This window comes from Leptodactylus fuscus, chromosome 4 (assembly GCF_031893055.1).
Source record: "Leptodactylus fuscus isolate aLepFus1 chromosome 4, aLepFus1.hap2, whole genome shotgun sequence".
Lineage (NCBI taxonomy): Eukaryota > Metazoa > Chordata > Amphibia > Anura > Leptodactylidae > Leptodactylus > Leptodactylus fuscus.
The window spans coordinates 110,561,888-110,633,976 of NC_134268.1; positions in this window are offsets into that span (position 1 = coordinate 110,561,888).

Below are 72,089 nucleotides of genomic sequence, written 5' to 3' on the forward strand. Positions count from 1 at the left end.
TTCTGCGCTTTGCACAAAAGTTCCACATTAACTAGGCTGAATGGTACAAAGATTAGTAGGCCCGAGAACCAGGAACAGGTCTTGCAATGGCTGTCCGATAACGCTTAAAGCACATTGTCCACCAGCCAGTCAGCCTCTACCTCCTCTTACCCAACAGTCTTGTCCTCCTTCCACCCAAAATTCCCAATCTTCCCAGAACAATAACCCCAACTGTCCCTGCTCCCCCATCGAGGGCACGTTTCTTGAAGGTGTAGAGTTTTTTCAAGGAATGCGCCGAGGACAGATATAGTGTCGTCTACACAATTTGCCTCTCGAAATCGAGTAGGGGCCCTGAGAAGAGCAACCTGTCCACCACTTCAATGCACCGTCATTTGGAATCCAAGCAATGGAATCAGTGGCAGGCAGCAACGGCAGGACAAACGTCGCCCGCCGTTCATGCCACTGCCTCTGCTCACAGTGCTGGCGATGCACTCCAGAGGACGAGCCAGGACATCACTTCATCTGCCTCCGCCACTTTGTTGACTTCTCCCTCATCCTCCCCTGTTTCTGTCTTATTGCCTTCTCCTGCACCATCAAAGGCACCATCAGGCGCTTCTTTACAACAACCCACCATCTCTCAGACATTGGAGTGCCGGCAGAAATACACCGCTAACCACCCACCCATGCAAGCCTAGAACGCCAACATCGCTAAACTGCTCGCCTAGGAGAGGTTGGCGTTCCGGCTTGTTGAAACTCCCGCCTTCCCGGACCTGATGGCAACTGTGGCACCTCACTATGCCGTCCCTAGCCGTCTCAACTTCTCCCGGTGTGGCGTCCCCGCCTTGCACCAGCACGTGTCACTCAACATCAGGTGGGCCCTTAGTTCCGCGCTTTGCTGCAAGGTCCACTTGACCACCGACACTTGGACAAGCGCCTGTGGTCAGGGATGCTGCTTATCTTTAAGGACAGGCAGGGTGAATGTGGTGGAGTCTGGTCCCGGGGTGCAAACTGAGGTACCCTATCTCCTCTCCCAGGCCAAAATTCATGGCAGGAGTAGACTGAAACCCTACGACGCTGCAACCTCCACCACAGCTACTAGCGGCAAACGCTAAAACACTGGTGTGGGGAGACGTCAGCAGGCGGTGCTGAAGCTCATCAGCTTGGGGGACAGACAGCACAGTGCCTCCGAGGTCAGGGATGCCATCCTGGCTGAGATGGCATTTTTTTTTTCCCTGCTACACCTGGGGCCTGGCATTTTTACGCCTGTGATAATGGCTGGAACCTGGTAGCCGCTCTGGAGCTTGCCAGCCTCCAACACGTTCCATGTTTGGCCCACGTCTAACCTAGTGGTGCAAAGTTTTTTAAAAACATACCCAAATGTACCGAAGCTACTGTTGAAAATGCGGCGCTTGTGCGCCCACTTTTGCAAGTGCACAGGAGTCGCTGCTAGCCTAAAAACACTCTAGCAAGGCCTACATCTGTCCAAACACAGGCTGTTGTCCGTCATTCACACACGCTGAAACCCTACAATACCATATCTTGAGCAGGGTGTGTGAGCTGCACAGACCTTTGATGGAGTTCCATCTACAAAACCCAAGGGTTCCTCAAAGTCAGCTCCCAAAGTTTCTGCACCATGAGTTTCCAGGGGTGGCAGAGTTATGGCTAGGGGCAGAGGCATGGATAGGGATGATGTCTAGGGGCAAAAGCAGTGTGGATGTGGAGGCAAGCTAAGCAGGAAAAACTGGGGGTACAAGCTAAGGCATGGACTGGGGTGATGTCTAGGGGCAAAAGCAGTGTGGATGTGGAGGCAAGCTAAGCAGGAAAAACTGGGGGTACAAGCTAAGGCATGGACTGGGGTGATGTCTAGGGGCAAAAGCAGTGTGGATGTGGAGGCAAGCTAAGCAGGAAAAACTGGGGGTACAAGCTAAGGCATGGACTGGGGTGATGTCTAGGGGCAAAAGCAGTGTGGATGTGGAGGCAAGCTAAGCAGGAAAAACTGGGGGTACAAGCTAAGGCATGGACTGGGGTGATGTCTAGGGGCAAAAGCAGTGTGGATGTGAAGGCAAGCAAAGCAGGGAAAATGGTGGCTAGAGGCAAAGGGATGTCCATAGGCAGCAAGGGCAAAGATGCAAAACTCTCCCGTTTCAAGAATTTTCCTGACTTGTCTCCCCACAAAACATTCCTGGGAGGAGGGCTGAAACACCACCCTCCTCCTCCTCCGCTGTTAGATTGACCCCAGCTACAAGCTGAAAACGCTGCAACACTGGTGTGGGGAGACGTCAGCAGGCTGGGCTGAAGCTCATCAGCTTGGGAGACGGACAGCACACTGCCTCTGAGGTCAGGGATGCCATCCTGGATGAGATGGCAATTTGTTTATCCCCGCTGCCCCTGGGGCCAGGCTTTTTTGTCTTGTTGGAGGGCTCTGGAGCTTGCCAGCCTTCAACACGTTCCATGCCTGGCCCACGTGTTCAATGTAGTGGTGCAATGATTTTTAAAAACATACCCCAAATTAGCTGAGCTAAGGGTGAAAGTGCGGCACTTGGACTCCCACTTTCTACAGTACCTGGAGCTAGCCGCAATACACTCCAGCAAGGCCTACATCTGCCTGAAGCACCTACTGTTGTGCGAGGTCACCACACGCTCTAACCCTAGATACCGTATGTTCAGCAGGGTGTGTGAGCAGCAGAGACCTTTGATGGAGTACCAGCTACAAAACCCAAGGGTTCCTCAGAGTCAGCTCCCTCACTTTCTGCACCATGAGTTTCCATGGGTGGCAGACTTATGGCTAGAGGCACAGGCATGGATAGGGGTGATGTGTAGGGGCAAAAGCAGTGTGGATGTGGAGGCAAGCTAAGCAGCAAAAACTGGGGGTACAAGCAGCCGGTGGCATCATCACTGACAAGTACAGCTGTCTGTCAGCTGACAGGCTGACTTTCACCAAAATGAACAGACAATGGATAGACTCATCATATACATGTCAGTTACATGACAAATTTAGTGCAATTTGCAAGTCCAAGATGGTTTGGAGATCTGCGGAGAGGAATCTCACCACCTCTTGCGGGTCTACTGCGCCACCGCACTGTGCCGTCCACACCAGCACTTTCCCCCAAACATGAGGCGGTCCCTAAATTCAGCGCTTAGCCCTAAAGTTCCATGTGACCAGTTACGAATGGACAAGTGCATGCGGACAGGGACGCTACCTTTCAATTTGGGCACAGTGGTTGAATGTAGTGGAGGCGTGGACCGGGTCGCAAAATGTGGTGGCCTGACTTGTCTCCCCACACAACATTCCTGGGAGGAGGGCTGAAACACCACCCTCCTCCGCTGTTAAATTGACCCCAGCTACGAGCTGGAAACGCTGCAACACTGGTGTGGGGAGACGTCAGCGGGCCGTGCTGAAGCTCATCAGCTTGGGGGCCAGACAGCACACTGCCTACAAAGTGAGTCATGCCATCCTCGATGAGACGGCAATGTGGTTTTTGCCACTGCACCTGGGCCCAGGCATGTTGTCATGTGTGATAATGGCCGTAACCTGGGATCGGCTCTGTAGCTTGGCAGCCTGCAACATATTCCATGCCTGGGCCACGTTTTTAACTCATTGCTGCTAATCTTTTGAAAAAGGTACCCCAATGTTCCTGAGCTACTGGTGAAAGTGTGGCGCATGTGCGGATAGTTTTTAAAGTCTATAGTTGCCGCTGCTAGCCTCTATGCACTCCTACAACGCCTGTACCTGCTGGAACAACGGCTGTTGTGCGACGTCTCCACACTGCTGGCACTAGACATATCATGTGTTGAGCAGAGTGTGTGAGCAGCACAGACCTTTGATGTAGTTCCAACTCCAAAACCCTCGGGTTCGTCAAAGTCAACTCCCTCAGTTGCTCAACCATGAGTGGCCATGGGTGGCAGACTTATGTGAAATCCCATCCCATCCATTGCACTGGACACGAAACATTAGCATGCGCTCAGCACAACTTCGGATATGGCAGCTGCGTTAAGCAGGGTGCAGGGTACAACACAGACCAGGCCCGAGCACCAGGAACAGGTGTTAGAAATACTGCAGCATCCACCATTTCCTTCCAATTTTGGGGTTTTGGACCCGCCACCGACTTGTCTGGACCTCAGTGGGGATCATGAGACACAGTTGCCATCAGGGCAAGCTGTGGTTATGTGCGGTTTGCAGTAAGGGGGCAGTGCGCAATTGGAAGAGGAGTTGGTGGATGACGAGGCCACCGACCCCACATGGACAGGGGTGATGTCTAGGGGCTAAAGCAGTGTAGATGTAGAGGGAAGCTAAATCAACAAAAAACCTGGGTAGAAGCAAAGGCATAAACTGAGGTGATGTTTAGGGGCTAAAGCAGTGTAGATGTGGAGGGAAGCTAGTTCAACAAATAAAAAACAGGGTAGAAGCAAAGGCATAAACTGGGGTGATGTTTAGGGGCTAAAGCAGTGTAGATGTGGAGGGAAGCTAATTCAACAAAAAAAACAGGGTAGAAACAAAGGCATAAACTGGGGTGATGTTTAGGGGTGAAAGCAGTGTAGATGTGGAGGGAAGCTAAGCAGCAAAAACAGTGGGTAGAAGCAAAGGCATGCAAAACTCTACCCTGTTGGAAGACTTATTCCTAGGTCTGGAACACGTTAATGGCCCCCCTGGACAAATTACTGCCACTCAGGGGCCTAGTGTCACCAGGAGGGACAAGTATAGGCGCATGTTGTGGGAATACCTGGCCGACACCAGCTCTGTCCTCTCCGATCCCTCTGTGCTCTATAGCCTACACTTATTTTCTCATCTTTTTTTCTGCACTGCACATCTCTTGCCTGCTTCCTTTGGGATCTTACAAGTGGTGGTCCACTTCCAAAGATGGTAATTTCACTAGACAGTGTAATGGGAGTAGCTGAGGGATCGCTGTCTTAACCACTTTTTGGCACAAAATTAACTTCCAAAGCCAAATATGGTGCAAGTATATGATGCAAGGACACCTACACACCTATCTCTGACACATTGGGGAGTTCACCCTCATGCGCCCTTTTGGCCTGCACCATCATGCGCCTCTTCCCAGCCACTCCACATTTCCCAAGCTTTTCATTGCAGGCAGAAGTACAACACAACCCACCCCCATGCCCAAGCCTTTAACAGCCTCATCGATAAACTGCTGGCCCTGGAGATGTTGGTGTTTGTTTATGCTTCTGGAGACCCAGGCCTTCCGTCAGCAGATGGCAGCTGGGGCACCTCCCTATGCTGGGCCTAGCCGTTACTACTTCTCTTGGTGTGCTGTCCCTGCCTTGCGCCTGCATGTGTCCCATAACATCAGTCGGGCCCAGAGCTCTGCGCTTTGCTGCAAGGTCCACTTGACCACCGACACATGGACAAGCGCCTGTGGTCAGGGATGCTGCAGTGCTTATCTTTAATGACAGGCAGGGTGAATGTGGTGGAGTCTGTTCCCCGGGTGCAAACTGGGGTGGCCTATCTCCTCTCCCAGGCCAAAATTCATGGCAGGAGTAGACTGAAACCCTACGATGCTGAAACCTCCACCCCAGCTACTAGCGAAAAACACTGTAACACTGGTATTGGGAGATGTCAGCAGGCCGTGCTGAAACTGATCAGCTTGGGGGACAGACAGCACAGTGCCTCCGAGGTCAGGGATGCCATCCTGGCTGAGATGGCATTTTTTTTTCCCTGCTACACCTGGGGCCTGGCATTTTTGCGCCTGTGATAATGGCTGGAACCTGGTAGCAGATCTGGAGCTTGCCAGACTCAAACACGGTCCACGCATGGCCCACGTTTTCCAACTTGTTGGTGCCATGTTTCTTTGAAACCTACACCATTGTGCCTGATATACAGGTCAAAGTGGGGCCATTTTCGTAAGTGAGAACTAGCCTCTGCTAGGCAGAAAACATTCAGAGCACACTCCTCTCATCTTTGCACCGTTGGCTGGCGGAGGAAGACGAGGGGGTTGGAGTGGCATCTGATGTCCCTGTCCCACACGGGGCTAGAGGGTGCACTTCAGTGCATCCCATTGCTTCACCACAAATGGTGTGAAGGGGAGTGGAAAATGGAGGAAATGGAGAGTGACCCTTACAGTTGGGGCCAGCAAAGGCATGCCAAGTAACACACTGGCACACATGGCTGACTTCATCTTGGGTTGCTTTTCAACACATATTTCACATCATGAAGAACAAATAATACTGGATTTTTACAAGCCTCGAACCCCGGTCTAGGTCTAATGTCTGTTCCTTTCTTATATTAGGAGAGAGGGAAAAAAAATTACTTCAGTGATACGTTTAGCGTACATAGACTGACTATTAATGTGTATCCCACTTAGTGTTGTTAGGGTTACACACCGTCACAACCTGGCTAAAGCTTCTATAGCTGTTAATAAAGTCAACATAACTTTACGGTATCCAAAAAGACAGCTGGTACCGACAGAGAGCAAGACAAATGTCAACCAAAGCTGTGAGCTCTGAACACCCACAGTGACTTTGGCGTCATCATCATTATAAGGGAGCGGGTGGTAATAAATAACTTGGCAGTGCCTAAAACCCAAAAAGCTTATACAACTATATTTACATTAAGATACACAAATGACACTTTTCAGTAGCATGTCATGAGACAAGCTGATAAGCTCTTCCTTTGTGCAGTGCTATTTGAAAGTTAAACGCTGCCTTTATTTTAATTCTGGAGAAGGTGCAGACATTAGATTTAGAACATGTTGTCTTCATTGTCCAAATCCTCTATATAGGTAACGTGTTTTTCGGGCCGAGCTGTCTGGGAACGAGCTGGTGCAGCACTGACAACCTGGGTAAATATGGCAAGAGCCTGAGATGTAGGGTGAATGAATCCCCAAATTATTTGTGGAATTCCCAGTGAGACAATGGCACTATCTACCAGTAGCAAAAATTGTGGGTGCACGTAACCCCAATATATTCTTTGAATTCCCAGTGAGACAATGGCACTGTATAGCAGTAGCAACAATTGTGGGTGCACGTAACCCCCATTTATTCTTTGAATTCCCAGTGAGACAATGGCACTATATACCAGTAGCAAAAATTGTGGGTGCACATAACCCCAATATATTCTTTGAATTCCCAGTGAGACAATGGCACTGTATAGCAGTAGCAAAAATTGTGGGTGCACGTAACCCCAATATATTCTTTGAATTCCCAGTCAGACAATGGCACTATATACCAGTAGCAAAAATTGTGGGTGCACGTAACCCCAATATATTCTTTGAATTCCCAGTGAGACAATGGCACTGTATAGCAGTAGCAAAAATTGTGGGTGCACGTAACCCCAATATATTCTTTGAATTCCCAGTGAGACAATGGCACTATATACCAGTAGCAAAAATTGTGGGTGCACGTAACCCCAATATATCCTTTGAATTCCCAGTCAGACAATGGCACTATATACCAGTAGCAAAAATTGTGGGTGCACGTAACCCCAATATATTCTTTGAATTCCCAGTCAGACAATGGCACTGTATAGCAGTAGCAAAAATTGTGGGTGCACGTAACCCCCATATATTCTTTGAATTCCCAGTCAGACAATGGCACTATATACCAGTAGCAAAAATTGTGGGTGCACATAACCCCAATATATTCTTTGAATTCCCAGTGAGACAATGGCACTGTATGGCAGTAGCAAGAAATGAGGGTATTTGTAACCCCAATATATTCTTTGAATTCCCAGTCAGACAATGGCACTATACACCAGTAGCAAAAATTGTGGGTGCACGTAACCCCAATATATTCTTTGAATTACCAGTCAGAAACTGGCACTATATAGCAGTAGCAAAAATTGTGGGTGCACATAACCCCAATATATTCTTTGAATTCCCAGTCAGACAATGACACTATATACCAGTAGCAAGAAATGAGGGTATTTGTAACCCCAATATATTCTTTGAATTCCCAGTCAGACAATGGCACTATATACCAGTAGCAAAAATTATGGGTGTATATAGCCCCAATTCTATTGCTAGAGAACTTGCAGGGTATTTTTGAGGTGAAGGTGGGGGGGCACACCATTGGAACGGGGATTTGGGGTGTATATATGGGGTATACGGGAATACACTGTCAGTGTGTTCCATTCAGGATCCTGGGAAAGCTGGGTTGCGGCGATTGAGCCCGTCAGTGCCACGTTACACTGACAAGCTTCTCCCTGGAATTGAAGTTATATGTAAGCCCAATATATTCTTTGAATTCCCAGTGAGACAATGACACTATATGGCAGTAGCAAAAATAGTGGGTGTATATAGCCCCAATTCTATTGCTAGGGGACTTGCAGGGTATTTCTGGGGTGAAGGTGGGGGGGCACACTGTTGGAACGGGTATCGGGGGTATATATTGGGTATACGGGAATACACTGTCAGTGTATTCCATTCAGGATCCTGGGAAAGCTGGGTTGCGGCGATTGAGCCCGTTAGTGCCACGTTACACTGACAAGCTTCTCCCTGGAATTTAGCTCTTACAAGAGCTGTTGGTTGTCTTCTCCTTCCTATCTAGCCTGTCCCTGCCTACCCAGAATCTAAGCCCTAGCTAACTGGACGGAAACCTCTGTCCCCGGTGAATTGCAAGCTCAGAATGACGCAAAGCTGGGCGTCGCTGTTCTTTTAAATTAGAGGTCACATGTTTTCGGCAGCCAATGGGTTTTGCCTACTTTTTTCAACGTCACCGGTGTCGTAGTTCCTGTCCCACCTACCCTGCTCTGTTATTGGAGCAAAAAAGGCGCCAGGGAAGGTGGGAGGGGAATCGAGTAATGGCGCACTTTACCACGCGGTGTTCGATTCGATTCGAACATGCCGAACAGCCTAATATCCGATCGAACATGAGTTCGATAGAACACTGTTCGCTCATCTCTAATAAAGATAAGTATGCAAGAAGGTGTCATGGAAAAAGCAGTAAAAACATACCCATGTTACAGCACAAATAAGTCCACAATACTGTCAGTAGGCCCACCCCAACACATGTTTCGGCTTTTCTTCTCTTCCACGCCATCATCAGAAACATCAATATGCACCCAGTCATTTGGCACTTGTGCGACTTATCTTGCACCTCATCAAGCTGTTAGTGGTGCAGTCCCTGCTGTACACTCAATGGATTCCACTGTGTTTTGCCAAAACAGAGTGGAGGATACCTAGCAGCCATTATTTATCTGGGAAATAATGCTACTTTATGTCACCATTTGTCCAAAATGTACACCTTTCCTTGACTATGTCAGTCTGGGGAAAGGTGCACATCACTGTCGAACAGTAATTACGGACAATGACAATATATTGCATTCACACAGCACTGGATCAATGTTTTGAGCAGAGGCAATCTAGAAGTCAACAGTCCAGAAATGCAACAATGCTATGTGGGGCCTTAATCTAAGAGTGTTATAGGTGGGGTATGAGAAAATCCACGAGAGGGTTGAGTCAGTGATGCCAGGGGATGAGAGAATTTCTGGGAGGAATGTGTAAATCATCAGTTATAAAGATCAGGATGTAGAGATGGAAATTGCCAGTAAGTTATTATTATTATTATTATTGTTGTTGTTGTTGTTGTTGTTGTTGTTATTATTATTATTATTATTATTATTATTATTATATTTATTTATTTATTTATTTATTTATTTATTTATTTATATAGCACCATTAATTCCATGGTGCTTTACATTTGGGGGTTTACATAAAATACACAAAATATACAGGCAGATATAAAACTAACAGTGACCGACTGGCACGGTGGGGTAGAGGGCCCTGCCCGCGAAGGCTTACAATCTATGGGTGAAGGGGGGTAGAGACAGAAGGAGAGGGGGGGGAGACAGTTCAGATGGTGGTGTGGTGATAGTGTTATTGGAGGTTGTAGGTTGTAGGCCTAGGTTACGTGTGGGCAGGTAGTGGGAGATTAGTTCAGAGATATATGGAGGGGCCAGGTTGTGGATTGCTTTGTATGTTAACGTTAATGGCTTGAACTCAATTCGCTGGGCTATAGGTAGCCAGTGGAGGGACTGGCAGAGGGGAGCAGCCGATGAAGATGGGGGGGGGGGGTGGGGTGAATTAAGCAGGCAGCGCATTTTAAGGTGGACTGGAGGGGGGCGAGGGTGTTTGCTGGGAGTCCATGGAGAAGGGTGTTGCAGTAGTCTAAGCGGGAGATTATGAGGGCATGGACGAGTATCTTGGTAGTTTCAGGGGTGAGGAAGGAGCAGATTCAATGGATGTTCTTGAGCTGGAGGCGGCAGGAGGTGTTAAGGGGTTGAACATGTGACTTGAAGGAACGTGTGACTTAAAGGATAGGTCGAAGTCCAGGGTAACCCCAAGCTATGGTTTGTATTTCATTTTTGGCATGTGTTGTGGGGTTTTCCGAGCCCATGGACTATACTAACCTATTTGTACTGCATTTCATTGTATAAAATAGCAACATTAAAAAGTGGTAAAAGGCCCTAAAAAAATTTCACCATCAGAATTTAGTCCACATTTTGCATGAGTATTTGAGACCTACATCTCTTTTTTTTACCAATACTGATGTAAAATACTGACAAGCACTGATTGTGTTAACGTGACCTTACTCTGATAGTTACTCCCTTGTGCATATGTATATCAAACATCTGTTTTGCATATATGTAGCTGTGAAATCCATACAATAACACAAGGGCAATAAAAACAGATTGTGCCAATTAAAAAGGTAGTTTTTATTTTTGGCACACATTTTATTAGGATTGCTGACATGCAGTAAATGCCATGTTTTATTGAGCAGCTTTGAAGTGTTTTTTTTTTTTTTTTTATTTCCAGTAACAAATAATAATTCAGCATTTTAGATAAGACGCTCAGTGCCATAAATGATTGTTTTATTTATTCTCAGTTTTGATAGATGTACTTGGCAAACATCCTTCACATCACTTTGCTATGTGAGCCAAAACTCTTGTTTGACAGAAAGATTAATTAATGCTTCCTTTGTAGTGCAAGGGATGTCTTTCTTAATGATGATGCATGTTTAGTAATATGGACAATGTGAAGACAGTTTCTATATTTGAATAAATGTACTTCCTCACAGTGTGAGATGACAAATGTTTTCAGAGCAAAAGAATTTGATTTCTTGAATAAAGGTTTTTTTTTAAGACTTTTATTCATATCTTGAAGTATTTTTTTTTTTTATTTTATCATTGCTGTACTTGTCATTCTAGAAGAAATATACTTCACAGTAGATAGGCTCACATATATTACAAAGCTAGAATTTCAGTCTCCAATTAATCCACTAGATACAGGAAAAGTTGTACTCTGGAAGGTCAATTGAGATTGTTGCTTTATTCTTTAATACTGTTTTAGGATAAGGCCCCATGTAGAGGGTCGCAGTGAAAAAACGCTGTGGGCATTATACCTATAGCGAAACCTCTAGCGTTTCCGTAGGTATAATTGTCATGAATGGGGTTTCCAAAAACACAACTATTTTTGAAATTTCGGTGCACATATTTCTTGCAGTGTGTGAATGGGAATCGCTGGAATCCCATCCACTTTCCAGTAACTGTAAACACTGTGGTTTATGCCGAACTTTGGAGTTCATGCCATGTTTATGCCTGGCTTTAGGTCACGGCTAGAGATGAGCGAACACTAAAATGTCTGAGGTTCGAAATCCGATTCGAACAGCCGCACACTGTTCGACTGTTCGAACGGATTTCGAACCCCATTATAGTCTATGGAGGGAAATGCTCGTTTCAGGGGTACGCAAAATTTGATAAAATTATACTTACCAAGTCCACGAGTGACGGTCGGGCTGGATTCTCCTTGAAGTCTTCTCCCGGCGCAGCGCCTCCGCGGCGTCTTCCGGCTGGAATTCACTCTGCCTAGGCATCGGGGCCTAGGCAGAGCCGACTGCGCATGTGCGGTCGGCTCTGCCCGGCCCGACGCCTGAGCAGAGCCGACTGCGCATGCGAGGACATGCCCGCGCATGCGCAGTCAGCTCTGCCTAGACCGGATGCCTAGGCAGAGTGAATTCCAGCCGGAAGACGTCGCAGGGACGCTGCACGGAGAAGACTTCTAAAGGTAAGAGAAGAACCAGCGTTGATGGGCAGAATGTATAGCATTCTGCCAATCAGCGCTGGTTCTGCATCAAACCTTAAACTTCGAACAGCTAGTAGTGTTTGATCGAGTACGAGTATCTTGAATACCGTAGTATTCGATCGAACACCTACTCGATCGAACACTACTCGCTCATCTCTATTCACGGCCCCACGTTGCAGATTTTGCTGCAGTTGTTTGAGCCACATCCAGGAGTGGATTGAGCAGAAGGTAGAAGTATAAATACTTGATATATTTTTCCCATTCCTTTTATGGCTACAACAAAAAAAGCAACATTTCAACTATCCCTGGAGCCATCTTCAATAAAAGTGAGATTCAATTAATACACATAGTACCTCTCCCCATTAACAACATTAAGATCTTATGATTACTTTCATTAATCAATGAAGAAAGTCAATAAACAATGTTATTGACAAATACACAAAGCGATTAATCCATCCACCCAACTACTCGCTGCTCCCCATCCCTGACCTGTTTCTCCTCCATCACTGATGAAAAACTCTCCTCCCTAATCTCCAAATCCCACCTCACCTCCTGCACACTCGACCTGATTCAATCACATCTCATCCCCAAGCTCACTGAAGTCATTACTCCAGCCCTAATCCATCTCTTCAATCTATCCCTAACCAATAGATCCTTCCCCTCAGCCTTCAAACACGCCACTGTCACTCCTATACTTAAGAAACCGTCCCTCGACCCATCCTCTCCTGCCAACTATCGTCCCATCTCACTACTCCCGTACGCCTCAAAACTTCTTGAGCAACACGTCCACTCAGAACTCTCCTCCTATCTCTCGTCCAACCTGCTCTTTGACAGACTTCAGTCAGGCTTCAGACCCCGGCACTCCACTGAAACTGCCCTAACAAAAGTCACTAACGACCTGCTAACCGCCAAAGCCAAGCGCCATTACTCTGTCCTCCTCCTCCTCGACCTCTCCTCTGCCTTTAACACAGTTGACCACTCCCTCCTGTTAGAAATTCTCTCATCCCTTGGTATCTCAGACTTGGCCCATTCCTGGATCTCCTCATACCTCTCTGACCGCACATTCAGCGTCTCCCACTCGCACACCACCTCCTCACCACGCCCTCTCTCTGTAGGTGTCCCCCAAGGCTCCGTCCTAGGACCCCTCCTGTTCTCCATCTACACCCTTGGCCTGGGTCAACTCATAGAATCTCATGGATTTCAGTACCATTGCTATGCCGACGACACCCAAATATATATCTCTGGACCAGACATTACCTTCCTGCTGGCCAGAATTCCAGATTGTCTAGCGGCCGTAGCCTCCTTCCTCTCCTCCCGCTTTCTCAAACTCAACATGGAGAAAACAGAGTTTATCATCTTCAGCCCATCCTGTATGGCCCCTCCACCTGACCCATCTATCAAAGTTAATGGAACCCCACTTACCCCTGTCCCCCTGCCTTGGGGTCACCCTGGACTCCGACTTATCCTTCAAACCACATATTCAAACCCTCAACACCTCTTGTCGCCTCCAGCTCAAGAACATCCACCGAATCCGCTCCTTCCTCACCCCGGAAACTACCAAGATGCTCGTCCAGGCCCTCATAATCTCCCGCTTAGACTACTGCAACACCCTTCTGCATGGACTCACGGCAAACACCCTCGTCCCCCTCCAGTCCACCTTAAACTGTGTTGCTCGCTTAATCCACCTCACCCCCCGATCTTTATCAGCTGCTCCCCTCTGCCAGTCCCTCCACTGGCTACCTATAGCCCAGCGAATTGAGTTCAAGCTCCTAACGCTAACATACAAAGCCATCCACAACCTGGCCCCTCCATATATCTCTGACCTAATCTCCCGCTACCTGCCCTCACGTAACCTCAGATCCTCCAATGACCTCCTACTCCACTCTGCCCTCATCCGCTCCTCACACAACCGTCTCCAAGACTTCTCCCGTGCATCCCCCATACTCTGGAACTCCTTACCACGACACATAAGACTGACCCCCACAATCACAGGATTCAAGAAGGCCCTGAAGACTCACCTATTCCGGAAGGCCTACAACCTCCAATAACACTATCACCGCACCCCCATATGTACAGTCTCCCCCTCTCCTTCTGTCTCTACCCCCCTTCCCTCATAGATTGTAAGCCCTTGCGGGCAGGGCCCTCTACCCCACTGTGCCAGCCGATCACTGTTAGTATCATATGTACCTGTATATTTTGTGTATTGTATGTAACCCCCAAATGTAAAGCACCATGGAATTAATGGTGCTATATAAATAAACAATAATAATAATAATAAAAGCGATTAGTGCTTAGACAAATATTTCATAAACTGCATTTGTGAATAACCAGTGAAGAGCTCTTCATCATTTATTTAAATAATTTAAATGGCCCGTTGTAATAATATAATAATAATACATTTTATTTATATAGCGCCAACATATTCCGCAGCGCTTGTAGAATGTGAACAAACAAAAGTGACATCCAATTAACCCTTGGTACATGCCCTTTACGTGTTCTTTATTGGCTTTTTATTGGCTTCACCGGTATCTGACATGACGTCTCTGAGAATGGAAGAGGCCTGGAGACTTGTGTTAAAGTGAATAACACAGTTTGTTCTGTTTAATCACTTTCCTTGGGCCTCCGATTAGTATCTCCTCAGATTCCTGAGTATAATAATGGGTTGTGAGTGATGAACCCAAAAGATTTCACAATATAATATCCACTATTGGATATTATATTGTGTGGAGAGGCCATTATGGGACAGTACGCTATGTGAAGGGCTACTATGGGACATTATACTGTGTGGAGGCCAATTACACTATGTGCACTAGGGGACATTGTTCTTAAAGGGGTTGTTCAGAAAGTGAAAAAAAACTCCAGGGGACAGGGCAGGAGGTAACATTTACAAAACGGTGTATGCCGCTGTAGCCTATATGATTGCAGATTTCCTTAGTCCCCAGAAGACCTGCGCCCCACATGACCACAGAGTATAATCAGTGGCCTCAGCAGTCACTATAGAGGGACCAATGATGTCACTTACATATGTCACTGGTCCTTCTCCAATAACTGCTGAGTGCAGGGTTCCAGGCAAGATGCTACCAAATGGGCTGCAGTGGCAGACACCAGAGTGCATGAAAAAGTTTTCCTTCAATCACTGCAAGTGCACTAGGGCTCAGAGATGTATCTCAAGTGAATTCAGTGTTGAATGGTGGACATACTAAGTGGTAGTCAAGCCTAATTCTGAAACTCTGAGGGAGGGAGGGGGGGGGGGGGGAGAGACACCATTTTGATTTTTGCCTCAGGCAGCAGAAAAGCTAGAATTACCCTTGGGTGAACCTCTACCCAAAACAGGTTTATGAAAGAGCAAGTTCAGTAAATATGATACTGTACAGTGGCTTGCAAAAGTATTCGTAAACCTTAAACTTTTTTCACATTTTGTCACCTTACAATCACAAACTTAAATATATGTTATTGAGATTTTAAGTGATGGACAAATACAAAGTACCACATAAGGGGCCACACGGTGGCTCAGTGGTTAGCACTGCAGCCTTGCAGCGCTGGGATCCTGGTGTTCAAATCCCGCCAAGGGCAAAAAACCATCTGCAAGGAGTTTGTATGTTCTCCCCGTGTTTGCATGCATTTCCATCCTGTATTCCAAAAAAAAAGACATACTGATAGGGAAAAAATGTACATTGTGAGCACTATGTGGGGCTAACAATCTACATAAAAAAAAAACAAAAACAAAGTAGCACATAATTGTGAAGTGGAACTAATATGATCCATGGTTTTCAAAATTTTTATCAAATAATTTGTGTAGGCAGTGCACGGCAAGCACACGGACCCCATTATAGTCTATGGGGTCCGTGCGTTTGAATTGCACAGCGCTTGTATTCATTCCGGGAGGGTCCTCATGCGGACTCCTTCCGGATGGAAAACATCAGCATGTGTGAACTGGCCGTAACTTAGTAAATAGAGTCCAGCGGTATGTAATTTAGTCTGAGTATAAATGCACCTGTTCTGTGAAGGCCTTTTTAGTGTTTTATTAGAGAACAGTAGTGAACAAACAGCATCATGAAAACCAAGGAACTCCCCACACAGGTCAGAGATAAAGCTATGGAGATTTTTAAAGCAGGGTTAAGTTGTGGAGACATTTAAGAAGGGTTAAAATATAAGTTGTCCACTTTACAGATCTGTTTTTTTATGGAAAAGTGGCAAAAAGGAAACCATTGTTGAAAGAAAGACATAAAAAGTTCCATTTATAGTTTGCCACAAGTTATATAAAGCCCACAGCAAACATGTGGAACAAGGTGCTCTGGTCAGATTAATGACATGATTTTATCAGTTATTTTGGTACAGTTACTACAAAATTTGTGAGGTTCCATCTGCAGTTTTGTTTAGAACGAACACGTTTGAACCAAAACTGCTATTAATATATTCTGCGGTCTTTACAAACTCCCTGTTCTCCTCAGGTCTTTTGACTGATTGCAGGGACTGCTGATGCCTGTTATTCGGCCTCAGTAGTCATGTGAGCTACAAGACGTTGGGACACTTGCGTTTATGTGTAACAACACCACATGAATGCTGCAGCCTATTTATAGGCTCTTAATCCCCTGTCATCATTCAGCAGACCTGACAAGGACCAGGAGCCAAGGAGAGGTGAGTAATGCTGTTTTGTTTCATGTTTGATAACTTCCCCTTGGGCCTCCGCTTATTATACTCTGAAGTCTTAAGAAATTCCAGAGAATAATAGCAATTTTGGCTTGGACATGTTCAAGACAGACTCAAATTTTAAAAGGGGCATTGTTGTACAAGGGGGCATGACATTGCTCATCACCCTGAACACACCATCCCCACTGTGAAACATGGTGGTGGCAACATCATGCTGTGGGGAGGAATTCTTCAGCAGGGACAGAGAAGCTGGTCATAGTTGATGGGAAGATGTATGGAGCTAAATAAAGGGCAATCCTGGAAGAAAACCTGTTGGAGGCCGCAAAAGACTTGAGACTGGGAAGGAGATTCACCTTACAGTAATACAATGACCCTAAACATACAGCCAGAGCTATAGTGGAGTGGTTTAGATCAAAAAATATTCATGTGTTAGAATGGACCACATCTAAATCCCATTGAGCTTCTGTGGCAAGACATGAAAATTGCTGTTCAAAGAAGCTCTCCATCCAATCTGGCAGAGCTTGAGCTATTTTGCAAAGAAAAACAGGCATAAATCTCAGTCTCTAGATGTGCAAAGCTAGTATAGACATACCCAAAAGATCTGCAGCTGTATTTGTAGCGAAATATGACTCTACAAAGTATTGATATAGGCAGTGGCGTAACTAGGAATGGCGGGGCCCCGTGGCGAACTTTTGACATGGGGCCACCCCCCCCCCCCCAAACCGACGTCGAAGACCTCGACTAACCCCCTCCTCCACACTCTATTATGTCCCTTAGTAAGCCCTGCACACAGTATTATGTCCATTAGTGGCCCCTGCACACAGTATTATGTTCCTTAGTGGCCCCTGCACACAGTATTATCCCCAATAGTGTCCGCTGCACACAGTATTATTCCCCATAGTGTTCCCTTAACACACAGTATTATCCCCAATAGTGTCCCCTGCACACACAGTATTATCCCCAATAGTGTCCCCTGCACACAGTATTATCCCCCATAGTGTCCCCTGCACACACAGTATTAACCCCTATAGTGACCAATGCACACTGTATTATCCCCAATAGTGTCCCCTGACACACAGTATTAACCCCTATAGTATCGAATGCACACAGTATTATCCCAATAGTGTCCCCTGCACACACAGTATTAACCCCTATAGTGTCCAATGCACACTGTATTATCCCCAATAGTGTCCCCTGCACACACAGTATTAACCCCAATAGTGTCCAATGCACACAGTATTATCCCTATAGTGTCCCCTGCACACACAGTATTAACCCCTATAGTGTCCCCTGCACACAGTATTATCCCCAATAGTGACCCCTGCATACAGTATTATCCCCCATAGTGGCCCCTGCACACAGTATTTTCGCCCATAGTGGCCCCTGCACACAGTATTATCCCAATAGTGTCCCCTGCACACACAGTATTAACCCCTATAGTGTCCAATGCACACAGTATTATCCCCAATAGTGTCCCCTGCACACACAGTATTATCCCCAATAGTGTCCCCTGCACACACAGTATTAACCCCTATAGTGTCCAATGCACACAGTATTATCCCAATAGTGTCCCCTGCACACACAGTATTAACCCCTATAGTGTCCAATGCACACTGTATTATCCCCAATAGTGTCCCCTGCATAGAGTATTAACCCCTATAGTGTCCCCTGCACACAGTATTATCCCAATAGTGTCCCCTGCACACACAGTATTAACCCCTATAGTGTCCAATGCACACTGTATTATCCCCAATAGTGTCCCCTGCATAGAGTATTAACCCCAATAGTGTCCCCTGCACACAGTATTATCCCAATAGTGTCCCCTACACACAGTATTAACCCCTATAGTGTCCAATGCACACTGTATTATCCCCAATAGTGTCCCCTGCACACACAGTATTATCCCTATAGTGTCCCCTGCACACACAGTATTAACCCCTATAGTGTCCCCTGCACACAGTATTATCCCCAATAGTGTCCCCTGCATACAGTATTATCCCCCATAGTGGCCCCTGCACACAGTATTATCCCAATAGTGTCCCCTGTACACACAGTATTAACCCCTATAGTGTCCAATGCACACAGTATTATCCCCAATAGTGTCCCCTGCACACACAGTATTATCCCCAATAGTGTCCCCTGCACACACAGTATTAACCCCTATAGTGTCCAATGCTCACAGTATTATCCCAATAGTGTCCCCTGCACACACAGTATTAACCCCTATAGTGTCCAATGCACACAGTATTATCCCTATAGTGTCCCCTGCACACACAGTATTAACCCCTATAGTGTTCCCTGCACACAGTATTATCCCCAATAGTGTCTCCTGCACACAGTATTATCCCCCATTTTGTCCCCTGCACACAGCATTATCCCCCATAGTGGCCCCTGCACACAGTATTAACCCCTAGTGTTCAATGCACACACTATTATCCCCAATAGTGTCCCCTGCACACAGTATTATCCTCCATAGTGTCTCCATATGTCCCACTGGGGACACCTATAAGCAATTATTATACTTTGGGGTCTGAATAAAAACATCAGAAACTGTTCCTGTCGGCCGCCGCTCTTGTCCTGCTTTAATGACGTCGGACGTCACATGACCCGGGAAGCAGGCCTGGGTCATGTGACATCAGAGACGTCAGACACGAATGACGGAGGCCTGACAGGATCGTGGAGAGGTAAGTAACGCTGTTTGTTATGTTTCTTACCTCTCCCGGGCCTCCGATCATTATACTCGGGGGTCTGCAAAGACCCCCAAGTATAATGATGGTGTTTGTGGGGCCCGCGGTGTCACTTGCCGATCCCGGCCCAGCCAGGATCGGCAAGTGAATAGGGCCTGTAACGGCCTATTGAAAAAAAAAACAAAAAAAACCCAGCAGCGGTAGCGGCTGTCACCCGGCCCCTAATGGCCCAGGCCCTGTGGCAGCCGCCTCTGCTGCCTCTACGATAGTTACGCCACTGGATATAGGGGGGCTTTTGCAAGGTACCGTACATGTCTGATAAATACAGAAGTAGCAGAATTATCCTGAATTTCTGCAGCATGAACATCCCCGCTTCTCAGTACATTGTACGGAATAATAAAATTATTGTATCATTATGAAGAACTATTTGTTCTGCAAACAGCAAGCCCTCATATGGTTTTGGAAATTGAAAAATAAAAATCTGAAAATTGGCTGCGGCAGGAAGGGGTTAAACATCACATTTTGACATAAATAACAGCATGTATAGAAAATCCAATCTGGAGCACAAATTTTCAATAAGCAATATTAAACCAAAAATAAATTGAAAAAAAGAAAATGAACAATATTTAACCCTTTCCCAACATCTGTCATACTAGTACAGATGCTGGGTGTTTAAAGATGGCAACCACTCGGGAGCCGGGCAGCCAACATAGCTGCCTGGTGACTGCTGTTCTATACATCAGACACCCGGCGCTAATGCTCGCGATCAGTGACTGCACTAATTGCGGAAATTAACCCCCTGGGGTCTCAGTCAAAGCTGACCATGGTGCCATTTTACTGGCAGCACGTGGACACTGCCATTTTGCTGGGGATTGCCGGCACCCAGAGCAAGCTCTGGGGTCAGTGTTCCATTTCCATGGCAGCTGGGAGCCTTGTGAAAAGTGGGGAAAAAAAAATAATTAAAAATTAAAAAATCAAAAATGCCAAACCGCCACTTTTTCACTGTTTTGCTTCTGATAAAAATTTGAATAAAAAGTTATCAAAGCAATAGCAATTCCCCAAAATGGTATATCTAAAAAGTGCACCTGGTCCTGCAAAAAAAGATGTCCTAGGCATCCCCATACACAGAAGTATAAAAAAATTATTGGTGGGGCAACACAGTAGCTCAGTGGTTAGGCACTGCAGCCTTGGAGCTCTGGAATCATGGGTTCTGATTCCTCCCAAGAACAACATCTGCAAGGAGTTTGTATGTTTTCCCTGTGTTTGTGTGGATTTCCTCCCATTCCACAAAGACATACTTAATAGTAAAAAATATCTATCTATCTATCTATCTATCTATCTATCTATCTATCTATCTACATTGTGATCCATATATTGGGCTCACAATCTACATTATAAAAAAAAAAAAAAATTACGAGAGTCAGAAAATGGCGACTTAAAAAAAAAAAGAATTGGCACAGTTTTGGATTTTGTTAAATAGTTAAAATGCAAATAAAACCATATAATTTGGTATCCTTGGAATTGTACTGCAACATAGACTACATATGACATGTCATGTTGGCTGCACAATGAACGCTGTAAAAATGAAGCCCGTAAGAAAGTCGCACAAATGCACTTTTTCTTGAAATCCACCCCATTCTGATTTTTTTCCATCTTCACATTACATTGGACAGAATAATCAATAGTATCATCATGAAGAACAATTTGCCCCACAAACATTAAGACCTCATATGGCTCTTATAACAGAAAACCAAAAAGTTATGAGGTTTGGAAGGAGAGGAGTCAGGAACTAAAAACAAAATTGAAAAATGCATGTGGTGGAAAGCGGTTAAAGTAATATGTTCCAATGTGAAAGACTGAAGTATATGAATGGATGAATAAAGTTCAAATAGCTGTTTTATAATCTTATCTAGAGATTTGTATGTTTTTTTTTGTTTGTTTGTTTTTTGCTGGTTTTCAGTTGATATTGGTTCACAGACCTATTCACTTATATCTACTAATAACAAAACAATTATGTTTTTTATGTGGAATATTTTTTGTTGTTTGATAATGACAAAAATTATTGTTATTTCTTATTCATGGATAACAAGAACACTGCATAGTTTAAAATTCTGCAGCTAAATGTAGATATTTGACTTTAAACCTTTAAAAGTGTATTACTATTCATAATGTATTGATAAACTATATTTCACTTCCATTGCTATTCTTACATGAATTTTGTCCTTTCATTCCAAGCTATTTTTATGCAAACACTGTAGTGCTCATTCATCAGCTGATCCTAGCACTGCTGTGTGTGATGGCTCTGCTGTGCCTGCATTGTAATGTTAGAAACTGTTGAGAGTAATATATACTGGAAATCAAATACATGCAGAAAAAATAACATTGTGCTTGTATTTTATTTTTATTTATTTTAAAAGTAGACCACTAGTCGCTTTAAGTGTACATATATTATTTACTCACATTCGCACATACCTTCATATCCGAGATGTAATTCATCACAATCCTATTTAGAAACATGAAAAAATGATCTTCTATAAAAAGTGTGATTGAATTTGACGCATTGGCTTTTTGAGTACATAAAAGTAATCCCAGTGTTAAATTCGTATACAGTAAAGTACACATTTGAATATGATTGCTAGGTGTTTGACCTAAAGTGTTCCTGAGTGGAAAAAATGATATGCTAAATGACTGTGTTAACAATAGCTGGCCAAACTCTCAAACTTATAAAGGCCAAGTATAAGATTCTTCATTTCCACAAATATAATAATTTCTTAATGTTCTCATAGCAAACTGTAACACTGTAAGTCATTGTTGAGCATTGTATTATTATGTTGAAGAAGTCCTAATTGTTGACAGAAGAGAGTGACCATACTGTGTACATGAAATGCTTATTGCACTATTCTGAGATATGGGTGCAACGTACAGGATGGGCCACCCTTACCATATATATATATATATATATATATATATATATATATATATCACTCAAATTCTGTAGTAGTCTGCTCTATACAAATCCACAGTTGGCACGCCCCCTCTCTACCCACAGGAGCAGAATACTGCGCACGTTACATCTCGCTATCGTCCCCCCGTCATGAGATTGGGGCCCCTAAATTTAGACCCTATACGTATAATGGGGAAATGTGAAAGTGAAAGCGCTGAGGGGAAAACAACAGTTGTGACTGACAGGGATTATAGCAACAGCACCACAGAGTCGCTGCTAAAGGGACCGCACCACCACACACAACACACAAACATTTCACAAATACCATGTAAACATCACACAGACAGCACACATATACAAACCCACAAGCACAACACCATACAAATGCCACAACATACCACACAAACACTAAACTACTCTAGACACACACAACACAAACACCACCCCACAAATACCACAACACCACCCTATAAATACCACACACACACGCACGGACCAACACACACGCAAACACACTCAGATGGATGCATACTACGCACACGGACAAACAGAGCACATGCATACTAACACACAGCTACCGCATGCATGGACACTTGCGCTGTGCACGCACAAACACAAGGATCACATACAAGCATACATATACACGGACCACACACGTTCATGCACACACACACACATACCTCCCAACTTTTGAAGAACCGAAAGAGGGACAAAACGTGCGGCGCGCATTGCGCGCCACAGCAAATTTAGCCCCGCCCAATTTTGTGTTGACTCCAGCCATTCTCATTAAATTTTTAATGTACCCACACACAGTATAATCCTCCTACAGTCACCCGCAAATTATATGTCCCCCTTCTATCTCTCCCCCAGTTTCATATACACCCTTCATCTGCCCCCAGTTTCATGTCCCTCCTACATCTCTGCCCCCAGTTTCATGTCCCCTCCATCTCTGTCCCCAGATTCATGTCCCCCATCTCTGCCCCCAGATTCATGTCCCCTCCATCTCTGCCCCCAGATTCATGTCCCCACATCTCTGCCCCCAGATTCATGTCCCCCCATCTCTGCCCCCAGATTCATGTCCCCTCCATCTCTGCCCCCAGATTCATGTCTCCACATCTGTGCCCTCAGATTCATGTCCCCTCCATCTCTGCCCCCAGATTCATGTCCTATCCATCTCTGTCCCCCGATTCATGTCCTCTCTCCGTCTCTGCCCCCAGATTCATGTCTTCTCCATCTCTGCCCCCAGATTCATGTCCCCCCATCTCTGCCCCCAGATTCATGTCCCCTCCATCTCTGTCCCCAGATTCATGTCCTCTCCATCTCTGCCCCCAGATTCATGTCTCCACATCTCTGCCCCCAGATTCATGTCCTATCCATCTCTGTCCCCCGATTCATGTCCTCTCTCCGTCTCTGCCCCCAGATTCATGTTCCACCTCAGTGTATACATTACACTTACCTTCTCCTCGCTCCCCCACCGGTCTCTCTGCGCCTCTCTTTCTCACTCGCACACAGTTGTAGATGCGGTGTGACGTCATCACATCGTGTCTACACAGCCAGTAGGCGGCGTGCAGCGGCGAAGCAAGGAGCTGAATTGTGACAGCTCCTTGCTTTAGCTGCGTATGTATTCAACTAAGATCTGTGTCCTCTGGACGCAGATCTGAGTTGAAATTGGGACATACCTCCCTCCAACCGGGACCGCGGGACACGTCACCGAAATCGTGAATGTCCCACGGAAATCGGGATGGTTGGGAGGTATGCACACATACACATGGATTATACGCACGCACACAGGCATGCACTGACAAAACATGTCTGCTTGCACACTATATTATTACTGCTAGTATTACTGGCTGCTTGCACACTATAGTATTTTTCACGGGCCTCCAGACCATGGATTTGATGGTTCCATTGACTTCTTTGTTCACAAAGCTGTGAATTTTGCAGGCTACATAGAAGTCTGGAGCTGTATAATCCACGACTCTGAGACTGTAGTGTGCAAGCAGCCTTACTGAGTAGCAATATTGGTCAGGTGAAAACTGCCTGATAGTAGATTGTCATTATTGCTTACTATACAAGGAGCTTTCATCACTGAAGCACGACAATAGATAGTTGTGTAACTGTAAACCTATGTTACTCTTTTGTCTGTGAACTACTTATAAATTACACTGGAGGGAGGGGGAAGGGAACTTTTGACATCCCCCCCCCCGACGCCAAAGACCCCAACCAACCCGCTCCCCCACATTCCTGCACGCACTATTATACCCCAAAGTGTCCCCTGCAAAGTATTATACCCCATAGTGGCCCCTGCACACAGTATTATACCCCATAGTGGCCCCTGCACACAGCATTATACCTCATAGTGCCCCTTCACCCAGGATTATTCCCCATTGTGGCCCATTCACCCAGCATTATGCCCCATTGTGGACACCCGTAAACAATTATTATACTCTGGGGGCTTTTTAGACCCCAGAGTATAATAATCGGAGACCCAGGAGGGAAACAACCATAAAAAAAAACACTGTTACTTACCTATTTCTGGCTCTGCTGTACTTCCCGCTGATGGCGGCCATCTTCAAGGGGGCCTGTGTCACAACGAAAAGGCCCTGGTCATGTGACTTCAGGGACATCACAGAAGTAGGCCCGAAGCCTGCCTGGAGAGATAAGTAACACCGATACCTCTCCTGGGCCTCCGGTCATTATACTCAGGGGTCTTTTCAGATCCTCAAGTAGAATAATACTATTTGTAGGGCCCGCAGCGTCACTTACTGATCATGGCCACTGCCAGGATCGGTAAGTAAATAGGGCCCGTTACCATCTGGAGAAACTCCTAGCGGTAACAGCCTATTAAAAAAAAAAAAAAACTCAGTGGTAGCGGCTGTCGCCAGGCCCCCTAATGTCCCAGGCTCTGTGGCAACCACTACTGCAGCTGCCCCAGTATTTACATCCCTGCTGTAATTGTTTTACGTTTTAATTTTTGATAAAAAAAATAGTTGAAATAGTTTATACTACATAATATGTATTGAATATGTAAAATCAATAAAAATGTTGAAATGAAAAAAAGTTGTTGTTCACATCAATTTTATGACAAATTAGTAAAATGCCAAAATATTGTGGAAAAAAAGATTTATAGTAGCGCTCTGAAAATGTCAATTTCAGTGTGATAATGAAAATTTAACTTTAGCATAACCAATAATTTAAAGGGATCCTATCATAAAAACACATTTTTTTCTGACTAACACGTCGGAATAGCCTTGAGAAAGGCTATTATTCTCCTACCTTTAGATGTCTTCTCCGCGCCACCGTTCGCCTGAAATCTCATTTTTTGTCGGCATGCAAATGAGTTCTCTCGCAGCACTGGGGGAAGGCCAGCTCTCAAACAGCACTAGGGGCGTCCCAATGCTGCATGAGAACTCTCTCCAGCGCCGCCTCCATCTTCATTAGCAATGGCCTCTTCATCCTCTTCTTCCGGCGCGCAGTGGGTCAAAATTCAACGCATGCGCAAGTCGGCTCTGCCAGTGGGCCTTGGGCAGAGCTGACTTCACATGCGGGCGGCCATTTTTTGAATATCAGGCCGTTCGAGGTATTCGATTTCAATCGAATTCCAGGCTGCAAACGCAGTAAAAATTTGTATCCCCTCCCACCTTCCTTGGTGCTTTTTTTGCACCAATAACTGCACGTAGGAATTGCCTCCGGCAGAACCAGCGTTGATTGGCCGAATGCTGTACACTGTATAGCATTCGGCCAATCAACGCTGGTCAATGCATTCCTATGAGAAAAAGTCAGCTCCTGCATAACCACAAGCTGCCAGCTCTCCCGACTAGCAAAGAAGAGCCTGCTGCAGAACCAGCGTTGATTGGCCAAATGCTATACACTGTATAGCATTCAGCCAATCAATGCTGGTTCTGCAGGGCAAGTAACTTCACATTAGCGCTTGCCTCCCATCTGGAAGGAGTCCGCAGGAGGACTCCCCCAAACGGAATATCAGCACAACTGCAAGCGATATGCAGTTAAAGCGCACGGTCCCGTTATAGTCTATGGGGTCTGTGCGCTTTAACTGCACAGTGCTCCTCCTAAACACTCTCCTCCTTCTTCTACTCGTGGACTTGGTGACTTTACTTTAGTCGAATAGTGGTTTAATCTGAAACAAGCATTTTTTCCCATAGACTGTAATGGGATTCGATATTCGATCGAGTAGTCGAATATTGATGCGCTACTCGAAACGAATATCGAATCTGGAATATTTCACTGCTTGCTCATCCCTAATCAGCACAGCTGCCCTGCAAACAGATGGAGTCATGTCAAAGTTCCTGCCTCACTTCACTGGATTGCTACCTAAGTTTGGAAGTACATTGAACAAGTACTTACAGCTTCCTTGGTATTTTAGCTTAACCTCCTTTATCTTATCTTTGTGCTTCATGGTGGTAATAAATCTTCATGGGATATCTAAGGGCTGATAAATCTTGAGGAGGGAGAAGATAGGTAATGGTTTACATAATCAGAGCCTTTCTAATGTGTCTGCACTGTGTTGGTCAGGTTGTAAATATTTATGAAAATACATAGCAAAAAGACCCCAGAAGCCAATTTCAGCATCTTATAAGATCACTTACAGACAACCGTGTGCTAGGTCAGTGTGCTATCCGGGTCTTCCGGGATAGCACACTGACCCATTCATTTCTGTCGGCTCATGCACATGACCATGTATTACACGGATCAGTGTGTGGGCCACATGTCCATACCGCAAAACTGAGGTAAGGTCCTATTCCTGTACAGTTTTGCGGCCGTGCTTCTGCAGCCCCCATTCATTGAATTAATGAGGTTGCAGAAGCATGGCAGGTGCTTTGGCGCACACAAATTTCATCTATGTGACATCTGTGCTGTTCAATCGCGACCAGCAGGCCGAAGACGATCATGTGCAATTAGCCTTAAAGAGGCTTTGGATTATAATTATGTACATATACTCAATAAGGCTAGTTGCAAACAACCAAAGAGCAAAATGGTCATAAAAACATTCATTTACATGGCTGTCTTGCACCCGATGGGCACACGTTTTCACATATTCCCCATATATTTCAGTGTATGGAGGGATCCATGAAAACAGATGAAAATGGACATAACTTTATTTTTGTGATGGTCCATGACAGCGGGCCATCAAAATAACACTTGTGAAAATAACCCCCAGTCAGACTGGGTTCACACCAGCGCTGGCTCTCCGTTTGAGTATTCTGTTCTCCTTTCAGCTTGACAAATGCGGAGAGAAAAGTGCTGCAAGTAGTGCTTTTCTCTCCACATTTTTTGCCATTTTTGGGCGTAAACCCAGCAGACCCCATTATAGTCAATGTGGTCAACGTGTTTCCACAGGTAAACACTTTTTTAAGTGGTGTCATGTATCATTTCCAAAGTCCCGAGAGTATCAATTCAATGGAAACCCCCCAAAATTGACACCATTTTGGAAAACAAATTATCACTAAACCACACATATTATTAAAATGTCAATTTATCCCAAAAGTCCCAGAATCGTACCGAAACACAGAATACAGAGGACATGTCATTTTGGCTGCACAGTGAACGCTATAAAGCCTGTAAGAAATTTGCAGAAATGTATTTTTTCTTCAAATCCACCCCATTCTGAATTTTTTATAGCTTCCCAGTACATTATACAGAACAATTAATGGTGGCATCAAGAAGAAAAATTTGTCCCGCAAAGAATAAGACCTCATATAGCTCTGGGATAGGAGAAATAAAAAAAGTTATGGGGTTTAGAAGGAGGGGAGTCAAAAACGAAAATCAAAAAATGCCATCGGCGGGAAAGGGTTAAATAAAAATGTCTGCAGCTATGTCTACAAAACAATGATTTCTGTTTAGTGGTGTTATCATCTATATTGTAAATGACATTTTTTTCAAAATGTAAAATGCTCTGGGAATGGCATTTTTCTTCTGAAGTTTGTATCCTTGATTTAGCTATAGCAATAGGTAAAAAAAAAAAAAAATTACAAGTGTAATGAAAATATACACCAAAAACAACTGGACAAAAATTAAAAATGCTAAAACAATAGTATGTGTGAATGAGGCATTTGTAAATGCTGATGAATGACTAATGCTGGCCATAAACACTTGATAATTCATCTACCACAGTTCTCTTTGTGCTTATGCTGTGTTATTACTGGATGTAATGACCAATATTCCATGGTTAAATATATATATATATATATATATATATATATATATATATATATTTTCATATTTGTTGTATTTATTAAAATTTATTAAAAAAAAATGAAAATTTACTGAAAAATAATAAGTTGTTTACTTGTGCTGTTCAATTTTTTTTAACCAAAGTATTATTTTGCCATCAAAATCTGTATGCTTATAATGATTACTTTTCACATGAAACATTACCTTTCTTGAAAAACATTTTTTATTTTGCAAATTTTGTAATTATTTTTTTAAAAAGCTGTTTAACAATTCATTACACATGCACAAAAAGATTGTACTAAATTATTTTATGGATGACTTTTGTATCATCTAAATAATCTGTTCTTGCCTGTTATTTCCAGAAATATTTTAGGTCAAAAGGGTAATGTCTGTTATTAGGGAAAGACTGGGACAGGAACTTATGGAAGAAAATAATTTTATATCAGAGATGAGAAGTGATATAGGTCGATAATTGGAGGAAACAGTGGCATCTTTGCCTAGTTTGAGAATAACTGTTATGGACGCGCTGAGCATGTCCTGGGGTAATTTGCCGTCATGTAATATGTGATTAAACATTTGTAAAAGGTGTGTAGAAAGGATATATATTTATTATAACAAAAGGGATGAGAATCCATCCCACGACTCACAGGTCCAATAGATTTTATTAATAAGGAGAATTGCATAGTGCAATTCTTCTTATTAATAAAATCTATTGGACCTGTGAGTGCCGTCCTGCCCTATTCCTCTGCTGTTTCCCCGGTTGACACAACTGGTGCCTTTGAGACGTGCTGCTCCTCATACCTGGTATAATATACACCTTAGTACGGAGTTGTGAACGCTGTCACAACCAAACCAGGTGAGAGGCCACCAGGTCTGATACATTCATTACAATTATCTAAAAAGGTGAATAGACTATCTACACTATAAAGTGTGCTCGGTGTTTTTCTATCTTTTACCCTTGTGGACTGGGAGGTTGCTGCCCTACCTCCCCCTACAACTTCAGTCTGAAAGACTATGCAACCAAAGCTGCAGTGTCTGCCTTATATGGACTCTGCTCCTGTCTTCAGGTCCCCTCACCTGTATCATCAAGAGGCAACTCACTGACTTCATTTTCTCCTTTTTTTCCCCCCCTTTTTTTCTGCACTGATGCTACCTTGACCCTCTCTCTATTGTTTCCTCCTTGGTCCTGGCTATTTTGCCTTCCCTATAGTTCTTTAGGCTCAGTTTATTATTGCTTGTTTTAACCTCATGGCAGGAGAGGGTGCTGTGAATCGGTTCTGGCCTTACCTACTTGGTTTTTTCTTAGAGTCTTGCTGGTTTCCATAGTCTCACCTTCCACTATACTAGTATAAGGGCGCATTGCCATGGCTACCACTGGTCTTACATGGCACACTGCTATAGTTAAATTTACATTGTTTTCTTCTACATTTTATCTTAGTTACTACTGGGAGGATCCATCCCTGGATTTATTGATGTTGTTAAGCTTCATTTGTTTTGTTGTTTGTCTTGTCTTTCCCCTCCACTTTCTGTTCTTCCCCATGTTTGCAAGGTTTTGCTTTTGCCCGCCCTACTTCTGCTCCCTTCCCCGGACTCGGCTCCATGTTCCTTGGAGGTCTGCATCTAATGAGAAACACAAAATGATGTTAGCAAAACTATGCACCGAAAAGAAAAAATAACAACAGCGCCAAGCACTAATAGCGTGATATCGAACCAGAAGAGGACGCCAAAATACCAAATACCAAATGACAGTATAATGCTCACCTTAAGTAGTGACAACCTCTATGAAGACATGTAAGTGAGGGGCCTCCAAATTTAGGACGGAGCCTCTGCAGATAGGTGGACCTGAGTAGCAGCAGCCAAGCCAAAGGTCTTTATTAATCACACAAAGCATTTCGAGTGGACTACCCTTTCTCAATTGCACTAGAGAAAGGGCAGTCAGCCCGAAATGCATTGTATGATTAATAAAGAAGTTCATCATTGGACCAGCGCAACTCCTGTCTGTGTTTTTTTGCTACCCTTGTGGATGTTAGCAGAATTATGGCCCTTTAAGACTGCAGAAGACCCATTTTGACAGTTCTTACACTTTTAATTTTGCCCTTCCCTTTTACCCCACAGTGTATTCTGCCACTCACTTTAAGAAATGGGAAGGGGCAGCTATTCTTATTTCCTCATTCTGCCCCTTTGTTTTCCCTATCCTTGATCTTGAGGGAAGATATGTGGGAAACTTGAAGGCCAGCCAATCATGCTTTGTAACCTTTATGCTTCTAACTACTGCTAACCCGATTTCCTTACTGAGGTTCTTAATAAAGTAGCGGCCCTCCTCTCTGCCAATACCTTCATTGAATGGGACTTTAATATGTCTTTCTCAGACACAATGGACTGTAATATGTCAGGCACTTTGATGCTGTGTTGGTCTGCACTCTCCTAGTTCACCAGCTGAGGGACCAGGCGGAAAAGAGCACTGCCTATGCACTGCAGCATTCTGATGGTGCTCTTGTCTACCATGAGACAGCAGAGTTGTTCTGGGTGTTTTACTCTAACTTGTACTATCTATAATCTGATCTCCTTCCTGACCCTGAAACGAAGCTGTGAGTGCTGCATGACTTGTGTACCTCTTGTAATCTGCCTATTTTTTCCTCCAAGGACCTTGATTTTTTAAATAAACCCAACACAGTAGATACAATATCCAAAATGATTAAGAAGCTTTCCAATGAGAAATCGTCTGGACCTGATGGTCTTACTTATAAGGAGATTGGAGTGGAACATGTTCTGTACCTTGTCTCCTTATTTATGGTTTTCATGTCCAGTGAGCCAAATCCCTGATTTCCTCCCTCTAGTTCCAAACTATTAGTACTCAGCATTAGAGATGAGCGAACAGTGTTCTATCGAACTCATGTTCGATCGGATATTAGGCTGTTCGGCATGTTCAAATCGAATCGAACACCGCGTGGTAAAGTGCGCCATTACTCGATTCCCCTCCCACCTTCCCTGGCGCCATTTTTGCTCCAATAACAGCGCAGGGTAGGTGGGACAGGAACTACGACACCGGTGACGTTGAAAAAAGTAGGCAAAACCCATTGGCTGCCGAAAACATGTGACCTCTAATTTAAAAGAACAGCGACGCCCAGCTTCGCGTCATTCTGAGCTTGCAATTCACCGGGGACGGAGGTTTCCGTCCAGTTAGCTAGGGGTTAGATTCTGGGTAGGCAGGGACAGGCTAGGATAGGAAGGAGAAGACAACCAACAGCTATTATAAGAGCTAAATTCCAGGGAGAAGCTTGTCAGTGTAACGTGGCACTGACGGGCTCAATCGCCGCAACCCAGCTTTCCCAGGATCCTGAATGGAATACACTGTCAGTGTATTCCCGTATACCCGATATATACCCCCGATACCCGTTCCAACGGTGCGCCCCCCCACCTTCACCCCAGAAATACCCTGCAAGTCCCCTAGCAATAGAATTGGGGCTATATACACCCACTATTTTTGCTACTGCCATATAGTGCCATTGTCTCACTGGGAATTCAAAGAATATATTGGGGTTACATATAACTTCAATTCCAGGGAGAAGCTTGTCAGTGTAACGTGGCACTGAAGGGCTCAATCGCCGCAACCCAGCTTTCCCAGGATCCTGAATGGAACACACTGACAGTGTATTCCCGTATACCCCATATATACACCCCAAATCCCCGTTCCAACGGTGTGCCCCCCCACCTTCACCTCAGAAATACCCTGCAAGTCCCCTAGCAATAGAATTGGGGCTATATACACCCACAATTTTTGCTACTGGTATATAGTGCCATTGTCTGACTGGGAATTCAAAGAATATATTGGGGTTACGTGCACCCACAATTTTTGCTACTGGTATATAGTGCCATTGTCTCACTGGGAATTCAAAGAATATATGGGGGTTACGTGCACCCACAATTTTTGCTACTGGTATATAGTGCCATTGTCTGACTGGGAATTCAAAGAATATATTGGGGTTACGTGCACCCACAATTTTTGCTACTGGTAGATAGTGCCATTGTCTCACTGGGAATTCAAAGAATATATGGGGGTTATGTGCACCCACAATTTTTGCTACTGGTATATAGTGCCATTGTCTGACTGGGAATTCAAAGAATATATTGGGGTTACGTGCACCCACAATTTTTGCTACTGGTATATAGTGCCATTGTCAGACTGGGAATTCAAAGAATATATGGGGGTTACATGCACCCACATTTTTTGCTACTGCTATACAGTGCCATTGTCTCACTGGGAATTCAAAGAATATATTGGGGTTATGTGCACCCACAATTTTTACTACTGGTATATAGTGCCATTGTCTGACTGGGAATTCAAAGAATATATTGGGGTTATGTGCACCCACAATTTTTGCTACTGCTATACAGTGCCATTGTCTCACTGGGAATTCAAAGAATATATTGGGGTTATGTGCACCCACAAATTTAACTACTGGTATATAGTGCCATTGTCTGACTGGGAATTCAAAGAATATATGGGGGTTACGTGCACCCACAATTTTTGCTACTGCTATACAGTGCCATTGTCTCACTGGGAATACAAAGAATATATTGGGGTTACGTGCACCCACAATTTTTGCTACTGGTATATAGTGCCATTGTCTGACTGGGAATTCAAAGAATATATGGGGGTTACGTGCACCCACAATTTTTGCTACTGCTATACAGTGCCATTGTCTTACTGGGAATTCAAAGATTATATTGGGGTTATGTGCACCCACAATTTTTGCTACTGCTATATAGTGCCAGTTTCTGACTGGTAATTCAAAGAATATATTGGGGTTACGTGCACCCACAATTTTTGCTACTGGTATATAGTGCCATTGTCTGACTGGGAATTCAAAGAATATATGGGGGTTACGTGCACCCACAATTTTTGCTACTGCTATACAGTGCCATTGTCTCACTGGGAATTCAAAGAATATATTGGGGTTATGTGACCCACAATTCTTACTACTGGTATATAGTGCCATTGTCTGACTGGAAATTCAAAGATTATATTGGGGTTATGTGCACCCACAATTTTTGCTACTGCTATATAGTGCCAGTTTCTGACTGGTAATTCAAAGAATATATGGGGGTTATGTGCACCCACAATTTTTGCTACTGCTATATAGTGCCAGTTTCTGACTGGTAATTCAAAGAATATATTGGGGTTATGTGCGCCCACAATTTTTACTACTGGTATATAGTGCCATTGTCTGACTGGGAATTCAAAGAATATATTGGGGTTATGTGCACCCACAATTTTTACTACTGGTATATAGTGCCATTGTCTGACTGGGAATTCAAAGAATATATGGGGGTTACGTGCACCCACAATTTTTACTACTGGTATATAGTGCCATTGTCTGACTGGGAATTCAAAGAATATATGGGGGTTACGTGCACCCACAATTTTTGCTACTGCTATACAGTGCCATTGTCTCACTGGGAATTCAAAGATTATATTGGGGTTATGTGCACCCACAATTTTTGCTACTGCTATGTAGTGCCAGGTTCTGACTGGTAATTCAAAAAATATATTGGGGTTATGTGCACCCACAATTTTTACTACTGGTATACAGTGCCATTGTCTGACTGGGAATTCAAAGAATATATGGGGGTTACGTACACCCACAATTTTTACTACTGGTATATAGTTCCATTGTCTGACTGGGAATTCAAAGAATATATGGGGGTTACGTGCACGCACAATTTTTGCTACTGCTATACAGTGCCATTGTCTCACTGGGAATTCAAAGATTATATTGGGGTTATGTGCACCCACAATTTTTGCTACTGCTATATAGTGCCAGTTTCTGACTGGTAATTCAAAGAATATATTGGGGTTATGTGCACCCACAATTTTTACTACTGGTATATAGTGCCATTGTCTGACTGGGAATTCAAAGAATATATGGGGGTTACGTGCACCCACAATTTTTACTACTGGTATATAGTGCCATTGTTTGACTGGGAATTCAAAGAATATATGGGGGTTACGTGCACCCACAATTTTTGCTACTGCTATACAGTGCCATTGTCTCACTGGGAATTCAAAGAATATATTGGGGTTATGTGCACCCACAATTTTTACTACTGGTATATAGTGCCATTGTCTGACTGGGAATTCAAAGAATATATGGGGGTTACGTGCACCCACAATTTTTGCTACTGCTATACAGTGCCATTGTCTCACTGGGAATTCAAACATTATATTGGGGTTATGTGCACCCACAATTTTTGCTACTGCTATACAGTGCCATTGTCTCACTGGGAATTCAAAGATTATATTGGGGTTATGTGCACCCACAATTTTTGCTACTGCTATATAGTGCCAGTTTCTGACTGGTAATTCAAAGAATATATTGGGGTTATGTGCACCCACAATTTTTGCTACTGCTATATAGTGCCAGTTTCTGACTGGTAATTCAAAGAATATATTGGGGTTATGTGCGCCCATAATTTTTACTACTGGTATATAGTGCCATTGTCTGACTGGGAATTCAAAGAATATATTGGGGTTATGTGCACCCACAATTTTTACTACTGGTATATAGTGCCATTGTCTGACTGGGAATTCAAAGAATATATGGGGGTTACGTGTTCCCACAATTTTTGCTACTGCTATACAGTGCCATTGTCTCACTGGGAATTCAAAGATTATATTGGGGTTATGTGCACCCACAATTTTTGCTACTGCTATATAGTGCCAGTTTCTGACTGGTAATTCAAAGAATATATTGGGGTTACGTGCACCCACAATTTATGCTACTGCTATATAGTGCCAGTTTCTGACTGGTAATTCAAAGAATATATTGGGGTTATGTGCATCCACAATTTTTGCTACTGCTATATAGTGCCAGTTTCTGACTGGTAATTCAAAGAATATATTGGGGTTATGTGCACCCACAATTTTTACTACTGGTATATAGTGCCATTGTCTGACTGGGAATTCAAAGAATATATGGGGGTTACGTGCACCCACAATTTTTGCTACTGCTATACAGTGCCATTGTCTCACTGGGAATTCAAAGAATATATTGGGGTTATGTGCACCCACAATTTTTACTACTGGTATATAGTGCCATTGTCTCACTGGGAATTCAAAGATTATATTGGGGTTATGTGCACCCACAATATTTGCTACTGCTATAGAGTGCCAGTTTCTGACTGGAAATTCAAAGAATATATTGGGGTTATGTGCACCCACAATTTTTACTACTGGTATATAGTGCCATTGTCTGACTGGGAATTCAAAGTATATATGGGGGTTACGTGCACCCACAATTTTTACTATTGGTATATAGTGCCATTGTCTGACTAGGAATTCAAAGAATATATGGGGGTTACGTGCACCCACAATTTTTGCTACTGCTATACAGTGCCATTGTCTCACTGGGAATTCAAAGATTATATTGGGGTTATGTGCACCCACAATTTTTGCTACTGCTATATAGTGCCAGTTTCTGACTGGTAATTCAAAGAATATATTGGGGTTATGTGCACCCACAATTTTTACTACTGGTATATAGTGCCATTGTCTGACTGGGAATTCAAAGAATATATTGGGGTTATGTGCACCCACAATTTTTACTACTGGTATATAGTGCCATTGTCTGACTGGGAATTCAAAGAATATATGGGGGTTACGTGCACCCACAATTTTTACTACTGGTATATAGTGCCATTGTCTGACTGGGAATTCAAAGAATATATTGGGGTTACGTGCACCCACAATTTTTGCTACTGCTATACAGTGCCATTGTCTCACTGGGAATTCAAAGATTATATTGGGGTTATGTGCACCCACAATTTTTGCTACTGCTATATAGTGCCAGTTTCTGACTGGTAATTCAAAGAATATATTGGGGTTACGTGCACCCACAATTTTTACTACTGGTATATAGTGCCATTGTCTGACTGGGAATTCAAAGAATATATTGGGGTTACGTGCACTTATAATTTTTGCTACTGCTATACAGTGCCATTGTCTCACTGGGAATTCAAAGATTATATTGGGGTTATATGCACCCACAATTTTTGCTACTGCTATATAGTGCCAGTTTCTGACTGGTAATTCAAAGAATATATTGGGGTTATGTGCACCCACAATTTTTACTACTGGTATATAGTGCCATTGTCTGACTGGGAATTCAAAGAATATATGGGGGATACGTGCACCCACAATTTTTACTACTGGTATATAGTGCCATTGTCTGACTGGGAATTCAAAGAATATATTGGGGTTATGTGCACCCACAATTTTTACTACTGGTATATAGTGCCATTGTCTGACTGGTAATTCAAAGAATATATTGGGGTTATGTGCACCCACAATTTTTACTACTGGTATATAGTGCCATTGTCTGACTGGGAATTCATAGAATATATGGGGGTTACGTGCACCCACAATTTTTGCTACTGCTATACAGTGCCAATGTCTCACTGGGAATTCAAAGATTATATTGGGGTTACGTGCACCCATAATTTTTGCTACTGCTATACAGTGCCATTGTCTCACTGGGAATTCAAAGATTATATTGGGGTTATGTGCACCCACAATTTTTGCTACTGCTATATAGTGCCAGTTTCTGACTGGTAATTCAAAGAATATATTGGGGTTATGTGCACCCACAATTTTTGCTACTGGTATATAGTGCCATTGTCTGACTGGGAATTCAAAGAATATATGGGGGTTACGTGCACCCACAATTTTTGCTACTGCTAGACAGTGCCATTGTCTCACTGGGAATTCAAAGAATATATTGGGGTTATGTGCACCCACAATTTTTACTACTGGTATATAGTGCCATTGTCTGACTGGGAATTCAAAGAATATGTGGGGGTCACGTGCACCCACAATTTTTGCTACTGCTATACAGTGCCATTGTCTCACTGGGAATTCAAAAAATATATATTGGGGTTATGTGCACCCACAATTTTTACTACTGGTATATAGTGCCATTGTCTGACTGGGAATTCAAAGAATATATGGGGGTTACGTGCACCCACAATTTTTGCTACTGCTATACAGTGCCATTGTCTCACTGGGAATTCAAAGATTATATTGGGGTTATGTGCACCCACAATTTTTGCTACTGCTATATAGTGCCAGTTTCTGACTGGTAATTCAAAGAATATATTGGGGTTATGTGCACCCACAATTTTTACTACTGGTATATAGTGCCATTGTCTGACTGGGAATTCAAAGAATATATGGGGGTTACGTGCACCCACAATTTTTACTACTGGTATATAGTGCCATTGTCTGACTGGGAATTTAAAGAATATATGGGGGTTACGTGCACCCACAATTTTTACTACTGGTATATAGTGCCATTGTCTGACTGGGAATTCAAAGAATATATTGGGGTTACGTGCACCCACAATTTTTGCTACTGCTATACAGTGCCATTGTCTCACTGGGAATTCAAAGATTATATTGGGGTTATGTGCACCCACAATTTTTGCTACTGCTATATAGTGCCAGTTTCTGACTGGTAATTCAAAGAATATATTGGGGTTACGTGCACCCACAATTTTTGCTACTGGTATATAGTGCCATTGTCTGACTGGGAATTCAAAGAATATATGGGGGTTACGTGCACCCACAATTTTTGCTACTGCTATACAGTGCCATTGTCTCACTGGTAATTCAAAGAATATATTGGGGTTATGTGCACCCACAATTTTTACTACTGGTATATAGTGCCATTGTCTGACTGGGAATTCAAAGAATATATGGGGGTTACGTGCACCCACAATTTTTACTACTGGTATATAGTGCCATTGTCTTACTGGGAATTCAAAGAATATATTGGGGTTACATGCACCCACAATTTTAGCTACTGCTATACAGTGCCATTGTCTCACTGGGAATTCAAAGATTATATTGGGGTTATGTGCACCCACAATTTTTGCTACTGCTATATAGTGCCAGTTTCTGACTGGTAATTCAAAGAATATATTGGGGATATGTGCACCCACAATTTTTACTACTGGTATATAGTGCCATTGTCTGACTGGGAATTCAAAGAATATATGGGGGTTACGTGCAACCACAATTTTTATTACTGGTATATAGTGCCATTGTCTGACTGGGAATTCAAAGAATATATTGGGGTTACGTGCACCCACAATTTTTGCTACTGCTATACAGTGCCATTGTCTCACTGGGAATTCAAAGATTATATTGGGGTTATGTGCACCCACAATTTTTGCTACTGCTATATAGTGCCAGTTTCTCACTGGTAATTCAAAGAATATATTGGGGTTACGTGCACCCACAATTTTTGCTACTGGTATATAGTGCCATTGTCTGACTGGGAATTCAAAGAATATATGGGGGTTACGTGCACCCACAATTTTTACTACTGGTATATAGTGCCATTGTCTGACTGGGAATTCAAAGAATATATTGGGGTTACGTGCACTTATAATTTTTGCTACTGCTATACAGTGCCATTGTCTCACTGGGAATTCAAAGATTATATTGGGGTTATATGCACCCACAATTTTTGCTACTGCTATATAGTGCCAGTTTCTGACTGGTAATTCAAAGAATATATTGGGGTTATGTGCACCCACAATTTTTACTACTGGTATATAGTGCCATTGTCTGACTGGGAATTCAAAGAATATATGGGGGATACGTGCACCCACAATTTTTACTACTGGTATATAGTGCCATTGTCTGACTGGGAATTCAAAGAATATATTGGGGTTATGTGCACCCACAATTTTTACTACTGGTATATAGTGCCATTGTCTGACTGGTAATTCAAAGAATATATTGGGGTTATGTGCACCCACAATTTTTACTACTGGTATATAGTGCCATTGTCTGACTGGGAATTCAAAGAATATATGGGGGTTACGTGCACCCACAATTTTTGCTACTGCTATACAGTGCCAATGTCTCACTGGGAATTCAAAGATTATATTGGGGTTACGTGCACCCATAATTTTTGCTACTGCTATACAGTGCCATTGTCTCACTGGGAATTCAAAGATTATATTGGGGTTATGTGCACCCACAATTTTTGCTACTGCTATATAGTGCCAGTTTCTGACTGGTAATTCAAAGAATATATTGGGGTTATGTGCACCCACAATTTTTGCTACTGGTATATAGTGCCATTGTCTGACTGGGAATTCAAAGAATATATGGGGGTTACGTGCACCCACAATTTTTGCTACTGCTAGACAGTGCCATTGTCTCACTGGGAATTCAAAGAATATATTGGGGTTATGTGCACCCACAATTTTTACTACTGGTATATAGTGCCATTGTCTGACTGGGAATTCAAAGAATATGTGGGGGTTACGTGCACCCACAATTTTTGCTACTGCTATACAGTGCCATTGTCTCACTGGGAATTCAAAAAATATATATTGGGGTTATGTGCACCCACAATTTTTACTACTGGTATATAGTGCCATTGTCTGACTGGGAATTCAAAGAATATATGGGGGTTATGTGCACCCACAATTTTTACTACTGGTATATAGTGCCATTGTCTGACTGGGAATTCAAAGATTATATTGGGGTTATGTGCACCCACAATTTTTGCTACTGCTATACAGTGCCATTGTCTCACTGGGAATTCAAAGATTATATTGGGGTTATGTGCACCCACAATTTTTGCTACTGCTATATAGTGCCAGTTTCTGACTGGTAATTCAAAGAATATATTGGGGTTATGTGCACCCACAATTTTTACTACTGGTATATAGTGCCATTGTCTGACTGGGAATTCAAAGAATATATGGGGGTTACGTGCACCCACAATTTTTACTACTGGTATATAGTGCCATTGTCTGACTGGGAATTTAAAGAATATATGGGGGTTACGTGCACCCACAATTTTTACTACTGGTATATAGTGCCATTGTCTGACTGGGAATTCAAAGAATATATGGGGGTTACGTGCACCCACAATTTTTGCTACTGCTATACAGTGCCATTGTCTCACTGGGAATTCAAAGATTATATTGGGGTTATGTGCACCCACAATTTTTGCTACTGCTATATAGTGCCAGTTTCTGACTGGTAATTCAAAGAATATATTGGGGTTACGTGCACCCACAATTTTTGCTACTGGTATATAGTGCCATTGTCTGACTGGGAATTCAAAGAATATATGGGGGTTACGTGCACCCACAATTTTTGCTACTGCTATACAGTGCCATTGTCTCACTGGGAATTCAAAGAATATATTGGGGTTATGTGCACCCACAATTCTTACTACTGGTATATAGTGCCATTGTCTGACTGGAAATTCAAAGATTATATTGGGGTTACGTGCACTTATAATTTTTGCTACTGCTATACAGTGCCATTGTCTCACTGGGAATTCAAAGATTATATTGGGGTTACGTGCACTTATAATTTTTGCTACTGCTATACAGTGCCATTGTCTCACTGAGAATTCAAAGATTATATTGGGGTTATGTGCACCCACAATTTTTGCTACTGCTATATAGTGCCAGTTTCTGACTGGTAATTCAAAGAATATATTGGGGTTATGTGCACCCACAATTTTTACTACTGGTATATAGTGCCATTGTCTGACTGGGAATTCAAAGTATATATGGGGGTTACGTGCACCCACAATTTTTACTACTGGTATATAGTGCCATTGTCTGACTGGGAATTCAAAGAATATATGGGGGTTACGTGCACCCACAATTTTTGCTACTGCTATACAGTGCCATTGTCTCACTGGGAATTCAAAGATTATATTGGGGTTATGTGCACCCACAATTTTTGCTACTGCTATATAGTGCCAGTTTCTGACTGGTAATTCAAAGAATATATCGGGGTTATGTGCACCCACAATTTTTACTACTGGTATATAGTGCCATTGTCTGACTGGGAATTCAAAGAATATATGGGGGTTACGTGCACCCACAATTTTTACTACTGGTATATAGTGCCATTGTCTGACTGGGAATTCAAAGAATATATGGGGGTTACGTGCACCCACAATTTTTACTACTGGTATATAGTGCCATTGTCTGACTGGGAATTCAAAGAATATATTGGGGTTACGTGCACCCACAATTTTTGCTACTGCTATACAGTGCCATTGTCTCACTGGGAATTCAAAGATTATATTGGGGTTATGTGCACCCACAATTTTTGCTACTGCTATATAGTGCCAGTTTTTGACTGGTAATTCAAAGAATATATTGGGGTTATGTGCACCCACAATTTTTACTACTGGTATATAGTGCCATTGTCTGACTGGGAATTCAAAGAATATATGGGGGTTACGTGCACCCACAATTTTTGCTACTACTATACAGTGCCATTGTCTCACTGGGAATTCAAAGAATATATTGGGGTCATGTGCACCCACAATTTTTACTACTGGTATATAGTGCCATTGTCTGACTGGGAATTCAAAGAATATATGGGGGTTACGTGCACCCACAATTTTTGCTACTGCTATACAGTGCCATTGTCTCACTGGGAATTCAAAGATTATATTGGGGTTATGTGCACCCATAATTTTTGCTACTGCTATACAGTGCCATTGTCTCACTGGGAATTCAAAGAATATATTGGGATTATGTGCACCCACAATATTTACTACTGGTATATAGTGCCATTGTCTGACTGGGAATTCAAAGAATATATGGGGGTTACGTGCACCCACAATTTTTGCTACTGCTATACAGTGCCATTGTCTCACTGGGAATTCAAAGATTATATTGGGGTTACGTGCACTTATAATTTTTGCTACTGCTATACAGTGCCATTGTCTCACTGAGAATTCAAAGATTATATTGGGGTTATGTGCACCCACAATTTTTGCTACTGCTATATAGTGCCAGTTTCTGACTGGTAATTCAAAGAATATATTGGGGTTATGTGCACCCACAATTTTTACTACTGGTATATAGTGCCATTGTCTGACTGGGAATTCAAAGAATATATGGGGGATACGTGCACCCACAATTTTTACTACTGGTATATAGTGCCATTGTCTGACTGGGAATTCAAAGAATATATTGGGGTTATGTGCACCCACAATTTTTACTACTGGTATATAGTGCCATTGTCTGACTGGGAATTCAAAGAATATATGGGGGTTACGTGCACCCACAATTTTTGCTACTGCTATACAGTGCCATTGTCTCACTGGGAATTCAAAGATTATATTGGGGTTATGTGCACCCACAATTTTTGCTACTGCTATATAGTGCCAGTTTCTGACTGGTAATTCAAAGAATATATTGGGGTTATGTGCACCCACAATTTTTGCTACTGGTATATAGTGCCATTGTCTGACTGGGAATTCAAAGAATATATGGGGGTTACGTGCACCCACAATTTTTGCTACTGCTAGACAGTGCCATTGTCTCACTGGGAATTCAAAGAATATATTGGGGTTATGTGCACCCACAATTTTTACTACTGGTATATAGTGCCATTGTCTGACTGGGAATTCAAAGAATATGTGGGGGTTACGTGCACCCACAATTTTTGCTACTGCTATACAGTGCCATTGTCTCACTGGGAATTCAAAGATTATATTGGGTTTATGTGCACCCACAATTTTTGCTACTGCTATATAGTGCCAGTTTCTGACTGGTAATTCAAAGAATTTATTGGGGTTATGTGCACCCACAATTTTTACTACTGGTATATAGTGCCATTGTCTGACTGGGAATTCAAAGAATATATGGGGGTTACGTGCACCCACAATTTTTGCTACTGCTATACAGTGCCATTGTCTCACTGGGAATTCAAAGATTATATTGGGTTTATGTGCACCCACAATTTTTGCTACTGCTATATAGTGCCAGTTTCTGACTGGTAATTCAAAGAATTTATTGGGGTTATGTGCACCCACAATTTTTACTACTGGTATATAGTGCCATTGTCTGACTGGGAATTCAAAGTATATTTGGGGGTTACGTGCACCCACAATTTTTACTACTGGTATATAGTGCCATTGTCTGACTGGGAATTCAAAGAATATATGGGGGTTACGTGCACCCACAATTTTTGCTACTGCTATACAGTGCCATTGTCTCTCTGGGAATTAAAAGATTATATTGGGGTTATGTGCACCCATAATTTTTGCTACTGCTATACAGTGCCATTGTCTCACTGGGAATTCAAAGAATATATTGGGGTTATGTGCACCCACAATTTTTACTACTGGTATATAGTGCCATTGTCTGACTGGGAATTCAAAGAATATATGGGGGTTACGTGCACCCACAATTTTTGCTACTGCTATACAGTGCCATTGTCTCACTGGGAATTCAAAGATTATATTGGGGTTACGTGCACTTATAATTATTGCTACTGCTATACAGTGCCATTGTCTCACTGAGAATTCAAAGATTATATTGGGGTTATGTGCACCCACAATTTTTGCTACTGCTATATAGTGCCAGTTTCTGACTGGTAATTCAAAGAATATATTGGGGTTATGTGCACCCACAATTTTTACTACTGGTATATAGTGCCATTGTCTGACTGGGAATTCAAAGAATATATGGGGGATACGTACACCCACAATTTTTACTACTGGTATATAGTGCCATTGTCTGACTGGCAATTCAAACAATATATTGGGGTTATGTGCACCCACAATTTTTACCACTGGTATATAGTGCCATTGTCTGACTGGGAATTCAAAGAATATATGGGGGTTACGTGCACCCACAATTTTTACTACTGCTATACAGTGCCATTGTCTGACTGGGAATTCAAAGATTATATTGGGGTTACGTGCACCCATAATTTTTGCTACTGCTATACAGTGCCATTGTCTCACTGGGAATTAAAAGATTATATTGGGGTTATGTGCACCCACAATTTTTGCTACTGCTATATAGTGCCAGTTTCTGACTGGTAATTCAAAGAATATATTGGGGTTATGTGCAACCACAATTTTTGCTACTGGTATATAGTGCCATTGTCTGACTGGGAATTCAAAGAATATATGGGGGTTACGTGCACCCACAATTTTTGCTACTGCTAGACAGTGCCATTGTCTCACTGGGAATTCAAAGAATATATTGGGGTTATGTGCACCCACAATTTTTACTACTGGTATATAGTGCCATTGTCTGACTGGGAATTCAAAGAATATGTGGGGGTTACGTGCACCCACAATTTTGCTACTGCTATACAGTGCCATTGTCTCACTGGGAATTCAAAAAATATATATTGGGGTTATGTGCACCCACAATTTTTACTACTGGTATATAGTGCCATTGTCTGACTGGGAATTCAAAGAATATATGGGGGTTACGTGCACCCACAATTTTTGCTACTGCTATACAGTGCCATTGTCTCACTGGGAATTCAAAGATTATATTGGGTTTATGTGCACCCACAATTTTTGCTACTGCTATATAGTGCCAGTTTCTGACTGGTAATTCAAAGAATTTATTGGGGTTATGTGCACCCACAATTTTTACTACTGGTATATAGTGCCATTGTCTGACTGGGAATTCAAAGTATATATGGGGGTTACGTGCACCCACAATTTTTACTACTGGTATATAGTGCCATTGTCTGACTGGGAATTCAAAGAATATATGGGGGTTACGTGCACCCACAATTTTTGCTACTGCTATACAGTGCCATTGTCTCACTGGGAATTCAAAGATTATATTGGGGTTATGTGCACCCATAATTTTTGCTACTGCTATACAGTGCCATTGTCTCACTGGGAATTCAAAGAATATATTGGGGTTATGTGCACCCACAATTTTTGCTACTGCTATATAGTGCCAGTTTCTGACTGGTAATTCAAAGAATATATTGGGGTTATGTGCACCCACAATTTTTACTACTGGTATATAGTGCCATTGTCTGACTGGGAATTCAAAGAATATATGGGGGATACGTGCACCCACAATTTTTACTACTGGTATATAGTGCCATTGTCTGACTGGGAATTCAAAGAATATATTGGGGTTATGTGCACCCACAATTTTTACTACTGGTATATAGTGCCATTGTCTGACTGGGAATTCAAAGAATATATGGGGGTTACGTGCACCCACAATTTTTGCTACTGCTATACAGTGCCATTGCCTCACTGGGAATTCAAAGATTATATTGGGGTTACGTGCACCCATAATTTTTGCTACTGCTATACAGTGCCATTGTCTCACTGGGAATTCAAAGATTATATTGGGGTTATGTGCACCCACAATTTTTGCTACTGCTATATAGTGCCAGTTTCTGACTGGTAATTCAAAGAATATATTGGGGTTATGTGCACCCACAATTTTTGCTACTGGTATATAGTGCCATTGTCTGACTGGGAATTCAAAGAATATATGGGGGTTACGTGCACCCACAATTTTTGCTACTGCTAGACAGTGCCATTGTCTCACTGGGAATTCAAAGAATATATTGGGGTTATGTGCACCCACAATTTTTACTACTGGTATATAGTGCCATTGTCTGACTGGGAATTCAAAGAATATGTGGGGGTTACGTGCACCCACAATTTTTGCTACTGCTATACAGTGCCATTGTCTCACTGGGAATTCAAAAAATATATATTGGGGTTATGTGCACCCACAATTTTTACTACTGGTATATAGTGCCATTGTCTGACTGGGAATTCAAAGATTATATTGGGGTTATGTGCACCCACAATTTTTGCTACTGCTATATAGTGCCAGTTTCTGACTGGTAATTCAAAGAATATATTGGGGTTATGTGCACCCACAATTTTTACTACTGGTATATAGTGCCATTGTCTGACTGGGAATTCAAAGAATATATGGGGGTTACGTGCACCCACAATTTTTACTACTGGTATATAGTGCCATTGTCTGACTGGGAATTCAAAGAATATATTGGGGTTACGTGAACCCACAATTTTTTCTACTGCTATACAGTGCCATTGTCTCACTGGGAATTCAAAGATTATATTGGGGTTATGTGCACCCACAATTTTTGCTACTGCTATATAGTGCCAGTTTCTGACTGGTAATTCAAAGAATATATTGGGGTTATGTGCACCCACAATTTATACTACTGGTATATAGTGCCATTGTCTGACTGGGAATTCAAAGAATATATGGGGGTTACGTGCACCCACAATTTTTACTACTGGTATATAGTGCCATTGTCTGACTGGGAATTCAAAGAATATATTGGGGTTACGTGCACCCACAATTTTTGCTACTGCTATACAGTGCCATTGTCTCACTGGGAATTCAAAGATTATATTGGGGTTATGTGCACCCACAATTTTTGCTACTGCTATATAGTGCCAGTTTCTGACTGGTAATTCAAAGAATATATTGGGGTTACGTGCACCCACAATTTTTGCTACTGGTATATAGTGCCATTGTCTGACTGGGAATTCAAAGAATATATGGGGGTTACGTGCACCCACAATTTTTACTACTGGTATATAGTGCCATTGTCTGACTGGGAATTCAAAGAATATATTGGGGTTACGTGCACCCACAATTTTTGCTACTGCTATACAGTGCCATTGTCTCACTGGGAATTCAAAGATTATATCGGGGTTATGTGCACCCACAATTTTTGCTACTGCTATATAGTGCCAGTTTCTGACTGGTAATTCAAAGAATATATTGGGGTTACGTGCACCCACAATTTTTGCTACTGGTATATAGTGCCAATGTCTGACTGGGAATTCAAAGAATATATGGGGGTTACGTGCACCCACAATTTTTGCTACTGCTATACAGTGCCATTGTCTCACTGGGAATTCAAAGAATATATTGGGGTTATGTGCACCCACAATTTTTACTACTGGTATATAGTGCCACTGTCTGACTGGGAATTCAAAGAATATATGGGGGTTACGTGCACCCACAATTTTTGCTACTGCTATACAGTGCCATTGTCTCACTGGGAATTCAAAGAATATATTGGGGTTATGTGCACCCACAATTTTTACTACTGGTATATAGTGCCATTGTCTGACTGGGAATTCAAAGAATATATGGGGGTTACGTGCACCCACAATTTTTGCTACTGCTATACAGTGCCATTGTGTCACTGGGAATTCAAAGATTATATTGGGGTTATGTGCACCCATAATTTTTGCTACTGCTATACAGTGCCATTGTCTCACTGGGAATTCAAAGAATATATTGGGGTTATGTGCACCCACAATTTTTACTACTGGTATATAGTGCCATTGTCTGACTGGGAATTCAAAGAATATATAGGGGTTACGTGCACCCACAATTTTTGCTACTGCTATACAGTGCCATTGTCTCACTGGGAATTCAAAGATTATATTGGGGTTATGTGCACCCACAATTTTTGCTACTGCTATATAGTGCCAGTTTCTGACTGGTAATTCAAAGAATATATTGGGGTTACGTGCACCCACAATTTTTGCTACTGGTATATAGTGCCATTGTCTGACTGGGAATTCAAAGAATATATGGGGGTTACGTGCACCCACAATTTTTACTACTGGTATATAGTGCCATTGTCTGACTGGGAATTCAAAGAATATATTGGGGTTACGTGCACCCACAATTTTTGCTACTGCTATACAGTGCCATTGTCTCACTGGGAATTCAAAGATTATATTGGGGTTATGTGCACCCACAATTTTTGCTACTGCTATATAGTGCCAGTTTCTGACTGGTAATTCAAAGAATATATTGGGGTTATGTGCACCCACAATTTTTACTACTGGTATATAGTGCCATTGTCTGACTGGGAATTCAAAGAATATATGGGGGTTACGTGCACCCACAATTTTTACTACTGGTATATAGTGCCATTGTCTGACTGGGAATTCAAAGAATATATTGGGGTTACGTGCACCCACAATTTTTGCTACTGCTATACAGTGCCATTGTCTCACTGGGAATTCAAAGATTATATTGGGGTTATGTGCACCCACAATTTTTGCTACTGCTATATAGTGCCAGTTTCTGACTGGTAATTCAAAGAATATATTGGGGTTACGTGCACCCACAATTTTTGCTACTGGTATATAGTACCATTGTCTGACTGGGAATTCAAAGAATATATGGGGGTTACGTGCACCCACAATTTTTGCTACTGCTATACAGTGCCATTGTCTCACTGGGAATTCAAAGATTATATTGGGGTTATGTGCACCCACAATTTTTGCTACTGCTATATAGTGCCAGTTTCTGACTGGTAATTCAAAGAATATATTGGGGTTACGTACACCCACAATTTTTGCTACTGGTATATAGTGCCATTGTCTGACTGGGAATTCAAAGAATATATGGGGGTTACGTGCACCCACAATTTTTGCTACTGCTATACAGTGCCATTGTCTCACTGGGAAGTCAAAGAATATATTGGGGTTATGTGCACCCACAATTTTTACTACTGGTATATAGTGCCATTGTCTGACTGGGAATTCAAAGAATATATGGGGGTTACGTGCACCCACAATTTTTGCTACTGCTATACAGTGCCATTGTCTCACTGGGAATTCAAAGAATATATTGGGGTTATGTGCACCCACAATTTTTACTACTGGTATATAGTGCCACTGTCTGACTAGGAATTCAAAGAATATATGGGGGTTACGTGCACCCACAATTTTTGCTACTGCTATACAGTGCCATTGTCTCACTGGGAATTCAAAGAATATATTGGGGTTATGTGCACCCACAATTTTTACTACTGGTATATAGTGCCATTGTCTGACTGGGAATTCAAAGAATATATGGGGGATACGTGCACCCACAATTTTTACTACTGGTATATAGTGCCATTGTCTGACTGGGAATTCAAAGAATATATGGGGGTTACGTGCACCCACATTTTTTGCTACTGCTATACAGTGCCATTGTCTCACTGGGAATTCAAAGAATATATTGGGGTTATGTGCACCCACAATTTTTACTACTGGTATATAGTGCCATTGTCTGACTGAGAATTCAAAGAATATATGGGGGTTACGTGCACCCACAATTTTTGCTACTGCTATACAGTGCCATTGTCTCACTGGGAATTCAAAGATTATATTGGGGTTATGTGCACCCACAATTTTTGCTACTGCTATATAGTGCCAGTTTCTGACTGGTAATTCAAAGAATATATTGGGGTTATGTGCACCCACAATTTTTACTACTGGTATATAGTGCCATTGTCTGACTGGGAATTCAAAGTATATATGGGGGTTACGTGCACCCACAATTTTTACTACTGGTATATAGTGCCATTGTCTGACTGGGAATTCAAAGAATATATGGGGGTTACGTGCACCCACAATTTTTGCTACTGCTATACAGTGCCATTGTCTCACTGGGAATTCAATGATTATATTGGGGTTATGTGCACCCACAATTTTTGCTACTGCTATATAGTGCCAGTTTCTGACTGGTAATTCAAAGAATATATTGGGGTTATGTGCACCCACAATTTTTACTACTGGTATATAGTGCCATTGTCTGACTGGGAATTCAAAGAATATATGGGGGTTACGTGCACCCACAATTTTTACTACTGGTATATAGTGCCATTGTCTGACTGGGAATTCAAAGAATATATTGGGGTTACGTGCACCCACAATTTTTGCTACTGCTATACAGTGCCAATGTCTCACTGGGAATTCAAAGATTATATTGGGGTTATGTGCACCCACAATTTTTGCTACTGCTATATAGTGCCAGTTTCTGACTGGTAATTCAAAGAATATATTGGGGTTATGTGCACCCACAATTTTTACTACTGGTATATAGTGCCATTGTCTGACTGGGAATTCAAAGAATATATGGGGGATACGTGCACCCACAATTTTTACTACTGGTATATAGTGCCATTGCCTGACTGGGAATTCAAAGAATATATTGGGGTTATGTGCACCCACAATTTTTACTACTGGTATATAGTGCCATTGTCTGACTGGGAATTCAAAGAATATATGGGGGTTACGTGCACCCACAATTTTTGCTACTGCTATACAGTGCCATTGTCTCACTGGGAATTCAAAGATTATATTGGGGTTACGTGCACCCATAATTTTTGCTACTGCTATACAGTGCCATTGTCTCACTGGGAATTCAAAGATTATATTGGGGTTATGTGCACCCACAATTTTTGCTACTGCTATATAGTGCCAGTTTCTGACTGGTAATTCAAAGAATATATTGGGGTTATGTGCACCCACAATTTTTGCTACTGGTATATAGTGCCATTGTCTGACTGGGAATTCAAAGAATATATGGGGGTTACGTGCACCCACAATTTTTGCTACTGCTAGACAGTGCCATTGTCTCACTGGGAATTCAAAGAATATATTGGGGTTATGTGCACCCACAATTTTTACTACTGGTATATAGTGCCATTGTCTGACTGGGAATTCAAAGAATATGTGGGGGTTACGTGCACCCACAATTTTTGCTACTGCTATACAGTGCCATTGTCTCACTGGGAATTCAAAAAATATATATTGGGGTTATGTGCACCCACAATTTTTACTACTGGTATATAGTGCCATTGTCTGACTGGGAATTCAAAGATTATATTGGGGTTATGTGCACCCACAATTTTTGCTACTGCTATATAGTGCCAGTTTCTGACTGGTAATTCAAAGAATATATTGGGGTTACGTACACCCACAATTTTTGCTACTGGTATATAGTGCCATTGTCTGACTGGGAATTCAAAGAATATATGGGGGTTATGTGCACCCACAATTTTTGCTACTGCTATACAGTGCCATTGTCTCACTGGGAAGTCAAAGAATATATTGGGGTTATGTGCACCCACAATTTTTACTACTGGTATATAGTGCCATTGTCTGACTGGGAATTCAAAGAATATATGGGGGTTACGTGCACCCACAATTTTTGCTACTGCTATACAGTGCCATTGTCTCACTGGGAATTCAAAGAATATATTGGGGTTATGTGCACCCACAATTTTTACTACTGGTATATAGTGCCACTGTCTGACTGGGAATTCAAAGAATATATGGGGGTTACGTGCACCCACAATTTTTGCTACTGCTATACAGTGCCATTGTCTCACTGGGAATTCAAAGATTATATTGGGGTTATGTGCACCCATAATTTTTGCTACTGCTATACAGTGCCATTGTCTCACTGGGAATTCAAAGAATATATTGGGGTTATGTGCACCCACAATTTTTACTACTGGTATATAGTGCCATTGTCTGACTGGGAATTCAAAGAATATATGGGGGTTACGTGCACCCACAATTTTTGCTACTGCTATACAGTGCCATTGTCTCACTGGGAATTCAAAGATTATATTGGGGTTACGTGCACCCATAATTTTTGCTACTGCTATACAGTGCCATTGTCTCACTGGGAATTCAAAGATTATATTGGGGTTATGTGCACCCACAATTTTTGCTACTGCTATATAGTGCCAGTTTCTGACTGGTAATTCAAAGAATATATTGGGGTTATGTGCACCCACAATTTTTACTACTGGTATATAGTGCCATTGTCTGACTGGGAATTCAAAGAATATATGGGGGATACGTGCACCCACAATTTTTACTACTGGTATATAGTGCCATTGCCTGACTGGGAATTCAAAGAATATATGGGGGTTACGTGCACCCACAATTTTTGCTACTGCTATACAGTGCCATTGTCTCACTGGGAATTCAAAGAATATATTGGGGTTATGTGCACCCACAATTTTTACTACTGGTATATAGTGCCATTGTCTGACTGAGAATTCAAAGAATATATGGGGGTTACGTGCACCCACAATTTTTGCTACTGCTATACAGTGCCATTGTCTCACTGGGAATTCAAAGATTATATTGGGGTTATGTGCACCCACAATTTTTGCTACTGCTATATAGTGCCAGTTTCTGACTGGTAATTCAAAGAATATATTGGGGTTATGTGCACCCACAATTTTTACTACTGGTATATAGTGCCATTGTCTGACTGGGAATTCAAAGTATATATGGGGGTTACGTGCACCCACAATTTTTACTACTGGTATATAGTGCCATTGTCTGACTGGGAATTGAAAGAATATATGGGGGTTACGTGCACCCACAATTTTTGCTACTGCTATACAGTGCCATTGTCTCACTGGGAATTCAATGATTATATTGGGGTTATGTGCACCCACAATTTTTGCTACTGCTATATAGTGCCAGTTTCTGACTGGTAATTCAAAGAATATATTGGGGTTATGTGCACCCACAATTTTTACTACTGGTATATAGTGCCATTGTCTGACTGGGAATTCAAAGAATATATGGGGGTTACGTGCACCCACAATTTTTACTACTGGTATATAGTGCCATTGTCTGACTGGGAATTCAAAGAATATATTGGGGTTACATGCACCCACAATTTTAGCTACTGCTATACAGTGCCATTGTCTCACTGGGAATTCAAAGATTATATTGGGGTTATGTGCACCCACAATTTTTGCTACTGCTATATAGTGCCAGTTTCTGACTGGTAATTCAAAGAATATATTGGGGATATGTGCACCCACAATTTTTACTACTGGTATATAGTGCCATTGTCTGACTGGGAATTCAAAGAATATATGGGGGTTACGTGCAACCACAATTTTTATTACTGGTATATAGTGCCATTGTCTGACTGGGAATTCAAAGAATACATTGGGGTTACGTGCACCCACAATTTTTGCTACTGCTATACAGTGCCATTGTCTCACTGGGAATTCAAAGATTATATTGGGGTTATGTGCACCCACAATTTTTGCTACTGCTATATAGTGCCAGTTTCTGACTGGTAATTCAAAGAATATATTGGGGTTATGTGCACCCACAATTTTTACTACTGGTATATAGTGCCATTGTCTGACTGGGAATTCAAAGAATATATGGGGGTTACGTGCACCCACAATTTTTACTACTGGTATATAGTGCCATTGTCTGACTGGGAATTCAAAGAATATATTGGGGTTACATGCACCCACAATTTTAGCTACTGCTATACAGTGCCATTGTCTCACTGGGAATTCAAAGATTATATTGGGGTTATGTGCACCCACAATTTTTGCTACTGCTATATAGTGCCAGTTTCTGACTGGTAATTCAAAGAATATATTGGGGATATGTGCACCCACAATTTTTACTACTGGTATATAGTGCCATTGTCTGACTGGGAATTCAAAGAATATATGGGGGTTACGTGCAACCACAATTTTTATTACTGGTATATAGTGCCATTGTCTGACTGGGAATTCAAAGAATACATTGGGGTTACGTGCACCCACAATTTTTGCTACTGCTATACAGTGCCATTGTCTCACTGGGAATTCAAAGATTATATTGGGGTTATGTGCACCCACAATTTTTGCTACTGGTATATAGTGCCATTGTCTGACTGGGAATTCAAAGAATATATGGGGGATACGTGCACCCACAATTTTTACTACTGGTATATAGTGCCATTGTCTGACTGGGAATTCAAAGAATATATGGGGGTTACGTGCACCCACATTTTTTGCTACTGCTATACAGTGCCATTGTCTCACTGGGAATTCAAAGAATATATTGGGGTTATGTGCACCCACAATTTTTACTACTGGTATATAGTGCCATTGTCTGACTGAGAATTCAAAGAATATATGGGGGTTACGTGCACCCACAATTTTTGCTACTGCTATACAGTGCCATTGTCTCACTGGGAATTCAAAGATTATATTGGGGTTATGTGGACCCACAATTTTTGCTACTGCTATATAGTGCCAGTTTCTGACTGGTAATTCAAAGAATATATTGGGGTTATGTGCACCCACAATTTTTACTACTGGTATATAGTGCCATTGTCTGACTGGGAATTCAAAGTATATATGGGGGTTACGTGCACCCACAATTTTTACTACTGGTATATAGTGCCATTGTCTGACTGGGAATTGAAAGAATATATTGGGGTTATGTGCACCCACAATTTTTGCTACTGCTATATAGTGCCAGTTTCTGACTGGTAATTCAAAGAATATATTGGGGATATGTGCACCCACAATTTTTACTACTGGTATATAGTGCCATTGTCTGACTGGGAATTCAAAGAATATATGGGGGTTACGTGCAACCACAATTTTTATTACTGGTATATAGTGCCATTGTCTGACTGGGAATTCAAAGAATACATTGGGGTTACGTGCACCCACAATTTTTGCTACTGCTATACAGTGCCATTGTCTCACTGGGAATTCAAAGATTATATTGGGGTTATGTGCACCCACAATTTTTGCTACTGCTATATAGTGCCAGTTTCTGACTGGTAATTCAAAGAATATATTGGGGTTACGTGCACCCACAATTTTTGCTACTGGTATATAGTGCCATTGTCTGACTGGGAATTCAAAGAATATATGGGGGTTACGTGCACCCACAATTTTTACTACTGGTATTTAGTGCCATTGTCTGACTGGGAATTCAAAGAATATATTGGGGTTACGTGCACTTATAATTTTTGCTACTGCTATACAGTGCCATTGTCTCACTGGGAATTCAAAGATTATATTGGGGTTATATGCACCCACAATTTTTGCTACTGCTATATAGTGCCAGTTTCTGACTGGTAATTCAAAGAATATATTGGGGTTATGTGCACCCACAATTTTTACTACTGGTATATAGTGCCATTGTCTGACTGGGAATTCAAAGAATATATGGGGGATACGTGCACCCACAATTTTTACTACTGGTATATAGTGCCATTGTCTGACTGGGAATTCAAAGAATATATTGGGGTTATGTGCACCCACAATTTTTACTACTGGTATATAGTGCCATTGTCTGACTGGTAATTCAAAGAATATATTGGGGTTATGTGCACCCACAATTTTTACTACTGGTATATAGTGCCATTGTCTGACTGGGAATTCAAAGAATATATGGGGGTTACGTGCACCCACAATTTTTGCTACTGCTATACAGTGCCAATGTCTCACTGGGAATTCAAAGATTATATTGGGGTTACGTGCACCCATAATTTTTGCTACTGCTATACAGTGCCATTGTCTCACTGGGAATTCAAAGATTATATTGGGGTTATGTGCACCCACAATTTTTGCTACTGCTATATAGTGCCAGTTTCTGACTGGTAATTCAAAGAATATATTGGGGTTATGTGCACCCACAATTTTTGCTACTGGTATATAGTGCCATTGTCTGACTGGGAATTCAAAGAATATATGGGGGTTACGTGCACCCACAATTTTTGCTACTGCTAGACAGTGCCATTGTCTCACTGGGAATTCAAAGAATATATTGGGGTTATGTGCACCCACAATTTTTACTACTGGTATATAGTGCCATTGTCTGACTGGGAATTCAAAGAATATGTGGGGGTTACGTGCACCCACAATTTTTGCTACTGCTATACAGTGCCATTGTCTCACTGGGAATTCAAAAAATATATATTGGGGTTATGTGCACCCACAATTTTTACTACTGGTATATAGTGCCATTGTCTGACTGGGAATTCAAAGAATATATGGGGGTTACGTGCACCCACAATTTTTGCTACTGCTATACAGTGCCATTGTCTCACTGGGAATTCAAAGATTATATTGGGGTTATGTGCACCCACAATTTTTGCTACTGCTATATAGTGCCAGTTTCTGACTGGTAATTCAAAGAATATATTGGGGTTATGTGCACCCACAATTTTTACTACTGGTATATAGTGCCATTGTCTGACTGGGAATTCAAAGAATATATGGGGGTTACGTGTACCCACAATTTTTACTACTGGTATATAGTGCCATTGTCTGACTGGGAATTCAAAGAATATATGGGGGTTACGTGCACCCACAATTTTTACTACTGGTATATAGTGCCATTGTCTGACTGGGAATTCAAAGAATATATTGGGGTTACGTGCACCCACAATTTTTGCTACTGCTATACAGTGCCATTGTCTCACTGGGAATTCAAAGATTATATTGGGGTTATGTGCACCCACAATTTTTGCTACTGCTATATAGTGCCAGTTTCTGACTGGTAATTCAAAGAATATATTGGGGTTACGTGCACCCACAATTTTTGCTACTGGTATATAGTGCCATTGTCTGACTGGGAAATCAAAGAATATATGGGGGTTACGTGCACCCACAATTTTTGCTACTGCTATACAGTGCCATTGTCTCACTGGGAATTCAAAGAATATATTGGGGTTATGTGCACCCACAATTTTTACTACTGGTATATAGTGCCATTGTCTGACTGGGAATTCAAAGAATATATGGGGGTTACGTGCACCCACAATTTTGCTACTGCTATACAGTGCCATTGTCTCACTGGGAATTCAAAGATTATATTGGGGTTATGTGCAACCATAATTTTTGCTACTGCTATACAGTGCCATTGTCTCACTGGGAATTCAAAGAATATATTGGGGTTACGTGCACTTATAATTTTTGCTACTGCTATACAGTGCCATTGTCTCACTGAGAATTCAAAGATTATATTGGGGTTATGTGCACCCACAATTTTTGCTACTGCTATATAGTGCCAGTTTCTGACTGGTAATTCAAAGAATATATTGGGGTTATGTGCACCCACAATTTTTACTACTGGTATATAGTGCCATTGTCTGACTGGGAATTCAAAGTATATATGGGGGTTACGTGCACCCACAATTTTTACTACTGGTATATAGTGCCATTGTCTGACTGGGAATTCAAAGAATATATGGGGGTTACGTGCACCCACAATTTTTGCTACTGCTATACAGTGCCATTGTCTCACTGGGAATTCAAAGATTATATTGGGGTTATGTGCACCCACAATTTTTGCTACTGCTATATAGTGCCAGTTTCTGACTGGTAATTCAAAGAATATATCGGGGTTATGTGCACCCACAATTTTTACTACTGGTATATAGTGCCATTGTCTGACTGGGAATTCAAAGAATATATGGGGGTTACGTGCACCCACAATTTTTACTACTGGTATATAGTGCCATTGTCTGACTGGGAATTCAAAGAATATATGGGGGTTACGTGCACCCACAATTTTTACTACTGGTATATAGTGCCATTGTCTGACTGGGAATTCAAAGAATATATTGGGGTTACGTGCACCCACAATTTTTGCTACTGCTATACAGTGCCATTGTCTCACTGGGAATTCAAAGATTATATTGGGGTTATGTGCACCCACAATTTTTGCTACTGCTATATAGTGCCAGTTTCTGACTGGTAATTCAAAGAATATATTGGGGTTATGTGCACCCACAATTTTTACTACTGGTATATAGTGCCATTGTCTGACTGGGAATTCAAAGAATATATGGAGGTTACGTGCAACCACAATTTTTGCTACTACTATACAGTGCCATTGTCTCACTGGGAATTCAAAGAATATATTGGGGTTATGTGCACCCACAATTTTTACTACTGGTATATAGTGCCATTGTCTGACTGGGAATTCAAAGAATATATGGGGGTTACGTGCACCCACAATTTTTGCTACTGCTATACAGTGCCATTGTCTCACTGGGAATTCAAAGATTATATTGGGGTTATGTGCACCCATAATTTTTGCTACTGCTATACAGTGCCATTGTCTCACTGGGAATTCAAAGAATATATTGGGGTTATGTGCACCCACAATTTTTACTACTGGTATATAGTGCCATTGTCTGACTGGGAATTCAAAGAATATATGGGGGTTACGTGCACCCACAATTTTTGCTACTGCTATACAGTGCCATTGTCTCACTGGGAATTCAAAGATTATATTGGGGTTACGTGCACTTATAATTTTTGCTACTGCTATACAGTGCCATTGTCTCACTGAGAATTCAAAGATTATATTGGGGTTATGTGCACCCACAATTTTTGCTACTGCTATATAGTGCCAGTTTCTGACTGGTAATTCAAAGAATATATTGGGGTTATGTGCACCCACAATTTTTACTACTGGTATATAGTGCCTTTGTCTGACTGGGAATTCAAAGAATATATGGGGGATACGTGCACCCACAATTTTTACTACTGGTATATAGTGCCATTGTCTGACTGGGAATTCAAAGAATATATTGGGGTTATGTGCACCCACAATTTTTACTACTGGTATATAGTGCCATTGTCTGACTGGGAATTCAAAGAATATATGGGGGTTACGTGCACCCACAATTTTTGCTACTGCTATACAGTGCCATTGTCTCATTGGGAATTCAAAGATTATATTGGGGTTATGTGCACCCACAATTTTTGCTACTGCTATATAGTGCCAGTTTCTGACTGCTAATTCAAAGAATATATTGGGGTTATGTGCACCCACAATTTTTGCTACTGGTATATAGTGCCATTGTCTGACTGGGAATTCAAAGAATATATGGGGGTTACGTGCACCCACAATTTTTGCTACTGCTAGACAGTGCCATTGTCTCACTGGGAATTCAAAGAATATATTGGGGTTATGTGCACCCACAATTTTTACTACTGGTATATAGTGCCATTGTCTGACTGGGAATTCAAAGAATATGTGGGGGTTACGTGCACCCACAATTTTTGCTACTGCTATACAGTGCCATTGTCTCACTGGGAATTCAAAAAATATATATTGGGGTTATGTGCACCCACAATTTTTACTACTGGTATATAGTGCCATTGTCTGACTGGGAATTCAAAGAATATATGGGGGTTACGTGCACCCACAATTTTTGCTACTGCTATACAGTGCCATTGTCTCACTGGGAATTCAAAGATTATATTGGGTTTATGTGCACCCACAATTTTTGCTACTGCTATATAGTGCCAGTTTCTGACTTGTAATTCAAAGAATTTATTGGGGTTATGTGCACCCACAATTTTTACTACTGGTATATAGTGCCATTGTCTGACTGGGAATTCAAAGTATATTTGGGGGTTACGTGCACCCACAATTTTTACTACTGGTATATAGTGCCATTGTCTGACTGGGAATTCAAAGAATATATGGGGGTTACGTGCACCCACAATTTTTGCTACTGCTATACAGTGCCATTGTCTCATTGGGAATTCAAAGATTATATTGGGGTTATGTGCACCCACAATTTTTGCTACTGCTATATAGTGCCAGTTTCTGACTGCTAATTCAAAGAATATATTGGGGTTATGTGCACCCACAATTTTTGCTACTGGTATATAGTGCCATTGTCTGACTGGGAATTCAAAGAATATATGGGGGTTACGTGCACCCACAATTTTTGCTACTGCTAGACAGTGCCATTGTCTCACTGGGAATTCAAAGAATATATTGGGGTTATGTGCACCCACAATTTTTACTACTGGTATATAGTGCCATTGTCTGACTGGGAATTCAAAGAATATGTGGGGGTTACGTGCACCCACAATTTTTGCTACTGCTATACAGTGCCATTGTCTCACTGGGAATTCAAAAAATATATATTGGGGTTATGTGCACCCACAATTTTTACTACTGGTATATAGTGCCATTGTCTGACTGGGAATTCAAAGAATATATGGGGGTTACGTGCACCCACAATTTTTGCTACTGCTATACAGTGCCATTGTCTCACTGGGAATTCAAAGATTATATTGGGTTTATGTGCACCCACAATTTTTGCTACTGCTATATAGTGCCAGTTTCTGACTTGTAATTCAAAGAATTTATTGGGGTTATGTGCACCCACAATTTTTACTACTGGTATATAGTGCCATTGTCTGACTGGGAATTCAAAGTATATTTGGGGGTTACGTGCACCCACAATTTTTACTACTGGTATATAGTGCCATTGTCTGACTGGGAATTCAAAGAATATATGGGGGTTACGTGCACCCACAATTTTTGCTACTGCTATACAGTGCCATTGTCTCACTGGGAATTCAAAGATTATATTGGGGTTATGTGCACCCATAATTTTTGCTACTGCTATACAGTGTCATTGTCTCACTGGGAATTCAAAGAATATATTGGGGTTATGTGCACCCACAATTTTTACTACTGGTATATAGTGCCATTGTCTGACTGGGAATTCAAAGAATATATGGGGGTTACGTGCACCCACAATTTTTGCTACTGCTATACAGTGCCATTGTCTCACTGGGAATTCAAAGATTATATTGGGGTTACGTGCACTTATAATTTTTGCTACTGCTATACAGTGCCATTGTCTCACTGAGAATTCAAAGATTATATTGGGGTTATGTGCACCCACAATTTTTGCTACTGCTATATAGTGCCAGTTTCTGACTGGTAATTCAAAGAATATATTGGGGTTATGTGCACCCACAATTTTTACTACTGGTATATAGTGCCATTGTCTGACTGGGAATTCAAAGAATATATGGGGGATACGTACACCCACAATTTTTACTACTGGTATATAGTGCCATTGTCTGACTGGCAATTCAAAGAATATATTGGGGTTATGTGCACCCACAATTTTTACTACTGGTATATAGTGCCATTGTCTGACTGGGAATTCAAAGAATATATGGGGGTTACGTGCACCCACAATTTTTACTACTGCTATACAGTGCCATTGTCTGACTGGGAATTCAAAGATTATATTGGGGTTACGTGCACCCATAATTTTTGCTACTGCTATACAGTGCCATTGTCTCACTGGGAATTAAAAGATTATATTGGGGTTATGTGCACCCACAATTTTTGCTACTGCTATATAGTGCCAGTTTCTGACTGGTAATTCAAAGAATATATTGGGGTTATGTGCACCCACAATTTTTGCTACTGGTATATAGTGCCATTGTCTGACTGGGAATTCAAAGAATATATGGGGGTTACGTGCACCCACAATTTTTGCTACTGCTAGACAGTGCCATTGTCTCACTGGGAATTCAAAGAATATATTGGGGTTATGTGCACCCACAATTTTTACTACTGGTATATAGTGCCATTGTCTGTCTGGGAATTCAAAGAATATGTGGGCGTTACGTGCACCCACAATTTTGCTACTGCTATACAGTGCCATTGTCTCACTGGGAATTCAAAAAATATATATTGGGGTTATGTGCACCCACAATTTTTACTACTGGTATATAGTGCCATTGTCTGACTGGGAATTCAAAGAATATATGGGGGTTACGTGCACCCACAATTTTTGCTACTGCTATACAGTGCCATTGTCTCACTGGGAATTCAAAGATTATATTGGGTTTATGTGCACCCACAATTTTTGCTACTGCTATATAGTGCCAGTTTCTGACTGGTAATTCAAAGAATTTATTGGGGTTATGTGCACCCACAATTTTTACTACTGGTATATAGTGCCATTGTCTGACTGGGAATTCAAAGTATATATGGGGGTTACGTGCACCCACAATTTTTACTACTGGTATATAGTGCCATTGTCTGACTGGGAATTCAAAGAATATATGGGGGTTACGTGCACCCACAATTTTTGCTACTGCTATACAGTGCCATTGTCTCACTGGGAATTCAAAGATTATATTGGGGTTATGTGCACCCATAATTTTTGCTACTGCTATACAGTGCCATTGTCTCACTGGGAATTCAAAGAATATATTGGGGTTATGTGCACCCACAATTTTTACTACTGGTATATAGTGCCATTGTCTGACTGGGAATTCAAAGAATATATGGGGGTTACGTGCACCCACAATTTTTGCTACTGCTATACAGTGCCATTGTCTCACTGGGAATTCAAAGATTATATTGGGGTTACGTGCACTTATAATTTTTGCTACTGCTATACAGTGCCATTGTCTCACTGAGAATTCAAAGATTATATTGGGGTTATGTGCACCCACAATTTTTGCTACTGCTATATAGTGCCAGTTTCTGACTGGTAATTCAAAGAATATATTGGGGTTATGTGCACCCACAATTTTTACTACTGGTATATAGTGCCATTGTCTGACTGGGAATTCAAAGAATATATGGGGGATACGTGCACCCACAATTTTTACTACTGGTATATAGTGCCATTGTCTGACTGGGAATTCAAAGAATATATTGGGGTTATGTGCACCCACAATTTTTACTACTGGTATATAGTGCCATTGTCTGACTGGGAATTCAAAGAATATATGGGGGTTACGTGCACCCACAATTTTTGCTACTGCTATACAGTGCCATTGTCTCACTGGGAATTCAAAGATTATATTGGGGTTACGTGCACCCATAATTTTTGCTACTGCTATACAGTGCCATTGTCTCACTGGGAATTAAAAGATTATATTGGGGTTATGTGCACCCACAATTTTTGCTACTGCTATATAGTGCCAGTTTCTGACTGGTAATTCAAAGAATATATTGGGGTTATGTGCACCCACAATTTTTGCTACTGGTATATAGTGCCATTGTCTGACTGGGAATTCAAAGAAAATATGGGGGTTACGTGCACCCACAATTTTTGCTACTGCTAGACAGTGCCATTGTCTCACTGGGAATTCAAAGAATATATTGGGGTTATGTGCACCCACAATTTTTACTACTGGTATATAGTGCCATTGTCTGACTGGGAATTCAAAGAATATGTGGGGGTTACGTGCACCCACAATTTTGCTACTGCTATACAGTGCCATTGTCTCACTGGGAATTCAAAAAATATATATTGGGGTTATGTGCACCCACAATTTTTACTACTGGTATATAGTGCCATTGTCTGACTGGGAATTCAAAGAATATATGGGGGTTACGTGCACCCACAATTTTTGCTACTGCTATACAGTGCCATTGTCTCACTGGGAATTCAAAGATTATATTGGGTTTATGTGCACCCACAATTTTTGCTACTGCTATATAGTGCCAGTTTCTGACTGGTAATTCAAAGAATTTATTGGGGTTATGTGCACCCACAATTTTTACTACTGGTATATAGTGCCATTGTCTGACTGGGAATTCAAAGTATATATGGGGGTTACTTGCACCCACAATTTTTACTACTGGTATATAGTGCCATTGTCTGACTGGGAATTCAAAGAATATATGGGGGTTACGTGCACCCACAATTTTTGCTACTGCTATACAGTGCCATTGTCTCACTGGGAATTCAAAGATTATATTGGGGTTATGTGCACCCATAATTTTTGCTACTGCTATACAGTGCCATTGTCTCACTGGGAATTCAAAGAATATATTGGGGTTATGTGCACCCACAATTTTTACTACTGGTATATAGTGCCATTGTCTGACTGGGAATTCAAAGAATATATGGGGGTTACGTGCACCCACAATTTTTGCTACTGCTATACAGTGCCATTGTCTCACTGGGAATTCAAAGATTATATTGGGGTTACGTGCACTTATAATTTTTGCTACTGCTATACAGTGCCATTGTCTCACTGAGAATTCAAAGATTATATTGGGGTTATGTGCACCCACAATTTTTGCTACTGCTATATAGTGCCAGTTTCTGACTGGTAATTCAAAGAATATATTGGGGTTATGTGCACCCACAATTTTTACTACTGGTATATAGTGCCATTGTCTGACTGGGAATTCAAAGAATATATGGGGGATACGTGCACCCACAATTTTTACTACTGGTATATAGTGCCATTGTCTGACTGGGAATTCAAAGAATATATTGGGGTTATGTGCACCCACAATTTTTACTACTGGTATATAGTGCCATTGTCTGACTGGGAATTCAAAGAATATATGGGGGTTACGTGCACCCACAATTTTTGCTACTGCTATACAGTGCCATTGTCTCACTGGGAATTCAAAGATTATATTGGGGTTACGTGCACCCATAATTTTTGCTACTGCTATACAGTGCCATTGTCTCACTGGGAATTCAAAGATTATATTGGGGTTATGTGCACCCACAATTTTTGCTACTGCTATATAGTGCCAGTTTCTGACTGGTAATTCAAAGAATATATTGGGGTTATGTGCACCCACAATTTTTGCTACTGGTATATAGTGCCATTGTCTGACTGGGAATTCAAAGAATATATGGGGGTTACGTGCACCCACAATTTTTGCTACTGCTAGACAGTGCCATTGTCTCACTGGGAATTCAAAGAATATATTGGGGTTATGTGCACCCACAATTTTTACTACTGGTATATAGTGCCATTGTCTGACTGGGAATTCAAAGAATATGTGGGGGTTACGTGCACCCACAATTTTTGCTACTGCTATACAGTGCCATTGTCTCACTGGGAATTCAAAAAATATATATTGGGGTTATGTGCACCCACAATTTTTACTACTGGCATATAGTGCCATTGTATGACTGGGAATTCAAAGATTATATTGGGGTTATGTGCACCCACAATTTTTGCTACTGCTATATAGTGCCAGTTTCTGACGGGTAATTCAAAGAATATATTGGGGTTATGTGCACCCACAATTTTTACTACTGGTATATAGTGCCATTGTCTGACTGGGAATTCAAAGAATATATTGGGGTTACGTGAACCCACAATTTTTTCTACTGCTATACAGTGCCATTGTCTCACTGGGAATTCAAAGATTATATTGGGGTTATGTGCACCCACAATTTTTGCTACTGCTATATAGTGCCAGTTTCTGACTGGTAATTCAAAGAATATATTGGGGTTATGTGCACCCACAATTTATACTACTGGTATATAGTGCCATTGTCTGACTGGGAATTCAAAGAATATATGGGGGTTACGTGCACCCACAATTTTTACTACTGGTATATAGTGCCATTGTCTGACTGGGAATTCAAAGAATATATTGGGGTTACGTGCACCCACAATTTTTGCTACTGCTATACAGTGCCATTGTCTCACTGGGAATTCAAAGATTATATTGGGGTTATGTGCACCCACAATTTTTGCTACTGCTATATAGTGCCAGTTTCTGACTGGTAATTCAAAGAATATATTGGGGTTACGTGCACCCACAATTTTTGCTACTGGTATATAGTGCCATTGTCTGACTGGGAATTCAAAGAATATATGGGGGTTACGTGCACCCACAATTTTTACTACTGGTATATAGTGCCATTGTCTGACTGGGAATTCAAAGAATATATTGGGGTTACGTGCACCCACAATTTTTGCTACTGCTATACAGTGCCATTGTCTCACTGGGAATTCAAAGATTATATCGGGGTTATGTGCACCCACAATTTTTGCTACTGCTATATAGTGCCAGTTTCTGACTGGTAATTCAAAGAATATATTGGGGTTACGTGCACCCACAATTTTTGCTACTGGTATATAGTGCCAATGTCTGACTGGGAATTCAAAGAATATATGGGGGTTACGTGCACCCACAATTTTTGCTACTGCTATACAGTGCCATTGTCTCACTGGGAATTCAAAGAATATATTGGGGTTATGTGCACCCACAATTTTTACTACTGGTATATAGTGCCACTGTCTGACTGGGAATTCAAAGAATATATGGGGGTTACGTGCACCCACAATTTTTGCTACTGCTATACAGTGCCATTGTCTCACTGGGAATTCAAAGAATATATTGGGGTTATGTGCACCCACAATTTTTACTACTGGTATATAGTGCCATTGTCTGACTGGGAATTCAAAGAATATATGGGGGTTACATGCACCCACAATTTTTGCTACTGCTATACAGTGCCATTGTGTCACTGGGAATTCAAAGATTATATTGGGGTTATGTGCACCCATAATTTTTGCTACTGCTATACAGTGCCATTGTCTCACTGGGAATTCAAAGAATATATTGGGGTTATGTGCACCCACAATTTTTACTACTGGTATATAGTGCCATTGTCTGACTGGGAATTCAAAGAATATATAGGGGTTACGTGCACCCACAATTTTTGCTACTGCTATAAAGTGCCATTGTCTCACTGGGAATTCAAAGATTATATTGGGGTTATGTGCACCCACAATTTTTGCTACTGCTATATAGTGCCAGTTTCTGACTGGTAATTCAAAGAATATATTGGGGTTACGTGCACCCACAATTTTTGCTACTGGTATATAGTGCCATTGTCTGACTGGGAATTCAAAGAATATATGGGGGTTACGTGCACCCACAATTTTTACTACTGGTATATAGTGCCATTGTCTGACTGGGAATTCAAAGAATATATTGGGGTTACGTGCACCCACAATTTTTGCTACTGCTATACAGTGCCATTGTCTCACTGGGAATTCAAAGATTATATTGGGGTTATGTGCACCCACAATTTTTGCTACTGCTATATAGTGCCAGTTTCTGACTGGTAATTCAAAGAATATATTGGGGTTATGTGCACCCACAATTTTTACTACTGGTATATAGTGCCATTGTCTGACTGGGAATTCAAAGAATATATGGGGGTTACGTGCACCCACAATTTTTACTACTGGTATATAGTGCCATTGTCTGACTGGGAATTCAAAGAATATATTGGGGTTACGTGCACCCACAATTTTTGCTACTGCTATACAGTGCCATTGTCTCACTGGGAATTCAAAGATTATATTGGGGTTATGTGCACCCACAATTTTTGCTACTGCTATATAGTGCCAGTTTCTGACTGGTAATTCAAAGAATATATTGGGGTTACGTGCACCCACAATTTTTGCTACTGGTATATAGTACCATTGTCTGACTGGGAATTCAAAGAATATATGGGGGTTACGTGCACCCACAATTTTTACTACTGGTATATAGTGCCATTGTCTGACTGGGAATTCAAAGAATATATTGGGGTTACGTGCACCCACAATTTTTGCTACTGCTATACAGTGCCATTGTCTCACTGGGAATTCAAAGATTATATTGGGGTTATGTGCACCCACAATTTTTGCTACTGCTATATAGTGCCAGATTCTGACTGGTAATTCAAAGAATATATTGGGGTTACGTACACCCACAATTTTTGCTACTGGTATATAGTGCCATTGTCTGACTGGGAATTCAAAGAATATATGGGGGTTACGTGCACCCACAATTTTTACTACTGCTATACAGTGCCATTGTCTCACTGGGAAGTCAAAGAATATATTGGGGTTATGTGCACCCACAATTTTTACTACTGGTATATAGTGCCATTGTCTGACTGGGAATTCAAAGAATATATGGGGGTTACGTGCACCCACAATTTTTGCTACTGCTATACAGTGCCATTGTCTCACTGGGAATTCAAAGAATATATTGGGGTTATGTGCACCCACAATTTTTACTACTGGTATATAGTGCCACTGTCTGACTGGGAATTCAAAGAATATATGGGGGTTACGTGCACCCACAATTTTTGCTACTGCTATACAGTGCCATTGTCTCACTGGGAATTCAAAGATTATATTGGGGTTATGTGCACCCATAATTTTTGCTACTGCTATACAGTGCCATTGTCTCACTAGGAATTCAAAGAATATATTGGGGTTATGTGCACCCACAATTTTTACTACTGGTATATAGTGCCATTGTCTGACTGGGAATTCAAAGAATATATGGGGGTTACGTGCACCCACAATTTTTGCTACTGCTATACAGTGCCATTGTCTCACTGGGAATTCAAAGATTATATTGGGGTTACGTGCACCCATAATTTTTGCTACTGCTATACAGTGCCATTGTCTCACTGGGAATTCAAAGATTATATTGGGGTTATGTGCACCCACAATTTTTGCTACTGCTATATAGTGCCAGTTTCTGACTGGTAATTCAAAGAATATATTGGGGTTATGTGCACCCACAATTTTTACTACTGGTATATAGTGCCATTGTCTGACTGGGAATTCAAAGTATATATGGGGGTTACGTGCACCCACAATTTTTACTACTGGTATATAGTGCCATTGTCTGACTGGGAATTGAAAGAATATATGGGGGTTACGTGCACCCACAATTTTTGCTACTGCTATACAGTGCCATTGTCTCACTGGGAATTCAATGATTATATTGGGGTTATGTGCACCCACAATTTTTGCTACTGCTATATAGTGCCAGTTTCTGACTGGTAATTCAAAGAATATATTGGGGTTATGTGCACCCACAATTTTTACTACTGGTATATAGTGCCATTGTCTGACTGGGAATTCAAAGAATATATGGGGGTTACGTGCACCCACAATTTTTACTACTGGTATATAGTGCCATTGTCTGACTGGGAATTCAAAGAATATATTGGGGTTACGTGCACCCACAATTTTTGCTACTGCTATACAGTGCCAATGTCTCACTGGGAATTCAAAGATTATATTGGGGTTATGTGCACCCACAATTTTTGCTACTGCTATATAGTGCCAGTTTCTGAATGGTAATTCAAAGAATATATTGGGGTTATGTGCACCCACAATTTTTACTACTGGTATATAGTGCCATTGTCTGACTGGGAATTCAAAGAATATATGGGGGATACGTGCACCCACAATTTTTACTACTGGTATATAGTGCCATTGCCTGACTGGGAATTCAAAGAATATATTGGGGTTATGTGCACCCACAATTTTTACTACTGGTATATAGTGCCATTGTCTGACTGGGAAGTCAAAGAATATATGGGGGTTACGTGCACCCACAATTTTTGCTACTGCTATACAGTGCCATTGTCTCACTGAGAATTCAAAGATTATATTGGGGTTACTTGCACCCATAATTTTTGCTACTGCTATACAGTGCCATTGTCTCACTGGGAATTCAAAGATTATATTGGGGTTATGTGCACCCACAATTTTTGCTACTGCTATATAGTGCCAGTTTCTGACTGGTAATTCAAAGAATATATTGGGGTTATGTGCACCCACAATTTTTGCTACTGGTATATAGTGCCATTGTCTGACTGGGAATTCAAAGAATATATGGGGGTTACGTGCACCCACAATTTTTGCTACTGCTAGACAGTGCCATTGTCTCACTGGGAATTCAAAGAATATATTGGGGTTATGTGCACCCACAATTTTTACTACTGGTATATAGTGCCATTGTCTGACTGGGAATTCAAAGAATATGTGGGGGTTACGTGCACCCACAATTTTTGCTACTGCTATACAGTGCCATTGTCTCACTGGGAATTCAAAAAATATATATTGGGGTTATGTGCACCCACAATTTTTACTACTGGTATATAGTGCCATTGTCTGACTGGGAATTCAAAGATTATATTGGGGTTATGTGCACCCACAATTTTTGCTACTGCTATATAGTGCCAGTTTCTGACTGGTAATTCAAAGAATATATTGGGGTTACGTACACCCACAATTTTTGCTACTGGTATATAGTGCCATTGTCTGACTGGGAATTCAAAGAATATATGGGGGTTACGTGCACCCACAATTTTTGCTACTGCTATACAGTGCCATTGTCTCACTGGGAAGTCAAAGAATATATTGGGGTTATGTGCACCCACAATTTTTACTACTGGTATATAGTGCCATTGTCTGACTGGGAATTCAAAGAATATATGGGGGTTACGTGCACCCACAATTTTTGCTACTGCTATACAGTGCCATTGTCTCACTGGGAATTCAAAGAATATATTGGGGTTATGTGCACCCACAATTTTTACTACTGGTATATAGTGCCACTGTCTGACTGGGAATTCAAAGAATATATGGGGGTTACGTGCACCCACAATTTTTGCTACTGCTATACAGTGCCATTGTCTCACTGGGAATTCAAAGATTATATTGGGGTTATGTGCACCCATAATTTTTGCTACTGCTATACAGTGCCATTGTCTCACTGGGAATTCAAAGAATATATTGGGGTTATGTGCACCCACAATTTTTACTACTGGTATATAGTGCCATTGTCTGACTGGGAATTCAAAGAATATATGGGGGTTACGTGCACCCACAATTTTTGCTACTGCTATACAGTGCCATTGTCTCACTGGGAATTCAAAGATTATATTGGGGTTACGTGCACCCATAATTTTTGCTACTGCTATACAGTGCCATTGTCTCACTGGGAATTCAAAGATTATATTGGGGTTATGTGCACCCACAATTTTTGCTACTGCTATATAGTGCCAGTTTCTGACTGGTAATTCAAAGAATATATTGGGGTTATGTGCACCCACAATTTTTACTACTGGTATATAGTGCCATTGTCTGACTGGGAATTCAAAGAATATATGGGGGATACGTGCACCCACAATTTTTACTACTGGTATATAGTGCCATTGTCTGACTGGGAATTCAAAGAATATATGGGGGTTACGTGCACCCACAATTTTTGCTACTGCTATACAGTGCCATTGTCTCACTGGGAATTCAAAGAATATATTGGGGTTATGTGCACCCACAATTTTTACTACTTGTATATAGTGCCATTGTCTGACTGAGAATTCAAAGAATATATGGGGGTTACGTGCACCCACAATTTTTGCTACTGCTATACAGTGCCATTGTCTCACTGGGAATTCAAAGATTATATTGGGGTTATGTGCACCCACAATTTTTGCTACTGCTATATAGTGCCAGTTTCTGACTGGTAATTCAAAGAATATATTGGGGTTATGTGCATCCACAATTTTTACTACTGGTATATAGTGCCAGTTTCTGACTGGTAATTCAAAGAATATATTGGGGTTATGTGCACCCACAATTTTTGCTACTGCTATATAGTGCCAGTTTCTGACTGGTAATTCAAAGAATATATTGGGGTTATGTGCACCCACAATTTTTACTACTGGTATATAGTGCCATTGTCTGACTGGGAATTCAAAGAATATATGGGGGTTACGTGCACCCACAATTTTTACTACTGGTATATAGTGCCATTGTCTGACTGGGAATTCAAAGAATATATTGGGGTTACGTGCACCCACAATTTTTGCTACTGCTATACAGTGCCAATGTCTCACTGGGAATTCAAAGATTATATTGGGGTTATGTGCACCCACAATTTTTGCTACTGCTATATAGTGCCAGTTTCTGACTGGTAATTCAAAGAATATATTGGGGTTATGTGCACCCACAATTTTTACTACTGGTATATAGTGCCATTGTCTGACTGGGAATTCAAAGAATATATGGGGGATACGTGCACCCACAATTTTTACTACTGGTATATAGTGCCATTGCCTGACTGGGAATTCAAAGAATATATTGGGGTTATGTGCACCCACAATTTTTACTACTGGTATATAGTGCCATTGTCTGACTGGGAATTCAAAGAATATATGGGGGTTACGTGCACCCACAATTTTTGCTACTGCTATACAGTGCCATTGTCTCACTGGGAATTCAAAGATTATATTGGGGTTACGTGCACCCATAATTTTTGCTACTGCTATACAGTGCCATTGTCTCACTGGGAATTCAAAGATTATATTGGGGTTATGTGCACACACAATTTTTGCTACTGCTATATAGTGCCAGTTTCTGACTGGTAATTCAAAGAATATATTGGGGTTATGTGCACCCACAATTTTTGCTACTGGTATATAGTGCCATTGTCTGACTGGGAATTCAAAGAATATATGGGGGTTACGTGCACCCACAATTTTTGCTACTGCTAGACAGTGCCATTGTCTCACTGGGAATTCAAAGAATATATTGGGGTTATGTGCACCCACAATTTTTACTACTGGTATATAGTGCCATTGTCTGACTGGGAATTCAAAGAATATGTGGGGGTTACGTGCACCCACAATTTTTGCTACTGCTATACAGTGCCATTGTCTCACTGGGAATTCAAAAAATATATATTGGGGTTATGTGCACCCACAATTTTTACTACTGGTATATAGTGCCATTGTCTGACTGGGAATTCAAAGATTATATTG